The 60948-nt window shown below is 37.0% G+C and overlaps 3 protein-coding genes and 1 long non-coding RNA gene across 15 annotated transcripts in view; 1 reads left to right on the top strand and 3 right to left on the bottom strand.

Annotated features, from left to right (window-relative positions):
* Positions 1–1197: 1197 nt before the first annotated feature.
* LOC135721196 (uncharacterized) lies at positions 1198–27255 on the bottom strand. Of its 3 annotated transcripts, none has more exons than XM_065243382.1 (11): positions 26948–27255; positions 25789–26106; positions 24472–24792; positions 23920–24054; positions 22479–22829; positions 21453–21767; positions 20774–21079; positions 19227–19532; positions 17704–18024; positions 6997–7302; positions 1198–3360 (listed from the first exon to the last, which is right to left on the bottom strand). In XM_065243382.1, the coding sequence occupies exons 1-11, from the start codon at positions 27075–27077 to the stop codon at positions 3308–3310; spliced, it is 2862 nt and encodes a 953-aa protein (XP_065099454.1). In that variant the 5' UTR covers positions 27078–27255; the 3' UTR covers positions 1198–3307. The 3 variants fall into 3 exon arrangements, with proteins under 3 accessions (XP_065099454.1, XP_073669671.1, XP_073669672.1); XM_073813570.1 differs by having other exon boundaries at positions 23965–24054; XM_073813571.1 differs by lacking the exon at positions 23920–24054.
* A 2399-nt stretch (positions 27256–29654) lies between these two features.
* On the bottom strand, positions 29655–42980 carry LOC135721201 (uncharacterized). 10 transcript variants are annotated; one of them, XR_012335995.1, is made up of 7 exons: positions 42587–42977; positions 39407–39718; positions 38157–38477; positions 36910–37000; positions 33823–33940; positions 32560–32687; positions 31327–31341 (listed from the first exon to the last, which is right to left on the bottom strand). XR_012335995.1 is itself a non-coding variant. In XM_065243398.2 (6 exons), the coding sequence occupies exons 1-6, from the start codon at positions 42630–42632 to the stop codon at positions 31280–31282; spliced, it is 960 nt and encodes a 319-aa protein (XP_065099470.1). In that variant the 5' UTR covers positions 42633–42975; the 3' UTR covers positions 29655–31279. The 10 variants fall into 10 exon arrangements, 9 of the variants coding, with proteins under 9 accessions (XP_065099470.1, XP_065099468.1, XP_065099467.1 ...); XM_065243398.2 differs by lacking the exon at positions 33823–33940 and having other exon boundaries at positions 29655–31341; positions 42587–42975; XM_065243396.2 differs by lacking the exon at positions 36910–37000 and having other exon boundaries at positions 29655–31341; positions 42587–42973.
* A 2735-nt stretch (positions 42981–45715) lies between these two features.
* LOC135721206 (uncharacterized) lies at positions 45716–48306 on the top strand. The gene is made up of 3 exons (XR_012336000.1): positions 45716–46192; positions 46276–46343; positions 47877–48306. It is a non-coding gene; the product is annotated as an uncharacterized lncRNA (long non-coding RNA).
* A 2803-nt stretch (positions 48307–51109) lies between these two features.
* The window catches only part of LOC135721200 (uncharacterized), a 12442-nt gene continuing 2603 nt past the window's right edge, over positions 51110–60948 (bottom strand). The window contains exons 3-6 of the mRNA XM_065243393.2: positions 58376–58687; positions 57874–57997; positions 56906–57108; positions 51110–56224 (exon numbers count right to left, since the gene is read on the bottom strand). Coding sequence (XP_065099465.1) covers positions 56103–56224; positions 56906–57108; positions 57874–57997; positions 58376–58687 — 761 coding nt within the window. The 3' untranslated portion in view covers positions 51110–56102. The remainder of the gene's footprint in view (positions 56225–56905; positions 57109–57873; positions 57998–58375; positions 58688–60948) is intronic.

Raw genomic sequence — 60948 nt, 5'->3', positions numbered from 1 at the left:
GAAATAGTTTCATAAACATTTGTGGTTTTAAATTTATTTTGGATCATCTAAAATATAGTGTGTTTAGGTGATTTCAAATGTCAACATTGGCTTTTAGAGATTGTGCACCCCGCCTTTAACTAATACTGCATATTTCTTTTAATAAAGCTTTTGCAATTGTTCACTAAATGTAAATGCTGTTCTTGTTGCATTTACACAGTGGGTATAACCAGCAGATGTCCCCAACACACTGCGTTTCACGTAACTCTAAACAGTGAATCGAGTAGTACACAAAAATAAAAATGACTCTACATTGTGTAATATAATCATGTGCTCTTCAACACACACACACGTAATGCATTTTATACTGTACGAACTGTATATTCTATTCCCCTTACCTAGCCCATTCCCTAACCCCAACCATCACAGAAACCATTCTGCTCCTTCACATTTTAAATAAACATCATTCTGTTTGATTTATAAGCTTGTTTCCTCATGGGGACATCAAAATGTCCCCACAAGGTCACAAAAACACTGGTATTCCTATCTTTGTGGGGACAATTGGTCCCCACAACGTGATAATTACCAGGTACACGCACACGCGCACACGCACGCGCACGCACACGCGCGCGCGCGCGCGCACGCACGCACGCACGCACACACACACACACACACACACACGTATAATAGAGTCCATACAACAGTCTGTAAGTATAAACACAACATGTGATGATGTCACACAAGTTCAATGAAAATCTCAGTGAGGAATAACACACAGAGGTGTTAAACTGGAAGTATTGAAGCACGTGAAGAGAAAATGAGAGCTCACAGAGTCCTTTAGTATTAGGGAGGAACTAACATAGTGATGTTACTTTATTATATTTTAGCATGACAGCAGTAACCCAAAATGTAAATGACACGTGACCATTAGCCCTTCAGTAAAACTCACTTAAGTAGATTTGAAAAACTAAATATTGCATACTGTTAAGATCTCTGAGCCATTTATTATCAAATAAATAAATAAGGCAATGTTTTAATTTATAAATATAATAAAACAAAACTGCACTGAAGATCATATAGCCTAAGTCTAAATATAACTAACAAATTAATTGTATGTACAAAAAGATGGTAAAACTATATAATTTTACAGACAAATCAGATTAGCATAGTGTAATATTACTGAGTATAAAATGTCTCACATAAATAAAAAAGCACTGAGAGTTTTATCAAATGATTTTATTTATTAAAGTGCAAATGAGGAATATAAAAAGTGATTTGTCATATGAATGCTGTAACAATACACATAATGTTCATAGAAAGACAAAATAAAAGAGATTAAAGTGAAGGACAAGAGACATTTGGTTAAGTACATTAGGAGCTTTGAATTAAGTGCTATAAATTGATGCATGATTCAGTCTCACACTAATAATCAAAGAAAAAACACAACATATTGTATAATGTACTGTACTGTATAAGTCTCTATGACACAAACAATATTAATATACAATAACAAAATGTATCTTAGTAGTTAATTATTATTAATTCTGGCAATAATAAAAAAACAAGGTACAGAGTATAAAATGTAAACATTTGGCAAACACACAGAATCTATCAGTCAATAGCCTCTTTCACACAGTAATTCTGGTAAATTACCATGAATTTACCAGAATGAATTTACCAGTAAATACAAAAATGTGCTGTTCACACATGCAGTGACATTCCGTCTTTTTACCAGTAAGACATCATTCACACATCAGTATCAAAATACCGGTAAATTCGGAGAGAAAGCGGAAGTTACCTGTGGCGCGCGGCCGGCGAGCTCCGTCCGTGTCGTATTTGTAAACGGCGGGTTATGACTTAATATCCACGGTTCGTATTTTGTTGTTTTCACATCTGTGGCAAACGGTCGCGAAGTTGCTTGTGACCAAACAACATTGCGTTAGGCGGCGTCAAACGGAACCTGCGCGTTTGCACATTAGGCTGCACAGATGGTGTGCTAAGGACGTCGGCAATTTGGCAATTAGATGGTAAGCTGTTTTAAACAACTTTGGTGAAGAAATGTGGATGTTAACTTCAGGTGTGCTCGACTTTTAAGCAACATGTGTGTGGAAACGTCCGTAAACAGTCTGCGTCACCTGTATAAAAAACTTTCTGATTGGCCCGCCCGATCTGTCAGCGCGGTCTGACGTCATCTAAATGCCGGTAATGCTATATTTTTCGTTCACACACAGCGCTTACCGGCAAATTACCGTTAATCTTACAACCTGTCTTACTGGTAAATTGGGAGCACTGATTTACCGGAAAGGTTCTGTTCACACATGACATGTTAACTGCAATTTACCAGTAAATTACCAGTAAAGACTGTATGTGTGAAAGGGACTAATGTAACACTGAATCATCAAAATCTGATTTCTAGTGTCTTCAACACAAACACTTTTTTTTAGAGCTACATGAGTTGAATCTGTGTACTTTACAGACTATGAACGCTATTTACTTCTCAATAAAGATCATGCTTCATGTACACAGGTGTTTAGTATAAATATATTCCTGAAAATATGTGACAATATGTTGATCCGAGCAATTTAACCACAGGAATCATGTTTTTGTTACCTGTATTGCATTTATTCTTTGGTATATCTGCTAATATTGATAAACATATAAGAGAGACATTAAACCTAAAGCTGCTGCTAGCGTCACACATTATCAGTTAAACTACAGGAACACAACACAACTGCATTACTTAACAGTTGCCTGAGTCCAGTCTATATGTATTTATGTTTGTTTTACTTCATGAATCTAATGGCTCCTCGGCATCTGTGGCATTATGGGATAGAAAACTGACCACTGGTTAGACATGAACTAGAAGTGAAGATCAGCAGATCATCAGTGTAACATTAAAACACCGTTTCATCTACAGATTCACATATAAACACTTTTTGTTTTGCACACTGTGCATTAGTGAAAGTATGAATACTTGGATACAGGGACAGTTTTGATGTCAACTAATATCAACAAAAAGACAAACATCAGAAATACTGCTGAATGAAACAACAAATATTACATGCAGTACACAATGTCTGTATATAGAAACAGATATGAAAGCTGATATTAATGTTTAAAATAAAGAAGATAGTTTATCTGTAGATCAATCTGAACAACAGATGTTTTCCAACTTTCCTTTTTTATGAATATAATATTCTTTTATGGATATTTATTGAAACAGAAACGGTTCATCAGCACCACAGGTGTATTGTTTAAACTTATTGACACGAGGGTGGTGATCTTATAAGAGATGTGATGCTGATGTGTTTGTAATGTTGTGTTGCACTTACACCACTAATTGCTGATTTCTCTTCCTTACTGGATCTTCTCCTCTGGGAGCTGTACGAAACACAGATAAGAGATCAAATTAGAAGTTGTTTAGAGAGGAAGCACCATTAATAAACATATTTAAATGAAGGATAATCTAAGGCAATCATTCTGGTGTTTTGGAGCATCTTGTTGGATTATAATGTTTGTTTAAAAGCTCTCAATGTCTCCTGTAATAATATCACTTATAGGATCAAGAAGTAAATGATTGGATGATGTTTTATAAACTAAAGGCTGTTAGTCATATAAAACAAGAGTATAGGCAAAACATACAGTCATATAGTCCATAAACAGAAAATAAATGAACAAATAAATACAAAATAAATAATGTACAGTTTATCTCAGTTAAAATTAAAGTGTGACGTCATACTAAACTCATTGTCCATTTATATTTTGTGACTGCATGTAAATAAAAATAATCACAAGCTCAGATTCTCATAATAAACTTCTCTTTATGATCTCAACATCTTAATCTGTCTCTCAGAATATACATCTAATATACGTGCAAGTCAAAAACTGTGACTGGGTCTTAGCTCCGAATTAACTCAACAGATATTAATGAGTTAATAACCTAAACCCACCACTCGATTAATTGTCATAATACTCAATACTAACTACTCTTTAGTACTTTTCAAAAAGTTACTTTTACTTAAAGTTTATTTTAAGTAGATTTTAAAACTAATACTTTATTACTTTTTGCGAAGTAACAGTACTTGAGGATGATTTTTCAGTACTGTTTCATCCCCTGATTATTAATGTTTTTGTTTTCAATCACTCAATACAGCACACAATTCCTTCTTCATAAATGTGACAAATAACAACAACACAATACACAATAAAACTACAGTTTGTTATAGCATAAAGTCATATATAGCAGTTCACACAATGGAGAAACTGCTTTGTTGTCATTTGTAGATTAAACGCCTAGATGTTTAGATTCACATTAATTAAGTCTAGTTAAGAGTTTCTGAAAATTGTCAAATAATTTTGATCTTTATTGTTAGAAAAAATCTAATAACAAACAGGTAAACTCAGTGTGAAAATTCCAGCTGTAACAGTTTTACAGTTGTTTATTTCTAAGAACAAGCTAAATAAATGACAAATAGCCTTCATTTATATATCCAGGGCTGTACAGTGCGACATATATGCATGAGCTATAAACATTTAAAAAAATTATGGAAAAAATAAATTTTCCATTGTAGCATGTTTGCGAAAGTACAGTTTTGCATGTTCATAACAGCCACTTAAAGGAACATTATGTAAGAAATGTATATCAATTAATCATAAAATGGCCCTGCTATGTCACTAGACATTATTCATTTTCATTTCAAATACTTATATCACTGACAACAGTGGTGTGTTCAGGATATTGTCATTTAAAAAGTGGAGTTGCAGCCCTCAACTGATGTTTATGTTGTCATTTTGTGTATTGGCCACCAGTTGTGTGATTGCAGTACCAGTTTTAGCCACTAGTTTTGCTATTGCAATACCAGTTTTGGCCACAATCCTACATACTGTTCCTTTAAAGGTAGGGTAACACATTTTGAAAAATGCTAACGGTAGCCGCCTAGCAATGAAATCCCGATCCCACCCTCAAGTCAAATCGCTCTCCAAAGTCACGCCTCTTTCCAAACACATGAACACGCAAAGATCAGACGGTCACGTCTCATGTCTCATTCACCAGTGAGAGAACTTTGCAGTACAAAGTGAATAACACTTCCAAAATAACCAACATAAACAACTGGTTTACATCAGAATTAGTTTAAGCACACGTTCGGTTTTGTAGACGTAGTAACTATATCGTTATGCTAATCCGTAAACGAACACAAATTTCATAAGCAACACAACGTTTCATCAAAGTAGAATATCTGAATCCATCTCAATACAAACATATCGCGTACCTACCTTACCAAAATAAACAGTGTAACGACCCTTTCAGACCCTTTGCCTCCTGTAGCTGTTTGCATCTCGTGGTAAAGCAGTAAAGTTACTGATGTTAATTTGGATTTTTGCTCTTGCTGATCCAGGCAGTTTTTGCTGTTGTTGTTATAAAAGATGCATTTAGTTTTGTTGCTCCTGTGTAGGTTGTCAATTTAGCAGAAAAGTTTGCTGTTCTCGCTGTTTACAGCCAGAGCGCACGTGAACGCGCCGATGACGTATGGTATCTGCGTGGACTTGCTGCGCGGTGGGAATTCAAATTACGCTTACGTATGAGGGACATAAAAGGAAACGTCCGTTCGGACCGAAATCTATGATTTGTTGAACATTTTTTGGTCCTACGCCTTTCACAGATGACATAAATTTTTACAAATACATTTAAACAACTTAACACAGTGATTGCTATCAGGATGTGAGGAGACTTTTAACCAGCATAACTAAAAATGTTTCAGGATCAAATCTGTTACCCTACCTTTAATAGTGTGTGAAGTGATTTCCTTGTGCTTGTTTGTGTGTGTGTGTGATAGATGGTGCAATGTTATTACATGGTAACATTAGTTGTTGTCTATGGTGCGATTAAAACTCGCGTTTTACACTCTGTAGACCAGTGGTTCTCAAACTTTTTCATCGTGCGCCCCCCCTTGTTTACGGCGCATTCCTTTGCGCCCCCCCCAAAGAAAATTTATGACAAAAAACTGTTCTAAAACGAAACTTTTCATTAAACAAAACATATTGAATGTTACAAAGTATTGCTGTTGGTTAGTTGCCTTATTTTTTTAGGTTTAATTGCACAGAATTCATGATTAATTCATGAATTCCGGCCCCCAGTTTGAGAACCACTGCTGTAGACTACAGATCACAGATCTACAGATCACGACCATAGACTGTGAAAAACATTGACGTAGTGTCAATCTAGTGTTTTTTAAGATCCAAGTGTCCTCAGAGTACATTTTGTTTCTGATGCAGGGGGTGGGTGGGCTTGGTGTGTGTTGGGTTCCTTCCTAGTTTTTTGTCCTTGGCCAATCACATGCCTGTTACAATTTATTTGATTCGATATCTGTACCTAATGCTAATTTTAGACCTTACTTAATGTACAACTTTGTTCTTTTTTTATAAATGCTTGCATTTTTTTTTTCTTATTAGATTTTCCAACTCCTTTTTTGCTGATACGATAAATGATCCGATCTGTGCTTCAAAGACTGTAATCTGATCTGAACCGTTTGTTTTGTGATGCGTCACACCCCTAATTATTATCAAATAAAGAAAAAACTTTGTCTTATAACAGTTTTTTAATAGTTTGTATTACAGACATGATAACTTAAAGGAACAGTATGTAGGATTGTGGCCAAAACTGGTATTGCAATCACAAAACGTGTGGCTGAAACTGGTGCTGCAATCACACAGCTGGTGGCCAATATACCAAACGACAACATAAACATCAGTTGAGGGCTGCAACTCCACTTTTTAAATGACAATATCCTGCCCGGACTGCTGTTGTCAGTGATATAAGTATTTGAAATGAAAAGGATTTCTTAATGTCTAGTGACATTTCAGGGCCATTTAATGATTAATTGATATAAATTTCTTACATACTGTTCCTTTAATGGTGATCAATGGTAAAGTGTGTGCGTTCAATAAAAAATCTACAATGTCAACAGAGTACAGATGATAATAAAATCATTATTATACTGAAAGATTTGAGTTACTCACCTCTGACAGACACAGTAAAAAACCTGTCTGAGGTTTCTCCATCTCTGATGATCTCCAGTCTATAAAGTCCAGCGTGTTTCTGTCTGATGTCTTTGATGGTGAGATCTCCAGTCTGATCATTCAGCTTCAGTTTATCTCTGAATAGATCATCATCACCATCATATGTACTGAAGATATTGTTTGCAAGATTGATTTCAGCTATGAGAGTTCCATTAAATCTCCACTTTATCACATCATCTGTCCTTATGTCTTTAACTTTAGTCTTCAGATCAACAGATTCTCCCTCATACACTTCCAGTTTTTTCCCTGTAAAAGCAGCAAACAGAAATTAAATCAATTCAGATGATCATCTATTAAGTGTCTTATTTATTGTTGGTAATAATTCACTAAATATTCAGTTAGTTTGTTTATTTGTTTAGAAATATCAGTTATGTAGTTGCATTTAAGTGTAAATCAATGTTATCTAAGAAACTAACCAAATATCTGAAATGATGTACTGTATAGACATGTTGTCTCAGTTAACCCTTTCAATATAACAAGTATTAAAAGTTGCTTCAGCTGCATTTAAAGGAGCGTTGAATTAAACAATCAACTTTAACTTTATATTTTGTTATATAAGAGGTCAACCACAACTGTCGATTAATTTGTACATAAATCACTCAAAATATGTATATCATTTTTAAAATGTCTCAAAAATTGTATTTTTTTGCGTTTTTGGTATTAAAGTTTTTTGAGGCGATGACGTCACGTTGGGGAAAAGTGGATGAAAGGTAGTCTCAGCGTGATTATACGAAATATGGCGACTGACTGGGATGAGAAAGGGATAGCAAGAGCCAACATGTATGATGGCAGGGGCGGAGTGGGACCAAAAAAAATCTACCGGCCCTCTGTAGTAAAAAAAAAAAAAAAATAGGGTTGAACGTGCTCATAAACAGGAAGTAATAAATGGAATAATGTGTGCATCTTTGAATAACTGTAAGAATACAGCTTTGACATAAATTTTTGTCATAAAGTTTTGAGAAATAATAATGTAGTGAGGATATTTATTGCCATGTGATGTTTATTCTGCCCTACAAAGGCAAAAGGCAGTAACTTCGTTTTTTGGTCGAAAATTAGTTATTGATATTTTTGGGACATTCAAGATCTCCTTTATCGTGTGGATAAGTATTTGAGTCAATTTTTTTTTTTTTTTTGAGAAAATAAAAATCAAGAAGAAAATAACTGACAACTAAAGTTACTGAAAAGTCTAAACTTTAAAGTAATTTTTCTCAGTTCTACACTCTAGCGCAGAGGTCCCCAACCACCGGGTCGCGACCCAGTACCGGGTCGTGGACAAGTTGCCACCGGGTCGCAAGAACGTCCCAGATTTTTTTTATAATAGCCACGTAATAGCTTAATCGGGTATTTTGTACTTTAAGAGCCGACTTCAAATAACATCGATCATTTCCACTGTTGTACAGAGTCGCGCTCTCTCTTTTTCTTGGTCTCTCTCTCTCTACCAGCGCATAAGCGATCACATTGCTGTCATAAGAGTTTTGAGCATACAGTACTTCTAAAACACAATCGATCAAAGATTTGCAGAGTTATAACTTTATGAATAATTTGCAAATCTACCTCGCAAATCATGTAAATACGCGGAGACGTTCAACTGTGTGACATGGGCATCGCAAATGACTGAAAAGTAATTATTTTATTCTTCTTTAAAACAACTTCAGAATTATCCAGCGATCGTGGCACCATGATCATTGTAATGACCTCAAATAATTGTTTAATTTGATTTATATTTTTATTTATTGTAGTTAATAATTGTTAAATTTGTTTCATTTTTGTTTATAAATCTACACTAAAATAACGTGAAGAAAACATAAGAAAAATATGTATAGGGTTATAGGGGGCGCTGTGGGAAGAAAAGGGTGTAAGTAAAGATAGAGAGAAGAAGTGCAGTTGGTGTATGTTGTGCACTGTTGAAACGTTCAGTCCCAAATCTGTTATAAAAAAACAAACAAAAGAAAAGAACCGGGGCAAATAAACTTCACAAAAAGAAGAAACTGTTGTGATCATTGTCCAGGGGGGCAACATAAAACTGGTGTTTCTGCTCGGTTTTGATGGATTTCGGGAGGAAGAAAGCAAGTGTGGACAACGGAGCAGCCAGCCAGCGATGAAAAAAACAACGAGTGCAGCGTGACTTGAGATACGAGCAGCGAATCACGGAGAGGATAATTGAAAACGGATAACAAAGATAACAAAAAAACGTAAGTCACAGTGTTCACTGAATGACAATAATGTTGCCTGAGTGGGAAGCTACATTGGATGAAATAGAGAGCAAATTACTCGAGTTATCTGCTTTACAACTGAGAAGTTTGTGTGATATGCTCAAGTTAAATGTGGAGGAGGGTGAGACACACACACCTCGTGAGCTGAGAAGACACATTCTGCAGCATTTAGAGGGAGATGATGTTGTTTTACTTGAAGATGAAGGGCTATCTATATTATTAGATACAAAGGAAAAGATTGACAGCTTGAGAAATGATGACGGAGAGGACACTGATAGCTCACCCAGTGTAGAGCATGAAACAAATAGTGAAATGGAGCAAAAAGTTGACCAGGGGCGACACCCTGGGGACGTTAGTGGAATTGCACCAGCAAAACCTGTAATAAACACTACAACAGGATCACAATGTGTGAGAACAGTCAGAAAAATGCCAAATTCACCTGTTTCAGGAGAAAATGTCACATTAATGCATCCAGTATATAGAAAAGAACTAAAAATAACTGGACAAATTGGTGAACCGGGCCAGAGAGACAAATTAAATTTTTCCAGCCTTGACAGACAGATCCACAGGGCATGCAAAAGAGGTTATGATGAGGGAGAAATAATTGAGGCGGTCATTCAGGCCATAATTCCAGGTGTCAGCTTGAGAAGTTATCTGGAGAGTAGAACAGATCTAACATTGCCTGTCCTTAAACAAATTCTCAGAGCACATTTTATTGAAAAGGATGCCACTGAATTGTATCACTCACTCACACGTGCAGTTCAAGAACCCAAAGAAACTCCCATCCAGTTTTTAGTTCGAGCCATGGATCTCAGGCAGAGGATTTTGTCAGCATCTGAAAATGTAAAAACAGGTTTAAGATACAATCAAGAACTAATCCAGAGTCAGTTTTTGCAGACAGTTCTGACTGGCCTTCATGATGACAGCATACGCACAGATCTAAAACCCTACCTGGAAAACCCGCTGGTGGAAGATGAGGTACTTCTGGAGAGGATGAATATGTCATATAGTCTGGATCTTGAAAGGAGGGCAAAGTTTTCAACCACACGACCAAAAATCGCCAAGGTAGCTATGGTTAGTGAAGAACAACAGGAACATGCCAGAGAAGATAAAGGTGACAGGATGAAGAAAGAGAAAGCCCCAAAGTCTAACACGCTTATGGAAAAGCTGGACGCGCGAGACAAAGTGATCTGTGAAGCCATCCAAAATCTTACTTCTCAAGTAGCGAGCCTTGCTCAGACATCAAGACCTCAGACAGCCAGAACCAGCAACCAGAGATTCACTCGAAACCAACCCCTACCTGCTCGAGCAAACACCAGACGTTGTGCTCAGTGTGAACAGTCCAACCCAGAGGGGAGATGTGAACACTGCTACAAGTGCGGCAGCAACGAGCACTGGGCAGCGGGATGTCGAAAACGAGCTGTGACCAATGTGACATCAAATAAGATCGAGATTAACTCAAACATCGTGGAAAGCTTACCAAACGCTTGCTTACCTCAAGGGCTATGGTCGAACAAACAAGAGAGAACAGCCAGTTTAGTGGGACGCAGATGCTTGGTTCAGTGTTCTCTAGGAGGAGTTAATACATCGGTGCTCTGGGACACGGGATCGCAGGTTTCAATTGTGGGCTCAGAGTGGAAGAAGCGACACCTTCCTGACACAAAAGTGAGACCAGTGAGAGAGCTACTCGAGGAGGGAGAACTCAACCTGACAGCGGCAAACGGGACGAATATCCCATATGAAGGTTGGATGGAAGTGGAGTTTTGTCTGTCTGGAAATTCAGAAATTGAAGGAAGGGGCAGACACCTGCTAGCGCCAATTCTCATTACATCCAGCGAATTGGAAAAACCAATAATCGGCTTTAATGTGATCGAGGAGCTAGTTCAAGCAAAAATACCGCCCAGCAGATTCCTTCAAGTCTCCTCATAAACACACTTAGTTCCTCTCTGGAAGTTAGCCCTAGAAAAGCAAAAACCATTCTATCACTTCTGAAGAGACGCAGAAACAGCAGCGACAGTCATATTGTAAGACTGGGACGAAAACCCATAATTCTGTCAAGGGGTGCAAGGGTGAATGTCAGCTGTGGCAAACTGAATAAGGCAGTTCACTTGGGAGAACATGTGATGCTGGAGCCCAACCCAGAGGCACCCTGGCCTGCAGGAATAAGGGTAAACAAACAGCTCATCCAGATGCCGCAGAAAGATGATGATAACATCACAGTGATGGTGGAAAATATCACAGGTGAAGATGTAACCCTAACAGCACGGACTGTCCTGGGGTGTCTGCACACAGTGGATGCCATACATCAGTTGGAAGTGAAACCACTATCACCGACTGGACTCCAACCTCAGCCATCACAACACCACAATGACTTACCTCCAGAGACACTTCCCAAGGTTCAGGAAAGTGAAGGATGGGACCCTCCAGTGAACCTCAGCCACTTACCTGTAGAACAACAGGAACGTGTGAAACAGTTATTGAGGGAGAATAGCGGGGTGTTTGCTAAGGATGACTGGGACACTGGATGTATCCAGGACCTTCGAATGGAGATTCGTTTGAAAGACGACATACCTGTCCAGAAAACATACAATGCGATCCCACGACCTTTATATCAAGAGGTGAAGACCCACATACAGAACTTGCTGAGTCAGGGGTGGATTCAAAAGTCAAAGTCTTCCTATTCCTCGCCTGTGGTGTGTGTGAGGAAGAAGGACGGGAGCTTACGTCTTTGTGTGGACTACCGGCGGCTCAACGAGAAGACACACCCTGACCGCCACCCCATCCCACGAATTCAAGAGATCCTGGAAAATCTAGGGGGAAACTCCTGGTTCACGGTGCTGGACCAGGGTAAAGCCTATCATCAGGGCTTTATGAGTGAAGACAGTAGGGCTTATACAGCATTCATAACACCCTGGGGACTCTACGAATGGGTCCGGATCCCTTTCGGCCTTACAAATGCACCTGCCGCCTTTCAGAGGTACATGGAAGAGTGTCTCGGAGAAGTGAGGGATGATATATGTGTTCCTTACCTGGATGACGTGTTGGTCTTCAGCAAGGACTTTGAACAACATCTAAAGGATGTGAGGAGAGTACTACAGAAACAGGCACAGTGTGGTATAAAGCTAAAACCAGAAAAATGTGACTTTTTCAAGAGGGAAGTCTGTTATGTGGGACGCATAATTTCTGAACATGGATATAGCATGAACCCCAAAGAAATAGAGGCCATACAAGCTCTAAGGAGGGAAATACCCAGTACCGTTCGTGAGGTGAGGAAGCTCATGGGTTTCCTTGGTTACTACAGGTCATACATTGCTGACTTCGCCAGAATAGCCAAGCCTCTATATGACCTGTTGACAAAATCCAATAAGTGCAAGACTAAAGGCTCAGGAAAGAGAGGGAGTTCTTCCTCACAAACACCTCCATCACAGCCAGTGGAATGGACTGGGAGACATCAGGAGGCATTGGAGACGCTGATTACGGAGTTGTCAAGCCCGCCAATTATGGCTTACCCAGACTTCGAAAAGTCTTTTGTACTTCATGTTGACGCGTCAGAAGAAGGGCTCGGAGCTGTGTTGTACCAACGACAGGGAGGCAAACTTCGAGTTGTGGGTTACGGATCCCGGACTCTGACCCCCGCCGAAAAGAACTACAAGCTCCATTCTGGGAAGTTGGAGTTCCTTGGGCTCAAATGGGCAATCACAGAACGTTTCCGTGATTATCTGTTTTATGCACCACATTTCACTGTTTATAGTGATAATAACCCCTTGACGTATGTCATGAAGACTGCAAAGCTCAATGCAGCGGGGCAACGGTGGGTTTCCGAGCTGGCAGACTACCGGTTTACAGTGAAGTATAGACCAGGAACAGCAAATCGTGATGCAGATTTCTTGTCACGGAGACCTGTGCCCATGGAAATCACAGTCAGAGAGTGTACTCAGGAGTGTTGTCCGGAAGTCCTAGGATCAACTGAGGAAGTCTTAAAAGCACAACGACGGGGAGAGGTGGACTGGATATCTGCAATCACCTGCAACACAGATGCCTTACCTGAAGAGCTCAAGGGTGGATTAGAGATCAGTCAACGGTTAACAACCCAGGATATCAGAAACGCCCAGCTGAGTGATTCAGTTATCAGCCGAGTACTTGAGTTAAAACAGAAACAAACCTACCTCAAACACAAAGACAAATTGAAGGAACCAGAGGCTGTGAGACGACTTCTGCGAGAATGGCATCATCTCCAGATTGATGAGGATGGTATCTTGCAAAGGAAAATAATGTCCAGAACCCAGTTAGTTGTCCCAGAAAACTGGAAAAGTATGATATACAAGTACCTACATGAAGATATGGCTCATCTTGGTGCCGACCGTATGGTGGCAGCGGCTCGTGCACGTTTCTTCTGGCCGAAGATGAGAGAGGAAATAGAGCATTATGTCACAAGAGTGTGTCGATGCTTAAGACAGAAGAAACCAAACCGGAACACCAAAACCCCAATTCAGAGCATTGAGACAACAGCCCCTTTGGAGATGATCTCGATCGATTACCTGCACCTGGAGAAAAGTAGAGGAGGAGCAGAGTATATCCTCGTGGTCATAGACCATTTTTCTAAGTTTGCCCAGGCATATGCCACCAGAAACAAATCTGGAAAGACAGCAGCCAAAAAGATCTTTGAAGATTTCATTATGCGTTTTGGTTTCCCCGCAAAAATCCACCATGACCAGGGGAGGGAGTTCGAGAACAGCCTGTTTCAAAAGCTCCAGAGTTACAGTGGGATAAAACATTCACGTACAACTCCCTACCACCCCCAAGCTAACCCGGCAGAGAGGTTTAATCGAACATTGCTGGGGATGCTGAGGACCCTAGAGGAGACAGAGAAATCAAATTGGGCAGACCACCTGAACACAGTTGTCCACGCCTATAATTCTACGGTGCATGAGTCAACAGGATTTTCTCCGTTTTTTCTCCTCTTTGGTCGAGAGCCAGTCCTGCCAGTTGATCTGGTGTTCCCCACAAAGCAAGCCAAGAACATTCAGTCCCATGCCGACTATGCTGAAAGGTGGAAAAAGTCTATGCAAGAAGCGTATGATATTGCAAAAAAGAACATGAAGAAGGCTGCTGCAAAGGGACAGAGGAATTACAATCAGAAGGCATGGAGTTCTGTCTTGGAACCAGGTGATCATGTGTTGGTGAGGAATCTGTCAGAAAGAGGTGGCCCAGGAAAACTGCGTGCGTACTGGGAAAAGCAAACGTATGTGGTGAAGGAAAGGAGAGGAGATGGCCCGGTGTATGTAGTAGAACCATTGGATGGAATCGGAAAGAAAAGAGTACTGCATCGGAACCTTTTGTTACCTTGCCCTTACCTGATTGATGAACGGAGAACAGCCGATGTGCATCTGAAAAGAAAAGGGTGCCAGAGGAACCAATCAAAACAGGAAAAACAACCACATCAAAATACTTACCATAACAGCACTGACAGTTCCAGTGATGACGAGATTGATTTGTGGGTGCCAATGCAGCAAACAGTTCTGGACCCATGTGCAGCAGAATTCCGCCCTAGAAGAGAGGAGAGAAATAGAAAACCTGAAAAGGAACCTGAAATTGAAGAAATTGTTGACAAACCTGAGAACTTACCTGACTCAGAGTCCGATGAGGAAGTGCTGGGAGGTCTCCAAGGTGAGCGGGAGCTGGAGGAGGGATCTATTGGAGAAGCAGAGTCTGAAGATGGTGACTTAGCATCAGAACCTGTAAGGAGAACTTCTGCCAGAACCAGACGACCAAAGAATCTATACACGTATGACACCCTGGGTGAGCCCACACTTCGACCAGTGAACTGGAGTGTTTGTGAAGGAAATACAGACGTAGCAACCTGCTATGCATTACCACAATTGAGCATTGACCACCTGAATCTGTATCCTTCAAACTAAGCAATCTAATTGAAATAGTTAAGTTCATAGTTAAATATAAAAAAAAGAAAATTGTAAGGCTACAGTTGTAATAATGCTATATCACAGATTATTAGTTTTGCCAGTTTAAGACATAGTTGAAGGGTTGAATTAAACATTAAGAGATTAATGTATTACTGAAGTGACATTTAAAATGTGTTAATACATTGTGGAGGTGTATGTGGTTGTGTCCACTTGTCATTACAGGATGTTCTGGGGGGCCCACCAGCGAACCTAAAGACAAGGCACCTCTCAACATGCATCAAGTCTAAAAGTTTAGATGATTGTAGTAATGTCACAGTTGGATAAAGAAGTAGAAAATATTGATTATATTGTTAAACCGTGAGAGAGCATGCACATTACACTGTGATTGGAACTTACATTTGAAGTACTTATTCAAAGTAAAGAGAAAATGTTTTGTAACATTTTATTTTTTTTGTGGGGGAGGGTGTAATGACCTCAAATAATTGTTTAATTTGATTTATATCTTTATTTATTGTAGTTAATAATTGTTAAATTTGTTTCATTTTTGTTTATAAATCTACACTAAAATAACGTGAAGAAAACATAAGAAAAATATGTATAGGGTTATAGGGGGCGCTGTGGGAAGAAAAGGGTGTAAGTAAAGATAGAGAGAAGAAGTGCAGTTGGTGTATGTTGTGCACTGTTGAAACGTTCAGTCCCAAATCTGTTATAAAAAAACAAACAAAAGAAAAGAACCGGGGCAAATAAACTTCACAAAAAGAAGAAACTGTTGTGATCATTGTCCAGGGGGGCAACATAAAAATAATAAACTATTAATCATATTTTAACGGCTGTGCTTTTAGCGTAGGTTTGAAAAGGAACCTAAACTGTCAATCATCATTAAAATCATATGGTAAACGTGAGCCTCTGCGCCCAGCCGCAATTCTTCTGGCATCTCTCCTCCTTCACTGCATTTTTTTTTTGTTCTGTTACTTGGACTTGGGGCTCGAGCCCGACCAAGATTCGAGCCGCCTCCGAGAACAGCAAGCCAAGTTCGTTTACCATTAATTATTAAGACTAAATGGACAGGTAAACTAGTGAAACAATGAAAGTAAAAAAACAATCCGCCAAAATATGGTTTTACACATCTATAGAAAATATACTATAAATAAAGCAATTATTTATTTTCCTAATGCAAGGTTATGTTTATTCCGTTTAAAACGTTATACATTTCAAAAAGAGAATTTTCAGCACTTTGTTTGAACAGCAACTCAGCGACCAACACCCCCCCCCCCTCAACCTCACCCCCCGGTCCGCGGATTTTTTTTAAAGCTGGAACCGGTCCGCAGTGTAAAAAAGGTTGGGGACCCCTGCTCTAGCGAGTTAAGGTCTTTTGCCTTCGTAGGGCAGTATTGCAGTTGAACACTTATGTATATAATATGGAAATCAAATATACATAGTAGGAAATATAAAATGCGGTATACTGCAAAGTTTCCATGCTTTGTAATATCGTTTATGTGATCATAAAGAATCGCACAATCATTTTATACGCAGAAGCAGCGGTCAGCAGCTGCAGCGCAATCGGATCCGATCGCATACATACTGCAAAAAATCTAGTCTATCTACATGTATTTATCTATAATCTGAATACTGTACTTACTGTATAAATGTCTTTGTTCTGATGAACATGACTGATGATATTTTGAGGAATGTTTGTAACCAAACCGATAATTAGCCCCATTCACTTCTATAGTAGGAATAAATAACATTATGGAAGTGAATGGGGCTCATGAATGGTTTGGTTACAAATATTCCTCAAAATATCGTCAGTCATGTTCATCAGAACGAAGACATTTATATAGGTTTGTAACAACATGAGTAAAAAAAATTATTTTTGGGGCAAACTTTAAATACGATGGGGTCAAAAATTTGTGTACACCTAACGTGTGTGCAAATAAAGAAAAAACTTTGTCTTATAACAAGCTGTGTAAAAGTTTTATTACAGACATGATAACTTAATGGTTATGATTAAGTGTTATGTTTGTGCTACAACAGTTTGGCCTGTGCTACAAAACTTTCAACCTCTGTAGTTCCAGTGCTAGTGCAAAAAAAGTTAATGTACAGCCATATATCATATCTAACAAGTATAAACTACACTGAGCTAATGTTACTGTGTAAAATTAATGTATACAATGTTATCTACAAATCCTTGAATTCTTATAAACTTCTCTACACAGTTGTGATCCATGTTCGTCACCTCCCCTCCTTTTTAGCAAACCAAAACATTTTATTTTACAGAAGATATTTCTTTTAGAGATCAGTTAAGAGACCGACTAACAAATAAATAAATAAATACAGACCGAAAGTTAACATTGGGTCAGGCATAAAGTGTGTGCATTCAATTAAATATCTATACTGTCAACAGAGTACAGATGTTAATGGTTATTTTTTTCTTAATGCCATTCTAGCATCTATGATTATATTCAAAGCAAGAATAAGCAAGAATTTTACTCTGAAAGATTTGAGTTACTCACCAGAGATAAACACAATTGTTCTTCTGTATGAGGTTTCTCCGTCTCTGATGATCTTCACTTCATAAACTCCTTCATGTTCATCTCTGATCTTTTTGATGGTGAGATCTCCAGTGCGCTTATTCAGCTTCAGTTTATCTCTGAACAGATCATAATCATCATCATATATACTGAAGATATTGTTGGCAGGATTGATTTCAGCTATGAGAGTTTCATTAAATCTCCACTCGATCTTCTCAACTCTCTTTATGTCATTAAGATAAGTGTCCAGATCGACAGATACTCCCTCGCTCGTGAACAGTTTTCCTGCTATTTCACCTGTAACTGCAGCAGACAGAAAGACAGAAATGAAATCAATTCAGGTGATTTTCATCTATTAAGTGTCTTATTTACAGATTATAAACATCAGCTCATTTTCTCATAAATGAATTTCTGTTTATTAACTCAATCTTTCAGATTCTCTATCAGTATATAAATATAAACACAACTATAACATCTAGATGATGAATTTTATGAATCTACTAACAGTGAGAATTCAATTAATGGTAAAATGAGTTTAATAAAATATCAGTTGGTCAACATTAGTGCTACTAACTCACTAAATATTCAGTCAGTTTGTTTAATTGTTTATATAAGATATCAGTGACGTAGTTGTCATGTATGAATAAATCAATGTTATTATAAAACACACCAAATATCTGAAATGATGTACAGATGTGTTGTGTGTAAAAAGTTGGTTTATCTGTAGTTAAAATCAGGTTTAAACAGAAGATAAGTCAGAGTTAAACACAGTGTGAATATCTTCACTGTAAGTTAATAGTCATAAATCACTCTTACATACAGTATACAGTAAACTCGTTGCTAAAATCAGACCCTCACTTACACCTCCTGCTGCTGAAAGACTTATTCACGCCTTCATCTCCTCACGACTGGACTATTGCAACTCACTACTCCTTGGTGTAAGCTCAACTTACATAAAAAGACTACAACTGGTCCAAAACGCAGCCGCACGACTCATCACCCGCTTCAAATCCTGGCATCACTCAAGTTTTAAAACAACTGCACTGGCTTCCTATTTCCCACCGGATCAAATACGAAATTTTGGTTCTTACTTACAAAGCCATCCACCACCTGGCCCCATCATACCTCACTGACCTCCTCTCCCCCTACCAAACCTCACGGTCCCTAAGATCCACCTCAGCCGGTCTCCTCTCCATCCCCAAGTCCAAGCTCTGCAGTTTTGGGGACAGAGCTTTCTCGAGGGCAGCTCCAAGGCTCTGGAACTCCCTTCCCCTTGAGATCCGCACCTCTGAGTCCCTTACCATCTTCCAGTCTCGCCTCAAGACCCATCTCTTCGCCTATGCCTATCCATATCATCCCCCCTTTTTTTTCCTATCTGCCTTGTAAAGCGACTTTGAGAGAAAAGCGCTATAGAAATGCAATTTATTTTTATTATTATTATTACTGTCAACAGAGTACAGATGATCATAAAATCATTATTAAACTGAAACATTTCAGGTACTCACATCTGATAAACAGATCTATAAGCCTTTCTAAGGTTTTTCCTCCTCTGATGATCTTCAGTCTATAATCTCCTTTATGTTCCTCTCTGAAGTCATTGATGGTGAGATCTCCAGTCTGATCATTCAGCTTCAGTTTATCTCTGAATAGATCATCATCACCATCATATGTACTGAAAATATTGTTGGCAGGATTGATTTCAGCTATGAGAGTTCCTTTGAATCTCCACTCTATCACATCATCTGTCTTTATGTCAGTAACTTTAGTCTTCAGATTGACAGATTTCCCCTCATCCACCTTCAGCATTGAAACTGTAACACAGAAATGAAATCAATTCAGGATGATTACCAGTAAACTTAAATGTTATTTGTACTCTTGACTCATCGCAGTTATTACAGTGGATGTCATGACACTCACACGCTTATATACATGTATATTAATGATGCCATGCTTTATTTTTTGTGTTAAGGTGGTTGTACACCGGGCGAGAAGCGCCGTCTCGTGTAGTAGCCTACCACTCGCAGGTGTCTCACACCACACCGGACGTTCGCATTAAATAGCACAAGCTTAAACAGACAGAGTCTACTTCCAGATGCAAAATATGCGTTAGATTAGCAGCCTATGTTAATTGTTAACAATTCGGGACGAATATGTCATTTAATATTAAACTATCCCACTGCGCAAAGTGACGTCGGAATGACGTCTTTTTAATGTAATTTTTGGATGTCCGAATCCGGTCCATAAAAGGGGTTGTTTTGTAATGTCAGGCGACGTCTTTTATTCGACGTCTTCTGCACGTCTAAATGTTGACATCCGTAGGACCTCCGTGTAAGTAAAAGAGACATGAAAAAGCGAAAAGACATGATTGTCTCTGCACTTCACCCATCCACTGCAACACCGAAACACATTAGACATTTCCTGCCGGCTGTTGGATTAGAACTCTCGATCTCTGGGTTACAAACAAGTCTCTCTAACCACTCTGCAGGGCCATATTTTCAAATCGTATATAAGGCACACTTATGAGAATATGTGAGAATATTTTCATGTTAAATTGTTAGTATGGTCATATACTTTTAATATAACATACTACACATTTAATTACAGATTTTTAATTGAACATTTAGATGAATTTGTTTGTAATTCAAGAAAGCAGTAATATAGACATACGCCTGTCATAGAGGTCCAAATGACGTCCAAAAAATCACCCAGTTTAAACGTCAAATATTTCCCGTAAATATGACGTCCAATAGGGTCATGGTTGGACGTCCAAATAGTGGACCTAGTTTGGACGTCGAATAGATGTCCAGAATTGGTCACGGACCGACGGACCCAATATAGACATGATCTGCACGTCTATCCGACGTCCTGTGTTTAGTGGGATGTTTGTTAGTGGCACGACAGGGATTTGAGTAGCGTTTATTCAGCTGATTGTTTCTGTAACATGTACACTGTTTGTCATTTTCATTTAAAAATTTTTTACACAAATCACTGTGTCAACAGAGTACAGATGATAATAAAATCATTATTACACTCAAACATTTCAGTTACTCACATCCAAGACACACACTGAATCTCTTATATGATGTTTTTCCTCCTCTGATGATCTTCAGTCGATAATCTCCTTTATGTTCCCTTCTGAAGTCATTGATGTTGAGATCTCCAGTCTGATGATTCAGATTCAGTTTATCTCTGAATAGATCATCATCACCATCATATGTCCTGAAGATATTGTTTGCAGGATTGATTTCAGCTATGAGAGTTTCTCCAAATCTCCACTTTATCAGATCATCTCTCTGTATGTCAGTAAGATCAGTCTCCAGATCAACAGAGTATCCATTATCCACACACACTGTATTCCCTGTAACAGCAGCAGACAGAAACAAAGAAATGAAATCAATTCAGGTGATTTTCGTCTATTAAGTGTTTTATTTACTGATTATAAACATCAGCTCATATTCTCATGAATGAATTTCTGTTTATTTACTCTATCAGTATTTACAATAGGGCAGCATTTAGCCCCTATAAAACATTACATAAGTTTTTTTTTTTAACTAAAACATTGCATTGGAATTCAATGGATACCGTCAACTGTGTGCTACCATCATTTCTCAAAATATCTTCTTTTGTGTTCCTCAGAAACAGAAATTAATACAAGTTTACAACAACATGAGGATGAGTAAATGATGACAGAATTTTCATTTTTAGGTCAAATATCCCTTTAAATTACTCACATTTGACAGGCAAAAGGAGTCTCCTGTATAAGGTTTCTCCATCTGTGATGATCTTCAGTGTATAATATCCACGGTGTCCCCATGTGATGTCATCGATGGTGAGATCTCCAGTTTGTGGATCCAGGTGCAGTCTGTCTCTGAATTCACCATCATCACCATCATATGTACTGAAGATATTGTTGGCAGGATTGATTTTAGCTATGACACAGTCTTCAGATCGATATGTCCACTCAATTACATCATCTCTCTGTATGGCAGTAAGTTTAGTCTCCAGATGAACAGATTCTCCCTCATACACCGTCAGTTTTGTTGTACCTGTAACAGCAGCAGAAAGAAACAGAAAGACAGAAATGAAATCAGTTCAGGTGATTTTCATCTATTAAGTGTCTTATTTACTGATCATAAACATCAGCTCATATTTTCATAAGTTTCACAAGTTCTAGTTCTTTTTTTAACAACACATTGCTAATGTTTTGAAAGTGAATATTTGATGGAATAAGCCTGATTTTTAATCTTATCTTTCACGTGTCCTTTTATGCTCTCAGTCTTATACATTGCTGTTTTGTTGGGGTGACTTTATGTCACTCCTGAGGTTCTCTGTCTTACTAACCATGAAATAAAACAAGGTTAAACCTGAGGCTTTGACTTAGTTGTTGGTTTTTTTGTGCCATATCTGATGGTGAATATCTCACACTTTAAGTTTTATAAATCATTATTCAGAGCAAATTAATTTACTGAAAAGATACCAGCAAAACCAGGTAACACAGGGGTACGTACTGGATGGATAAGGATCAGCCACGTATTTTTAGTGAAGATCGGCATTGTTCTGAGCATCCCTAATAAAAATGGCATCTACTTCAGTAATTATATTTTTTGGGGGGAAGCAGGGGTGGACAATGGGAAACACCCACATTAGGGCTTTTCACACTGGAAATTGTTAATCTCAGGTTATACAATTATATATTTAACAGTTTACTGCAGATGTAAGTAAGATTATTATTAGACTGAAAAGATTGAGTTACTCACCTGTGACAAACACTTTGAATCTCTTGTATGAGGTTATTCCACCACTGGTGAATTTTAGTTGATAAACTCCAAAGTGTTTATTACTGACATCATTGATGGCGAGATCTCCAGTCTCAGGATCCAAACTCAGTTTGTACTTGAATCTCTCATCAGGACCATTATAAGTGTTGAAGCCTTCTTTATCACGTTTAGCTATGAGAGTACCTGGAGATCTCCATGGCCACATTATCAAAGCATCTCTCATCTCTGTATCTTGTCCATATCTCCATTCAATCTTATCACCTGCCTTTAGTTCTTTCAGACCAGTCTGTAGAACAGCATTATGACCTTTCTCCACTTTAATCTTTTCATCTGTCAAAGTGACACAGAACGAAAAAAATCAACTCATGAAACAGATTATAAATGTTGTTGATTTAATGTATTATTATTTACTCCACATGTGACATCAGCTGTAAAATTATCAATAATTAAAAATGTTCTTGTGGTGTTCAAGTTTCAGAAGATATCATGGAAAAATAAAATCATCATACTAACAGTACTGTATATCCTGCACATACTGTATACTTATTAAAGAAATATATTTAAACACCACAGAGCCTGATTACAGAAATATATTTTTTGTGTTATTGCATCAGTATAATCTTCTATAACACTAAACTAACGGCATACAGTCTAATATGATTCTGATCAGTTTTAAAGTGCTGATAAATCCATATATTCTAATAACATAAAAAACACTTCTGACATTCAACTCCAGATCACATGTTATGATAAAATCTTATGATTTATCATGACTAAGACTATGGCTTATTTCTGAAAACAGCAGTCTCTAGTCCAGTGGCAGCTGGTGACTTCTTTTTCCAAGAGGCGCGATTCAAAATATGTGTTCTTTCCATCATGTGAATCATATGCATCATGCCTCAAAATAGTTGCCTATTGCACATGCATCGAAAGGATTTATGATTAAATTGACGCTCACATTCACAAAATACTCGCAAGACATTAACTCTAATTACACATGAGATTAAGTGAGTATCTGGCAAATGTGAGCGTCTTTTTCATCATAAACCCTTTAGACGCGTCTGCGGCAGGATAAAATTTTGACATCACACGTGATGCATAATGGTTCACACATGACGGGCTGCAAACACATATTTTGAAATGACGAGCCACACACATGACGTGCTACATACATGTTGTGACGAGCATCGCATCGTGCCCCCATAAAAAAGAAGTCACCTCTAGTGTAAGACATTATCCCTTACATGATATCTAAAAGAAACCCAAACAAAATCATACAAAATACAAAGTGCATACAAGTTTGAAACCTTAACATGAACGAAAATTTGTACCCCTTTATATTCAATATTTATTATAAGAGAATAAATATCATAAATATAAAAATAATCCTCCTGTTGTATCTGCTGTAGATGATTCTTACCCAATATTTTTATTGTTTTACTGATCTTGTGATAGTAAAACACACCAGCAACAACAACAGCAGCAGCAGCAGTAGTAATAAGCAGGCTGATAAGAGATATTCCTGCTACATCACTTGTAGACCGACCTCTCTGCTCTATAATGATAAAACACACAATCATTACTGTAACTCAATCTGTTAATCTGATCATAAACAAACGTTGGTAAACATCTGAAGAAAACAGAATACATGTTAAACAGATTCTATTTAAAATTATTCCTGAAAAACCTCTAACATCAGGTGTAATGAATGAATGATTGTTATGCTCACAAGATTTGTCTTTAGTGCAAGAAGTTAATACAAAAAGTTTATATACGGTATTTGTGTCTAACAGCACTGAGATGAAGATCAGACATTAAATCATTAACAAATACTGACTGACTGCATTTTTATTAACAGATTTACTTGACACATTATTTCTTACACTTAAAACTTTTTCACTGCAATGTTTAATCTAAACTGAGATAAAGCATTATTAAACTGATCTTTATTTTATTGAAGAGATCTACTTACCTTTGACATTGACATTGAATGATCTGTGTATAGTATATATGTGTCTGCCGACAGTCATATATACTTCATAAGATCCAGAGTCATCAGGCGTGATGTTTGTGATGATGAGATCTCCAGTCTGATCATCCACCTGAAGTCTGTCTCTGAATCTCACATCAAGGACATCATAAGTTAATTCTGTTCCAGTCATTTTAGCAACAGGAGAGTTGTTGTGTTGAATCCTCCACATCATCTTCTCATCGCCTGGTTTCTCGATAACATTTTTGACTATAATGACAGAATCTCCCACCATCACTGTCTTCACCTTATCCCCAGACACATCTGAAAAACAAACAGAAAGAGTCAAACTCAGAATAGATGACCAAAGACGTCACAATTAATATGAAATTAAACAGACAGCACTGAACGCAGGTGTTAACACTCAAACTAGATTCAGAAATACTCAAAGTACATAACATTTGTACTCTAAACACTAATATATCAACACTGAATGACCGCCTAAACTGTTTAAATTGTTGCTGTTACGTGCCACTCTACAGCCAAACAATATTCTAAATGAACAAGAAAACCGTTCAAATTTTCAGCGGGAACTAAAGGTTCCTGGAGCTGCCTTCATGCCTCCAAAGTCATTGCCTTATAGACCCTTTTACAACGCACGTGATCAAATAGCATGCTGTGTTATTCCCCATCCCCAAAAAGTTGATAAAGTCAACTTTTTAAAATAATTTTCTCTGTCTGTGTTGCATCACTGCTGATTCTTGCCATACTTCCGTTGCCAAACTGAGCGCACATACGCTGCCACGTCATCATTGTGTACAAACACTAAAAGGGTCTATAAGGCAGAAAAGCAACAAATGAAGTCAGCTGCCTAAGCTTTCAGATGCAGTTTTTTGTTTTGAAAATGTCTTTTCTTAAGAAAGATAAACACAAGCTAAAATAATATCATGTGGTTATTTTTAGTTTGTCGTAAAGAATATGTGAGTTACAGGACAGTTTTTATTTATCTCACATTAACTGTACTGATGTGATCATTTTAACACTGAATGTTTTAACATCACAAAAAAAATTAATATCACATTTACAAATATCTTTTCAAATCATGTTAATTTGTAATAGCGCTTTTCACACTTTTTACACTGACGTAAAGCAGCTTTACAAGAGGACACATGTAAAATACACATAAAACAAACCAGAAAATTATAAAAATTGCAGACAGTTTATAATCCATCTATTACTTTATGCTCTACATTTCATTAAGATAGCTGAATAATGATGTAGATATGAATAAATTAATAAAGTAAAGCTTGAGATACTCACTAATGTTAAAGGTCTTTCTTGTGATCGTCTCTCCGTTGATGTATAGTTGATAATCTCCAGTGTGTTGAGTTGTGATGTTTGTGATGGTGAGATCTCCAGTCTGATCATTCACCTGCAGTCTCTCTCTAAATCTCCCATCAAGAACATCAGCATTTATTCTGAGTAAATTATTGTCTGCTCTGTTGATTTTAGCTATAAGATCCTGTTGATCTCCAAACCTCCAGTCTATCAGATCATCTGTCTGTGAATCAGTAAGATCATTGTGTAGAGTAACAGAATCTCCCTCATACACTGACACTGACTCATCTGTAACAACACCTGTAAACACAAACAGAAAGTGTCAGAGGTTAAACTTAAATCTATAACACTGGCAGTATAAAGATTAAATTGAGATAAATTTTGCTGTAGTCTAAATTAAAGGTATTGCGGAAGATTTTCTTTTTCCGGGTGGATCATCAAGACTATTGGTCCTCCTATTTGTCAATCAGGAGTGTTGCGCAATTGCATTTTTACAAAAAGTGGAGAAGGCGGTTCTTTCCTAAAATTCAAGAAAATCCTCTGCTACACCTTTAAATATAGCCTGGCTCCGCCCTCCTTTGTGATCCGCTTAATTTTCCCTTCAGTATTACAAATGAAATTAATGTACAGTACGAGAGGTTGGACCAGGCTACATTAAATATGAAATCAGGTTATGTGTGTATTAAAGTCAATCTGCCATGAGAATACAGTAAAAAAAACAATGGGGAAGTATTTTAAGAAATATCTAAATCTGTATCATGAAGTCTGTTTACGAATCTAAACCCATTCATATAGACGGTTTCAGCAATAACAACATAAACAAGCGGCTGTCATGGTCCGCACGTAACTTCCTGTAAACTCCTAAGAATAAATAACTACAACGTTCTTTGAACGTAGTTTATTTATATAACAAGTAAAAAAATTGTTATTTTCTAAGAGGCATTTGTTCAAGAGATCAGTTAAGCAACTAGTCAGACCATTAAAAAAAAACGAAACCGAAAGTAAAGTTCGGATCCAGACGCTTATCCAGACGCACTTGCGTCCGATTAAACGGTCTATGAATGAGTTAATATAAACATCGTGCGCACTTTCGGTTTGTAGAAAAAGGAAGTGTTGCAGAAATGTTGATAAATGAACTTACCGTAAATTAATAAAGAGATGATGAAGAGTAACGTGATCGTCTTCATGTTGCTGTGGGTGTTTGAGTTCAAAACGAAAAAGTTATTTAAGTATTTCAGTGTCTGATTACTGAAAGTCAGGCTGATTTGCATTCCATTCACGCATTTGCGCAAAAAGCGATATTGTTCAAAATATCGATCAAAAACTACTTCGAAATGACGGTGTTTGTTTTAACCGATGTCATGTGAATAAAAGAAATATTTATTCCCTCGAAATAAAACACTCTTAAAATGTTGTCACACCCAGTTGTCCCACCCACCCAATGTTAACTTTCTTCTTATTATTGTGTAATTTGGGACCGTTTAGACACTACAATGGTGTATTACTGACCTCCACAGTTCATCTGAAGAACTTTGCCTCATAGTTTATATCCTCGAATAAAGACCAGTGTGGAGTAAAAAAATTATTAAAGCCTTTGTTGTTATATAATCCTTATTTCCAATAATCGTTTTTAAAGATAAAGATGATATTCCGGAATCCATCAGCTCAGAAAACATGCAAGTTCTTGCATCACGAAGAATTTCAAACTCCATTACTACATGTTTCACAGTTTCTAATTTTCCACCCTCACATCTACCATCAGGATGTTTGCCTACCCTTGCCAGCCCACAATTCAGTGCACAATGTCCCAGTCTCAATCTAGTGATTACCACACGATCTCTCTCTAATCTTGTGTATGATGTGTGCATTAATGAGGGTTGTATTGAAAAATAATGTTTGCCTTTATTTCCTTTTTTCCCATTCTATCTGCCATAATTGCTTTATTTTTTCCTGTATAATAGTTTTACACTCAACTCTTCCATACATTACTTTCAAATTAACTTCACTCTTACATGTAACTTTTTTGCCATTTCATCAGAACTTCAATGACTAAATCTAGTCTGGCCCTCACTTTTCCTGATCTTAATTGTCATTAAAGCTGCAGTGGAATCTGAACATAAAACATTTCTCCCAAATCTTTGTCCTTCCAACCACTCAGGGGCCCACAAAATTGCTACCAATTCTGTAGTTAAGACCGACATGTTATCTGGCACCATAGACAGTACTCATCATCTTCTTCTTTTTTTATGGCGGTTAGCATCAATCTTATTTGTGCATATGCGCCACACACTTAAAATGGTTGGGTTAAAACAACCCAATTGACAGCCCAGAACTGGGTAAATATTGGACAGAACACATGCTGGGTTAAAGTAACTCAGCACGTTGGGTAACACATTTTAACCCAGCAGGCTGGATTGTTGAAAAAACCAAAGGTGTAGTCATTTTAACCATTTATGGGATTAATATTCTGGGTTTGGGTTATTCTTGCTGGGTTATTTTTATCCTGTGCTTTATTGTAAATCAAGACCATTGTAAACCCCAAATAAAGGTTTATTTGACTGCAAAATAACTACATATGTTTTTACAGTTGCAGTTGCAAAATCATTTAAAGGACTGCTTACTGACATAAATATATTTATTAAATATCATACATTATGCACATTGAAGTAACAATGTAACAGGTTGAATCAATTGTTTGAATTTAAGACAGAATTTGTTATTTTACAGTATATAAATGAGTACTGAAATGTACATAAACAAAACTACAGTAGCAGTGTAGGAAAAGAAACAATGTAAATGTTTAATTAAAATCATACACAGATGTGTTAAGTTTTTTACAGAACAGATGTTTTAAAGGTTCTCTAAGCGAATTCACGCGTTTTAGACCATAAAACATTTTTTGTTACATACAGCAAACATCTCACTATCTGCTTGCTGTCTGTCCGCTGATCAAACTGTAAAAAGACGCGATCTCTGTAAACAGCCCAGGCTTCGCAAACTGCAATAAAAAAAAGTTCATGAAAGCACGGAAGGGAGGGGAGGGAGTTAGCTACACTCAGTTTGTTTGAAAACAGTTCAAACATCAACAAAAAGTGACTTCTCACAGATTCGCTTAGAGCGCCTTTAAAGGAACAGTATGTAAGAAATTTATATCAATTAATCATAAAATGGCCCTGATGTGTCACTAGACATTAAGAAATCATTTTCATATCAGATACTTATATCACTGACAACAGTGGTCTGGCCAGGATATTGTCATTTAAAAAGTGGAGTTGCAACCCTCAAATGATGCTTATGTTGTCATTTTGTGTATTGGCCACCAATTGTGTGATTGCATTACTAGTTTTAGCCACAAGTTCTGTGATTGCAATACCAGTTTTGGCCACAATCCTCCATACTGTTCCTTTAAGTTTCACAGTATAGAATGTATTTGACTAAAAATACTTAATTCATTAAATTACTCCTCGGGAACAAAGATGTACAAAGGAATCGAACAGCAGTGGATCCATCCATTTGGAAAATGACAAATTATAGGAATTCCCATGTAGATGCACATTGCCTCGGGTATTTATTTTCAAGCACATAAAATTCCTTTAAACCATAGACTGTAAAAAAATATGGAAGTGTCCGTGATGTCACCCATTGGTTTGCCAAGAGCATTTTTTAAGCCTAAAGTAGGCGGTGCGTGCCGTCGCCATCTTGGCCGAATTGCAGTTTAAGTCACTTCCGTATTGGCTCCATCAGAAAGACCAGAAGGTTGCCCCGCACTTAAAACATACATCAACAGCTGCAAGTAGTGTGGTTTGTTCAAGAGCTTGCCATTAATAATTACAAAAGATTGAGATTTGTTTTTACAAAAAAAGTTTATTTAAGTAACACTGAACCAGTTAGATTGCACCATTAAGTAGGTTTACATACAATAAATTAAAGGACCATCAATACTGACATTACCTTAAAAAGGTTACAGTGACCAAGACAAACTATCTTCAGTTAATATTTCAAATCGTGTATTTCAGATGGCACAGATAATCAGAAATGTCCATTTACAATGTACAAACAGTTGATTATTCCTCAAAATCTGCATCTTCATCTGATACGGACTCATATGAGGTCAGTTAACACACACACACAGAGCTACTTAAGGAGCTGCTCTGACAAACAGCCAATCAGAGCAGAGCTCAACATTATTATTCATGACCCTTTCAAATAAGGTAATAATTGACCATAACATTTTGAAGGCAAATATTAGGGTTGTTTAATTTTGGCACTAAATAAAGTTACATACCTTCTATGAAAGGGGTTCTCAAAGTTTACAATCAAAGGTCCACATCTGAATTCTCATAATTTTCATAGATCCAGAACAACTGGTAATTACCAAAATTGTTAAGCTTGGGAATAACTTTATGTAGATCAATTATGTAAATCACAAATCAAGTAAATTCAAATTGTACAAAAGTATATTTTGCATTTAAAGTATATTCATGTTCATTATGAGTTCTTTACAACACTCATTGCTGGGAATGCAGGCTCAGAGATAGGTCGCTGTCTCAATGTGAATCAAACGTTGTTTATACCACACATTTTACATAGCATCGCAGCTCAGTGTCGTTTATGATACACTTAACTATGATTTAAACAAAGTTAATCTACTTTTTCGGTTCCAAAAACGCCCATGGACAAAAGGAAAAGCCGTGAACCGGTGAAAGGGTCATGGACGGCCAAGGCTCGGTGATGCATGTGAGGAGAATATGCTGGCATGTGTGGTCTGATCCAACAGACGAGGAACTGTAGCTGACATTGTTGAAAAAGTTAATGCTGGTTCTGATTTGGCATGTGGTCATAATGTTATGGCTGATCGTTGTATATAAAGTAGTAAGTTAAAATGACTTGCACTGGCAATTTGATTACAACTTAAAGACAGCTAAAACACTGTTTTACAGTGTAAGTAATAATTGAATGAATGATTGTAGTAAATGAACTAATGACATACATTTAAAAATGTGGAGGAGATAAAACCTGCTCTTGACAAGGTTAGGTTCACAGAGTAAGTTACCCTAAAATCAGACTCGGAGTATAAGTTACTTTTCCTTCTGAAACAGGCTTGAGTTACCACACTGTATCAGGTTAAACATACCTCCCATTCTGAAATGAAAAACCCAGAGTTTCTCTTATTCAGGCTTAACATACTTTCACTTAACCTCCTTTCTGAAACGGGCCTCAGATGACAGGTTTATCCCGGCACTGTTACATAACGCAATATTGTTTACAAATAGAACACTGAGAGGTAACTTCTACTTTCTCACAGAGTTTACCGCTATTTTGGCACTGATGTGGGAATGATGTCTTAATAGTAAAAAGACAAAACGTCACTGCTTGTGAGAACAAAAAAGTCATTTTGGTAAATTCATGGTAATTTACCGAAATTAATGTGTTAAAAATGCTGATGATTCTGTAGTTTTGCTACTGACTGCTTTTAGGCAAACTCAACATCTCTATCTCCTCCTCTCTTCTCCTCTGGATCTTCTCTTCTGGAAGCTGTAAAAAAAAAAAAGAGATGAAATTTGTTTAAAGAGGAAGCAGCAGCAGTTATAAACATCTTTAAATGAAGAATGATCCGAGTCAATAATTCTGGTGTTTTGGAGCATCTTGTTGGATTATAATGCTGTTATGTTTGTTCAATCAAAGGTTATCAATGTCTCCTGTAATAATGTCACTGAAATGATCAAGTAGTAAATGGTTTAATGATGTTTCATAAATTAAAAGCTGTTAGTCATTTATAAATAAGGAGTATAAACACTGAACTACAACAACAAAAGAGGTCAGACATCATCTAATAGTCATATAGCTCATAACACACAATAAACACAACTATAACATATAAATGATGAATTATATGAATCTTCTAACAGTGAGAATTCACCTAATGGTTAAATGACTTTAATAAAATATCAGTTGTTCACTATATCATTATTGTAAAGCTGCTTTGAAACAATCACAAATTGTGAAAAGCGCTATATAAATAAAATTGAATTGAATTGAATTATTGGCATTACTGAAGGATGTTAGTGTGTGTGAGATGATTTGAGAGTATGGATATACACTGCAAAAAATTACTTTTTAACTTAGTATTTTTGTCTTGTTTTCAGGAGAAATATATAAAAATTCTTAAATCAAAATGTATTTTCTTGACGAGGAAAATGACCTAAGAAAATAATACTAGTTTTTAGACAAAAAATATAAAATTTAAGTGAATTTGTGCTTAAAACAAGCAAAAATATCTGCCAATGGAGTGAGAAAATTTTACTTGAATTAAGTGTTTAAGAAAAAAGGAATCTTATTTCACAATTTTTTTTCTCACCCCATTGGCAGATAAATTTCCTTGTTTTAAGGACAATTTCACTTAAATTGTATATTATTTGTCTTAAAACTAGACTTATTTACTAAGGTCATTTTGCTCATCAAGAAAAAGCATCTTAATTTAAGAATTTTTAGATATTTCTACTGAAAACAAGACAAAAATACTAAGTAAGAAAGTAATTTTTTGCAGTGTACATCTGTGTTGTATTTCAATCAAGGGCATAGATTTGGGGAGGGATGCTAGGGACATATCCCTGCCAATATTTAGGGAACACTTAACTGTCCCTAGCAATAATTTCATCAAGTTACTATAAAAAATTTTATTAAAACTTTCATTTTAAGTGGGAAAAATATAAAGAAATGTGTAAGTATAATAGTATAAATAAACATCATCACCAGCAGCAGCAGCGCCATCATCATCAGTAGCAGAACCACCACCACCATCATCATCAGCACCAGCAGCAGCACCATCATCATTAGCACCACCAACACGTTTCTCGTTCATCCGGACTGTCTCATTGACTCTGTTCTTGTGACGACAGGTATAAAAGATAGGAGGCAAATGCAGGTGAAAGGTTAACAGTTTATTAATGAATGTGAAACAGATGATATAATGGGCAGTCCAGAGACAGACAAAGGCTACGGTGGCAGATCCTAGTGCTCGTGGGTGAATTCCTTGTGATGGAGATGGAGATGAACCGGATACACAAATAGGCATAAATCCACACGAAGACGAGACAACTGGAACACACGAAGACAGAGCAGCATGAACTGACACGGAGTGCAATCATCTGGCAGTGAGATGAGAGACAATGTTTTAAATAAGTGATATGGGTGATAGTTTCTGCATGTAGGAGAGAGCAGGGCACAAAAATAAAGCTTTTTGGCTTTGGCTCTATCATTCAAAAAATAATAAGTTAGTGTAATAATTTTTTACACAATCAACACACACATCTTTGCATGAACATGAACAATGAACACTTACATTTTGCTTGAATGCCAGTACACTGAAAGTGACAGGAGTGCAAACAACACTGGTGGGGTTCATTGTACCAAACAGAGGGTTTGTTGTAACACCTTCCGAAATTTAGTTTATACACAAATAATTCAATCAAATTCTGTCTATACTAAAGGTGTATATATATATATATATATATATATATATATATATATATAAAATATAATATTGTAATGCATTACTTTTTAAAAGTAACTTCCTCCAACACTGGTGACAACTAACCCCGCTGTGTAAAAATGTTTTCAATCCCAGCTATCAGTTACAAGGAGTTGCTGACGTGTGGTGTTACGTTTTAGGTTACAAGACAGTGATTAAAATAATATAAGGTTGGATTTGATTAATTTAAATACGTAAAGTACCTGCGTTACAATTAACCCCACGTTTTGTAGTCTCCCATACACTATTACTGTAATACTATTAATTACAAAAATCACCTATGTGTTAATACAGTGGTTCTCAACTCCAGTCCTTGCACCCCCCAAAACAATTTAGATGTCTCCATATAGTATAAAACACCTGATTGCACAAATCAGCTTGTTAGTGTGTAAATTAAGGAAATGTTTTAAACATTCCGGCAGGCAACTGTTTTTAAAAATGGCGGGGAATGACTTAATCATGTATTAGCTGAAAAGGTTACATACCCATGAGAACGACGTCTGTATAAAATGACAGCAAGAGCAACAGAAAGAACTAGAACAACAACAACAACAATGATTACTGTTGTTGCAATTGCTCTTGATCTTGAACCAGAATCTTGTTCTGGAGAAAGCAAGAGAGAGAGAAATAGAGAGAAAGAAAGAGGTAAAGAAAAAGAGAGAGAGAGAGAGAGAAAAGAGAAAGAAAAAGAGAGAGAGAATTTAAAAAATCTTTATTAATTTTTTTTTTTTAAACTCTTCACAAATAAACAAAAAGAAAAGAAAAAGAAAAAAGAAATTCAACAAAATTGGATCACAACCACTGAATTCACCAACAAAGTCACAAGAAAAACGCAAATCACGCTCACATACTGCACACAAAGCACCATAAATACACCATATCGATTCAAAAGTGGAAAGATCTTCCATGATTTTATAAAAATATCAAAACTCTAGACTTTACCAAGGACACAAAAGATGCGTTGACATCATCCCCAAACCTTTGTTCTATTTTATTTTTCCCTGAGATGTAAAAGGCCATTTTTGCTTGCCCCACTAAGAAATTCAACAATTGACACATAAAACGATTAACCCGACAATACTTAGAACCAAAAATAAAAGTCTCAGTACAAAACCTTTCATTAAACCTGGCAAACAAATCTTGTACCTGAATAAAATTTTTAATCTAGAACAAAGTGCAAATGCATGAAATATAGTCTCCCTCTGCTGACAAAAAGGACAGGCAGGACTGACTTCTGGGTTCAACAAAGAAATAAAAAAATTCACAGCAATTGCGCCATGGAGATTTTCGTATTGGATGTCACCTGTTCTCTTTGATAATGGTGGCTTATAAAGTGACCTCCATTCAGGTTTAACATCACTCAGTTTAAAAAAAGACCGCCAAGGTGTATCAACTCTTTCGGCAAACAACTTCTTATTAAAAACATAAACACAGGCTCTGTACATTTTTTTTACCTTGACTTGAAAAAAATCCAAAAAGAAAGATTCAAATGGCTTTAGCAACAGACTTAAACCCTCATCAAGACTGGGTTGGACAATTAAACATGGAAAGGGCTGTGTCATTAATCCACCGTTCAAATCCACTGACACACCATTTTTGTGTCCCTGAGCAAGACCCTTAACCCCTAGTTGCTCCAGAGGCATACGACCACTGACATATATAACAATTGTAAGTCGCTTTGGATAAAAGCATCAGCTAAATAAATAAACGTACATGTAAATTAAAGTCACAGAGCATAAAAAACATGAAATGCAGTGATGTCTGATTTATAAAAGAAACATTACCTACAGGTGTGCGTATGTACGCATGGTTTTATAAATCGGAAATGTTTTTGTCATACGCCATTTTTGGCTTTTGGGGCGCAAGTAAACTTTTAGTAGGTATCCTACCCACAGTTTTATAAATGGACGCCCAGGGCCTCATTTTTAAAAGAATGTGTAGAAACCATCCTACATTTGATCTTATGATCACTTATCAAAAATGCATACGTGCGATTCATAAACCGAACCTGGACTTGTACTTGTGTAGCATTCTCAAATACGAAAGGTTTAATTTTCCTAATGATGTAGAGGATAAATCTACAAGAGGGGGTGGTGCTTGCAACATGCTCAGTAAAACTAAGCTAATAATCAATGACCACTCCCAAAATTCTGGCTGTACTGAAAGGTGTAATGGTTGAAGAACATAGTTGAATGGAAAGATTGTGATTAATCTAAGGGTCAAATGATATGACAAGCAGTTCCATCTTTGCAAGGTTCAGCTGGAGATCCTTCATCCAGAGTGAGATGTCATGGGATTGTCAGACTGGAACGGGAAGTGGAGTTGTGTGTCATCTGCATTGCAGTTGTAGGAAAAGCCATGTTTCCGAATGATGGAAGCCAGGGATGTCATGTATATAGAAAAGAGCAGTGATCCAAGTACTGAGCCTTGAGGTACCCCCGTACTGAGACATTGGGGTTCGGAGTTGTCACTTCTTCAGCATAGTCTAAGGGGTGTTTTCCTGGACAGGAATTAGCTTAAGCAAGGACTAGGCCTATTTCAATTATGAAATATAATATTTTTTAACAAACATGCCTTACTTAAAACATTACTTGTTTGCATTTTGAGGGAAAACAAAGGGCACTGATGTATTTTAAGATATGTCAGTGCAAGCTGTTTTCAGTTTGGATAGCTCTTACATTTACTTTAGTCTAGGACTAGTCTAATCCCTGTCCAGGAAACCGCCCCAATATAAACTACCTGAGAGGTAAGACTTGAACCATAGTAGCGCAGTCCCATACACCTATAGCCTTGAGGGTCGACAGGGGGATGTGGTGATTGACAGTGTCAAAAGCGGCAGATAGGCCTGTAGGATCTCTGTGGAGTGACTACTTTTGAAACTAGACTGGTTGCTGTCATGGAGGTTATCTTGTATAAAGAAGAAGGAGAGCTGGTCAAAAACCACATGCTTGAGAGTCTTGGCAATGAGGGGAAGGAGAGATGCGGGTCTGTGGTTTTCTAACATTGCAGGATTAAGTGTTGGTTTCTTCAGCCACAGGGTTATCAAAGCCTCTTTAAAAGCTGTGGGGAATGTACCAGTTGAAAGAGAGTTGATAATGTAGGCGAGAGCAGGAATAACCGTAAGAGAAATGGCCTGAAGCAGATGGGTGGGTATGGGATTACTAATAAAGTAATGCAACTTTACCACAGGACGTCTGTAATATTGATGGCCAACTCTCACAGGATTAGAAATACTCAGTAAAACATTTAGAAGGGGAGAGTTAACTCGATTACGCGGCGCTGCCACCTCCCTTGTAGTCATGTTTACATTACATTGCTTCTTTTTGTATATCTCACCAAATATATTAAAAATTATGTGGTGTCTGATTCTTTTTTGGTTTGACTGTATATATAACATCAATTATATACAACACTCACACATACATTATATAATAGTAATAATAATAATAGATAATATAATATAAATAAAGATTTAGGTATAAACAAAGATTTGGGTGTAAACCAGTCAAACGATTCATTAATTTAATTCATTACATTCTGATGATTTGATTCTGTTGGTAATAGGCACTTACCCAATACAAACAGAAGCTCTGTGCCTCTGATAAGTACTTTTGACTTGTATGCAGGATAAGCTTGATGTTTGCCATTGACTTGTTCCACTGCCTAGAACGCAAGTGAATGCTGATTTAAATGCTTCCATATTTGAAAAAGATATGCAAAAATACAGGGAATGACGAAATATTTATTAACCTGTTAATTTACAGCTGGTTTATTTGCACAGGATTAGTATTACCTGAAGAAATTTCTCCAGATCTTTTACAGAAGGTAAAAGTCGCAAAATTCTTTACTGACATTGTCTGTAATGGATTACTGACGTGGATCATTTGGACATGACTAAAATCACTGAGAAGCTCTGATAAAAATTGCTTTACCTCACCTCTCCATGTAAAACTAATCCCGTCTAAATAGGGCTAAAGATTCAGATAGGAGAGAGATATTGGGACAGATGTGATTGAGAAAGTTTATGTGCAGGTATTGGAAAATAGATAAAATAAAAATAGATAGATGTAAAAAAAAATACAGTGGTGCGAGATGGGCGGTCCAAATAAATTCATAAAAGTGGAACGGGGTTAGAAAAAAACCATGACACGAGCATCACTAATACAAGGGGTTTTCCCCTCCTTTGTTAAAAAAAAAATGCTTTGTCCACACAAACACGCAAAGACCCGGTATGAAGTGCTGTCAAGAGCATGCCAAACCAACAAATCCCTAACCATAAAGTCATGTTGGCCAATCAGAAGGCATTGCAGAGTTTTCCCTCAGCACATCACATGCCAAAAACATAGGTTTCACTGGCTACACAACAACCAGGGTTTCTAAAAATCTCAACCCGACAGAAGTTTTATAAAAGTATAATAAAAAATACTGCGTTTGCTTGTGGACGAACAGCTAAACCACATAGAAAAAGGTATTGTTTTGAAAATACCCACATTACTGAATTCATTAAATGACATAAATACAGGAGCAGCATATAGCGGACTCTTGCGGCTGTAGACGGTAATGTTGTCTTTTGGTTCATGCAAGTCAGTATGAATTAATTTTGACATATAAGTCACACCTGACTATAAGTCGCAGGATCAGCCAAACTATGAAAAAAAGTGTGACTTGAAAGTAATTTTATTCAATAAAACAATTTAGATTTCTCGTTTTCACAGCTTTCTTTTCACATTGTCCAATGACTTCAATGTAAAGAAATTAAGTTTACTTAAAATATTGATTCTTACACTGATCTTTACTATATCAAAAGTGATCTACTCACCTTTGACAGTGAATGATCTGTGTATAGTATATGTGTGTCTGCCGACAGTGATATCTACTTCATAAGATCCAAAGTCTTCAGTTGTGATGTTTGTGATGATAAGATCTCCAGTCTGATCATCCACCTTCAGTCTGCCTCTGAATCTCTCATCATGAACTTTATCATTTGTCTCCTTTCCATTTCTGATTATTTCAGCTACAGTAGAGCTGTTGTGTTGAATCCTCCACACAATTTTCTCATCTCCTGATTTCTTGATAACATTATTGTGTAGAATGAATGAATCTCCCATCATCACTGTCTTCACTTTATCACCAAACACATCTGAAAAACAAACAGAAAGAGTCAAACTCTTGAACAGACAGATGAAGAGACTTTAATATTAAAATTGAACAGACAGCACTGAATACAGATTTAAAGAGAATCTAAACCCTCGACCCAGATTCAAAGATACAGATACATAGGATTTGTAGTCAAACACTAATATCTTCTTGTCCTGACCACGGGTGGAGCCACAGGTGGAGATTGACAGCTTGCCCAGACAGTCTGATCAATGGAAGTACATAATGCTTAATGGTCATTTTTAGCGTTTAATATTTCTTAAATATGGAAAAATAATTATATGCTTTGTTTATGTAACATGGAGGGACATAATAATAGTATTAGAGAAATGGACGACATTTCGGTAAGAATCTGATTTACCGTGATTCTTACCGAAATGTCGTCCATTTTTCTAATACTATTATTTAATGATAACAATACATTTGGAAAGCAAAAAACAGCCATTTCTGCTTTTTTCTTGTAAACAAAAAACCAAGCTGCACCCTTTTTAAAATTTAATCTTTCATTCCGAAATAGAATAATGAATGAACGAAAAAGTACACGGACCCGGATATAAGATATTTTTAGATATTTTATTTAAAATAAAAAGAATACTGGAGAAATGTGAGTTTTTTTCTTTTCCGATTTTTGGTTTTGTAAAATGTATTTTCTAAAGAAAGATTACCAGACAGTAATGAAAGCTAAAATAATATCATGTGGTTATTGTTTGTTTGTTGCCAAGGAGGTGCGAGTTACAGGACAATTACATTACATTAACTGTACTGATGTGACCATTTTACCACAGAATGTTTTAACATCACACAAAACAATAATATCACCTTTACAAACATCTAACACTGCATACTGTACATTCCATTTATAGTGCTGAATGTACATAAAACAAATCTTAAAGTAAAGCTTGAAATACTCACTAATGTTAAATGTCTTTGTTGTATTCCCCATGTTGATGATCTCTAGTTGATAAAGTCCAGTGTGTTGAGTTGTGATGTTTGTGAAGGTGAGATCTCCAGTCTGATCATTCACCTGCAGTCTGTCTCTGAATCTCCCATTAAGAACATCAGCATATATTTTAACTCTATTGGTACCACCGTTGACTCTAGCTATGAGATAATGATCATCTCCAAACCTCCACTCGATCAGATAACCTTTATGTATTACAGTATTAGTGTATAGAGTCACAGAATCTCCCTCCATCACGGACACTGACTCATGTGTAACAACACCTGTAGACCCAAAAAATAAAAAAATAAATAAAAACACACATCTATAACTCTAAGACTAAATTAAGATCACTGATATCTTTACTAGTAAATTCTGCTGTAGTCTACGTGAAATATGAAGTTAGGTTATCTGCTGTATTTAAGTCAATCTGCCATGAGATCTTTTTAAAAACAACCAAGAGAACATTAACGGGGGGTAAAACAATAGCAAAAATATTTTAAGAAATACCAAAGTCTGTTCACAAATCCAAAGTCAAAATATAAAGACTTTTTGTTGTGTAAAATTCACTTTCCATGAAAAACTGTTCCAACGAGCGGGGCATACATGGGTATTTATAGCCAGGTTATAAGGTAATAAAGCAGAATGATCAAATGCCTTGTTTAAATGTACAATTGTTTACATTCCTCGCATTATGTAAAATTTTTCATGGCTATACAACATCAGTTTTGTTATTAAACGGCAAATTAGAGCACGAATCAAGCACACATTTCTCCTCATTGTTCTTTGTTGTATCTTGTACATAGTTTTCTTGTTGGCTGCATTATTTACATGCACTGCAATAAATCTCAAATGTGGCTAACTGCATGTTCAAATAAAGATTTTAAAATGATCTCGAATGTTGTTTTGTGTTGCATCTTGACAGTTTTTAACCCCAATATGGAGCCTTAACAAAAAGAGCCTTGCAATCATTTAAAATGACATTTATAAAACGGGCAGTTCTGGTTCTTCATTCTGATTGGTTAAAACGCATTCTAAGCCGTGATAAAATACACCGGTAACCTCACGGTTCAGACCACATTACATAAGTATCACTGCGCCACTGTTGCTGCGTACTCATTTAGGAAAATAAACACCACAGTCTTTAATCATATTTTTAATTTTTCTACAATTGCACAATTAATGGCGATATCCAGATGAATGTCAATAACTATTGTTGAGTCATCTCGTCGATAAAGAGAAAACGTTGTCTAAGGAGTTTATAAGTCAAGTTCATACGTCCGCTATTATCCACTGGGGGCGATCTTACCCAACTTAAACACTGACGCATTCACTGAAAACACTGTGTAGTACTGTTCATGGCTCTGAATCTGATCTCTTACTAAAGTTCTTCACAAAAAATGGAATTATCAGATAAGAGAACAAATGAAGGTAGGATGAAATGTTTTTTGTTTGTTTTTGTTTGAAAGCGGTCTGTTCTTTCATTTGATATTTTATGCTTATATAAAGAAGATAATTTTTCTGCAAGGCATTAAACTAAAACTGGGTGACAACTTAAAAAAAAAACGCTGACGTGGAAAGAGTTCAGCATGCTTCCAAGCATATTTGATCATCACTTCAACAGCACAATATAAATGTTAATGTATAAATTAGATGAATGTTGATTTATAAAATAAACACCACAGTCTTAAATCATATTTTCATTGTGTCTTTGCATCTGTGTTGGTTGGTAACTGCACTCTGTTTCAGTCACACTTGATTCTGAAGAACTACTTTGTTTGGCGGAAGAGTAATATTTGTACTAATATAATTACAACTTATTTGGGTTTTATTTTATAAAATCCCGCTAACGTTATGCATATGAAGTAACCGGTTTATAAATCCAATAAACCCCTCGAAGCGTTGGTTTTCGCCCCTTAGCTGTAATAAAATGCACTGGTAACCCACTGCTTCTCGGGGTTTATTGCTTTATTCTTATTTATTCAGATTTGCAAAAATATTTTTTTCTTAATATCAAAGTGTTTTATGAACACAGTGAAAAACAAAATCATGTATATTAACCTCATCTGTGTATTAACATCAGTTTACTAACACAACCTATTGAATCAGATCATGAGTTGACAATAAAGTAGAATAAATGCAATGCCATGTATAGTCCTCACTCATGCATTATTAACCTCATAGATTATGACCTTAGTTAATCATCAACCTTATTCAGGGGGGCTTGATGAACTTTCAGCTCTCTTTCAGCAATACCCTGATCCTAACACTCACATAATAAATCAAATAGTCAAAAGTAACAGTGAACAAAAAGAAACTTATTAATACAAAAAGAAAATTGCCAGAAACAAAAAGAAACTTATCAACATCAAACATTTGGAAATTAATAGTCGGTGTGGGTTTAGATGGTAAGAGGCTTGTAAATTTTTTATTGGAACATGCAGTTAGCTACATTTGAGTTTATTGCAGTGCATGTGAATAATGCAGCCAAATACGCATAAGACATCTAATATGGACAAAATACAACATGTGCTCGATTCGTGCTCTACACTCTAAAAACAAACGGTGCTATATAGCACCAAAAGTGGTTCTTTGCTCGTAATCATAGAAGAACCGTTTTTAGTGCCATATAGCACCGGTGAAGCACCTGTGTAGAACCATTTGGGGGCCATAGCACCACTATAGCACCAAATATGGTTCTACATGGCACTATGTGGTTCTACACAGGTGCTTCACCGGTGCTATATGGCACTAAAAACGGTTCTTCTATGATTACGAGCAAAGAACCACTTTTGATGCTATATAGCACCGTTTTTTTTAGAGTGTAGCTGTGTCGTTTGGCAGTAGGCTAAATAGCAAAAACGATATAGCCATGAAACAGAGTTTTTACAAAATGCACACGAAAAGCAAGTATGTTAGCCTATAATGTGAAGAATGAACAACTGTAAATCGAAGTTAAACCAGGCATCTGATCATTCGGCTTTATTACCTTATAGATAATGTATCATACAAGAGCTAATAAGCAAATTTCCAATCCATTCGCTTGATCCAATGCACTAGCCCTTGGAACGGGTTTTTCACGGAAACTGAATTTCACACGAAACCGAAATGAAAAGTGAAAGTGTTGCAGAAATGTTGATAAATGAACTTACCGTTGATAAATAAAGAGATGATGAAGAGTAAAATGGTCGTCTTCATGTTCAGCTAACTTGGGTGTTTAAGGTAAAAACGACGACCAGTAATGTATCATGTTGAAGTGTATTCACGAATCAAACATATTCTGCTGCAAGACCGTATTCACAAATTAAACATCGGGGGATCAACCCTCTCGCATATTCGCAATCGCTTCATAATAACAAAGAGTATAGAAGAACGAGATCCTCGGGCATTGTTTTGCCGCAATAGCGACTTCAGCGCGCAAGTCTGCACTCGATGCATCCTCGATAGCAAGAACACTTCCGGGTTTTTTCACGCGTCCTTTGTACTTGGGTGCTTCTCAATTCTTATTTGTATATCCTCGTTTCCTTTCCCTTCTTCCTTTCCTCGCGTCTTAGCTCCACCCTCCTAAGATGCAAGCAAGGAAAGATGCGAGGACTGAGGAGACGAAGTATTAAGTGAAATGATATCCTCTTTCCTTACTCTCTGTATAACATTTATTTGTTATCAAATTATCAAGTGCATTAAACCCCCCAAATATTTATTAAAATTAAGTTAAATACATACTTGAATCAGAGTTCATATCCTTACTACATTAAAATAAAGACATTCTTAAAAGTGCTATAAAATTAATATGTGTCTATACCACTGATCATTTATATAGATAGGTGGTTTATTCATAAATATTAAATATACTGTTTGCAACAAGTCTACATTTACAGTAATTTAATAGCAAGATTGGTGTGTTTAATGATGTGACGATGTGAAAGGAGAGGAGATTTATACGTGTGTCAAGTTTAGTTGATAAAACACTTCCGCATAGGATACGCTTTTGTATCCTTGATCATGACTCCTCAGAAAGCCTCCTAACTAGAGGTCTTCTCGGGTCCAAAGAAATGTACCCGACCCGAAATGACCCGAATCACTTCATACCCGAACCTGTAAGTTCAATGAAATAACATGTATGAACACGAGAATATACATCTAAACTATCTAAATTATGACTGTTTGCTTTGAAATTATATTTATTAATGTGTATTGTTATACTGTTACACTCTGAGCCATTTTTCAGAATTTCCGCCTGAATGTGGCATGCCCAAATTTAAAAGCCCCCTCATAACCACATACAGTGGAGTAAATGTAAATTTACAGGAAACCCCCTCCAAATTTTATAAAACACTGCTGAAAGTGCTAAACAGTGTATAACTCTGACCCTGAGTGGTAGCGAAACCTGCAGAGAGTTGTGTTTGATTACAGCTAATGTCAGTTTGTAAAAGAAAAAGGAAATTTGTCTCTATCATAATCTATGCAAAAGTTATTCTTTTCCAACTGAAGGGAGGAATAATACCTTTTTATATTCAATTTCCGCCTAACAACATTTGAAATGTCCCCATAACCACATACAGTGGAATTACCTTTATATCATTTTACAGAAAATCCTTTAAAGTTACATAAAAAGCTGCTATGTAGCCTTATTCCTGAGAGTGAGAGTTTTCATTTGATATAAGACGTGCCCATGTTTGTCATATTTGGAAAAATATGACATTTTTGAATATTAAATAATATAAAAATATGAGGGGGGTGATAGTGTAAATTAAGTGTAAATAACTTTCTTACAGTAAAAGATATGTCAAAGTGATGCATATCTGCAGAAAGCAGATATTATAAGCGTGTAAAACAGTATCTCATATGTGGTATACTGGGTCCATGATAGACCATTAAAAATTAAAGAAATATTTTATATTAAGTCATTTTGGACCCTGTACAGGGTCCGCAGAGGTAAAGAAGTTTAAAAAATAAGTATGGCTTTACATGTATAATAAAGACATTACAAAAGTCTCTTTTATATGAGGTTTTATATATACACAAAAGGTGATGATGTCACACAAGTTCAGTGGAAACATCAGAGAGAGAAAAAAACACAGAGAGGGGTTAAACTGGAAGTATGAAGAACATGATGGGTAAGTGAGAGCTTTTCACTTCATGTTCATCTCATTCACTGTAGACAACAACACAATACAACACCTTAGGAAGAAAATGTTTCTCATTTTTGTTTATCTCTCTTTGTGTTTCTGCTTGACAGGTGAGTTATTGACATATTTTATATTATATGTGAAAGCAGTTAATCCAGAATAATAATAATTAGCCTACTCAGAAGATCTGCACCTGCTTTTATAATTCTGCTTTGCGTCTGGTTTAATACAATCTTATTATATATGATCACACTTAAATAATATAATTTTCATCAAAAGTTAAATGTATCTAAATAATAACTTAAAAAATTACATTAAACCAGTGTTTGGCTGTTGGCCAGCTGTTCTATTTTAAATTATTTTGTTAGTAAATTAAATAAATGCACTAAACTCTAGGCTGTTAGCTAAAGCTGACAAAATTTATAAAATCTAGTTTGCAAACTCCAAATCTGATTTGTAATCATTTAAAACTACTGTTAAGTTTAATTAGATAAACTTAAACTGACTAAAGATATTTAATGTGTGTGAATGTGTTTGTGTTCGTCAGGTGTGTTTGGTGATAAAGTGAAGTCAGTGTCAGTGATGGAGGGAGATTCTGTTACTCTACATGCTGATATTACTGAAATACAGAAAGAAGATCGAATACTGTGGAGATTTGGACCTGAAGAGACTCGTATAGCTGAAATCAACAAAGAGGATAATATAGTGTCAATATATGATGATATTCTTGATGGGAGATTCAGAGACAGACTGCAGGTGAATAATCAGACTGGAGATCTCACCATCACAAACATCACAACTCAACACGCTGGACTTTATCAAATAAACATCAGAGGCATCAAAATGACCTCACACAGATTTAATGTTATTGTCTATGGTGAGTAAAGATTAACTGTCATATGTATCTTAGCAGTATAAACTCATTCAAGTTTTGGATTGAATATAACTACATTTATGCAACTTATTTCTTTCAGACTGTTTTTAATGTGTTTCTCAAACTAAAAGTCCATTTTATTTATGAATCAATTATAACTGAAGTCATTAAACACTGTCAATAAATCAGACCTCTTGCTAATATTGATAATATTTGCTTTCCTTCTTATTTCTGTTTATTCTCTCATGTTATTCAGCTCATCTGCCTGTTCCTGTCATCACCTGTAACTCTTCACAATGTTCATCATCATCATCATCCAATCCAAACTGTGTTTTATTGTGTTCAGTGTTGAATGTGAGAGATGTGAGTCTGTCCTGGTACAAAGGAAACAGTTTATTGTCCATCATCAGTGTGTCTGATCTCAACATCAGACTCTCTCTACCTCTGGAGGTTGAATATCAGGATACAAACACATACAGCTGTGTACTCAACAATACCATCACAAACCAAACTCAACATCTCAACATCACTCATCTCTGTCAGACGTGTTCAGGTACAACAGGTGTGATTATAGCACTTATTTAATGAGCTGATCTAAGATCATATTCAGTTACAATATCTTTTATAACTTATTATAGGTCTCACCTTCGTTCATAAAGTTGTGATCTGTTGTGTTGCTGTTGGATGTCTGATGATTGTAGCTTCAATTCTGATCTTCTGGATCTACAGGAATGACAGAAACTCACAGCAACATGGTAAATACTAAACAATACATTTTGTGAAGAAACAAAGATAAGATTTTTTTTCGATGATTTGTCTGTCTGTGTTGTTGTAACAGTTCAGACCGATGAACAGGAAATAACGTACGCAGAAACAACTTTCCATCAGAAACAAAGATGTAAACCGGTGAGATCTGAAATCTGTTACTCATAAACACACAACAGCTAGCACTTACCATGTGAAGCTGAAGGATTCAAGTGTTTTTATTTGTAAAATATAAAGTCTCAGTTGTATTGAGAGTAGTGAAATGAAAGTCAGGTCCGCTTCATGGACATAATGTGAAAACATAAAGTGCAGTATTCAAGTGACAATGTTGGTATATTGAATATATATATGATTTATGTGAGACATGTTTGTGTTAAGAGAAGGCTCAGACTTAGTAATTTACTAATTATAATCTATAATTCCAAAAAAGTGCTTAAGGAGTGGTAATATCTGCGGGTTATGTACTAAAAAGGTGCAAAATAAATAAAGACATGCGCAACAGCTGATTGAGCTACAAAGAGCAGCGCAAATTAGTTCAGGCTCACAAATAAGCAGAGCTGATGAGGTGCGGGTGATCTACTAACACCTGATGCACTTGAGCTCAGCACCATGGACATTAGGCCTACAGCTAAAAATTTGGGGTCCCAGCTAACGATGAAAAGTTTTGAAACACCTGCTATTGTGTGACTTCTAGTGACTCCTCTTTTATTTCTTGGCAAACAATATTTTTGAATATTATGTTCCTCTGGCATGCCAAATAAACGGTTACATGTTAAAAAATCCCCTCTCTTGTACCACAAGCTCTCTGTTCTCTGTGATGCCTCCTACTATCAACAACAATTGCAGACATTTCAAGCATAAAATGATTTAAGACTTCGGCATTAAATAATGGCATAAATACCAGTAATATAACACGCGCAAACATAAGTAAATCGCGTTGCTTGAATCATTTCAATAATTTCCATTAATTTTGTACCTTTTCAGTGCTAATTATCCACTGCACATCTTTAATAAATACAGATATTTATTTAGCAACAAATTAATAGTTTGCGCAGGTGCAAGCTGTTCATAATCTGACCCTAAGTTTAAGAACTTGATGGTCTGGGGGAAGAAGCTCCTCCTAAGTCTCTCAGTTTTTGTCATCAAAAGTGTAAAAAGACAGTTAATGGGGTGGTTTGAGTCCTTGATGATTTTAAAGCTCTGCTTTTGTGGCGTTTGTGATAAAGGTCATGCAGGGGTGGTAGAGCAAACCATGAGATGAGTACTTAGCTTTTTAAGTACTTTTAGCTTACTTAGCTAAGATTACATTAACTCTCTGCAGGCCTTTGCAATCTTGACTGGAGAGGTTCCAATACCACAATAGCTATGTTTCCATCCACCTATTTTTATGCACATTTTGGAATTTCACATAAAAAAAATGTTAGATGGAAAAGCCAAGATGCGCATAATTTCTAAAAATGTGCATAAAAAATGTATGCGTTCAATTGAGTCCGATACATTTCTTATCTGATAAGAAATCTGATATGACATAGCATAGCATAGCATAAAATATATCATGTTAGCAATGTCAGATTATTTAACACACTATCACATTTCAGGTACATTCCTAATTTGAATATATATTTGTAATGATTTTATTAATATTAAATGTTGTGTTTTTATGGTTGTGTACAGAGAGCTTCAGTGGAGAACAATGTGGTGTATGCCGGAGTCATGAGACGATGATCATACTTCAAACAAAAAAGATTTTGTCCCTGATAGCAAAAAGCTCTTGGGCGTATCCATAACGCATCCAGACCGGAGCTGCTGACTTCGGAGTGGTCCCATTATGACAAACCTTTGTTAAAAATAAGATAATGATTTTATTATACGTAGGGCCTACTATATATCATCAAAAACTTTCCCGTCGGATCTGCTTAATCCTGCCCTCGGGTCATTCAGAAATACCCGTTTTTAGGCAGAAACCATTAATAGTCTTAGTGCTGGGCAAAGATTAATCGCGATTACTAGCGCTAAATACTACACTGTAAAAAAATTCCGTAGAAATTACAGTGTTACTTGCAGCTGTTTGCCGGTAACTTACCATAGATTTACATTGCTTTTATTTACTGGCAAGAGTTTGTTCAAAGTTAAATAAATATTAAAAAGTCTTTGTCTTTACAGAATAAAACTATACAATAATAGCGTCATGCAAAGCATTCTGGGAACCAGAAATCATCATCAACCTTTTTCTGTTTTTTGCTTCAGACTTTGTTTTACAGAATGCTTTGCTTGATGGTGTTATTTTAGTTTTACTCTGTACAGACAAAGACTTTTTAATGTTCATTTAACTTTGAACAAACTGTTGCCAGAAAATAACATAAATTTAAATCTACTGTAAGTTAACGGCAAACAGCTGCAAGTAACAATGTAATTTCTACGGAACACACACAGACACACAGACACAGACACGCACACGCACACACACACACACACACGTTTCCATGTTTTGTGGGGACATTCCATAGACGTAATGCATTTTATACCATACAAACTGTATATTCTATTCCCCTTACCTGCCCCATTCCCTAACCACAACCATCACAAAAACCTTTCTTGTACCTTAGATTTTCAATAAACATCTTCTTGTTCGATTTATAAGCTTGTTTCCTCATGGGGACATCAAAATGTCCCCACAAGTTCACAAAAACACTGATATTCCTATCTTTGTGGGGACAATTGGTCCCCACAACGTGATAATTACCAGGTACACACACACACACACACACACACACACACACACACACACACACACACACTAAATTAGATGGCTGTTTTGCATATTGCTGTAGTAAATATAAAGTAATTTATTCTGTGTACGAATTTTCCATTTGTTAAAGTAAACAATTTTTTAAAAACTTTTTCTCATTATTCAGACAGGAAACGGCTAAACCAAACATCTTCACGCTAGATGATAATTTAAAACTTCTGTAAATGAGGTGAGACCTGACGTGAGTTTTTAATCGTAGCTACGGCTCATGTTTGTCCATATTGCTAAGTCTTGCGTGGAAACGACCGTCTGTTTTCTGTCATACGCTCGTTTCATAAATGAGGCCCAAAGTTAAATGTTTTACTTTTGTCACTCAATGCTTTACCTCTGGGTTGAAGTTAAACCTGATGTGTAATGTGGAAAAAAATGTGGTTTTGTTCTGCTGGTGGACATGAGATGTGTTTGACTAATACTGGCTGATGTGTATCTGTGTGTGTACAGTATGTGAGAGGTGAGACTTGTGTGTGTGTGTGTGTGTGTGTTTTGCAGATTTCCACTCTACAAAATTTATTTACAAGGAATTATCTATTTCATCAATGCAAATAAGTAAATAAACTTTTTTTTAATCAAACTGTATTACTGTGAATGTAAAATAAAGAGATTTATGACTCATGACATTCTAGATGTGTGTTGCTTTAATGCTGTTGCTCAGAGCATTGTTTGATTCCCAGTAAACATAAATACTGATATCATCTTGTAATGTTTTATAAGTCACTTAAAAAATGCATAAATGTAATTGTATTGCTCATGCTTTGATCGTGCAAACAATACTAACTTTTTTCCAACTTTAACAAGAGACTAATCTTTATATCATGGCATCACACCTCTTCATCTCACACATTAGCCACATGTGCCATACTTCACCCTTTGCTAAAAGATCACATCCTGTTATTGTCAATGTCAGGGACAAATACATTTGGCAGACGCTTTATTCCAAAGTGACCTACATACATTGCATTACTAGGTAAACATTTATCAATGTGTGCTAATGCAATGCTCTGAGACATGGGAACTTTCTCTGGCAAATTTTTGAATTTTTTGGAAATGTGTTTAGACTTTATCATATCAAACATCAAAAACATGTTGTTTGGTCATAAGCAGACATGCATGCAAGGTAATACAAATTTTAAAGAATCCTGATACTTACGCCTGTCAAGCCTGGATAAAACAAAAAACACAAAATAACGTTGTTTTTAGCAATGAAACAGGTGCTCTTTAAGTGAACACATGCAAAGATGGACATTTTTACATTATTTTGGGTGCAGGATTCAAGAATTGATCTGTGCATGTTATGGAAGAATGCAAGTACATGTAGGGGGTGTGGCCTCATTGGCCCTTTAGTAAGCAGTGTGCTGTAGGGCCCTGCGCAGGACTTTTCTTAAACCAGCACCCGCTGAATTTCTGACCGTGACTGCCCACTCCCGCAACCTGCATGTTCCAATTCATCCATTGAGAACTGATTGGATCGTTTGAAGTTGGGTCGTGTTGCTAATTGCTGCAATCTTTTCCCGGACATATGAACAGAATGGATCGTGTGTTTTCGTAGTGTCCCAGCATAGTCTGATTCTTGATGTTTGTACGTCCCAATTAAATAGCGGATATTTTTTGTCCAAAGTTTCTAAAACTCTTTAATGACAAACTGCTGTGAAAGTGCTGGCTCTCATTTACATTATTGACAGAAAATAAACTTTTGATTAGTAAATTAATTCGGAATGATTTTTAACCATTATGTACCAACCACCACACCACAGAATTACACTACTAACTTAACATGTTCATAACAAATGTGGTGTATTAACAAGAAGTTAACACAACCAGGGAAAAAACTAGCAAGCAAAAGACAAGGCTCAAGAGCCCAACTAAAACGAACACTAATCACAATAATTGTGACTTAAAATGAAACAAAACATCAACATCTAAACTTGCATATAATAGATATATAATATATAATAAATATATAATATATAATAAATATAATAAAATAATATAAATATAAAAAATAAATATAATAAAATGCAATGTTTCTCTATCATTTACATAACAATCAAAGAAGTCAATATAATAAACAGTTGTTGTTTTAAACATTGTGTGACTGTGAACAATAAAACATGACATTGTCATAACGTTTAAAAATGGTCAAATGTAACATTCCTCTAACGTTGAGACAACACAAAAACGTTCTTAGAACGTCAAGAAAACACTTTTAACGTTGGCAGAACGTTTTTGGGAAAGTTAAAAACTTTCAGGGAACGTTCTTAGAACTTTTTTCTGTTAGCTGGGGTAACGTTAGTTTAATAAACCGGTTTGCATTTCACAATTGTTTCTGTGTTCAATGCTCAACAAAAAAAGTCACTTTATCTGCTTTAATCTAAGCTAGGGTTCTCACACCTTAGTTCACTTCAAAATAAAGGACCTTTCAAGGACTTTCCAGGTCCAATACCCTCAAATGCAAAGACTAAATGTGGAGACACATTTTAAGTGAGAGCAAGGTTACATTGTGTTACCTTTTAAGATACATTGTTACAGTTACCTTTCGAGGGAACTCGCGCTGCGTCACTGTGGTGACACTTTGGGGATGCCTCCAGGGGTAAGTGTGTCACAGTGTGACTTTTTCGTGGGCGGAACTAAAATTCGAGAAGGTTGTTTCCGCCGAAGATGGTTTCCGCCCGGACGACTTACCACAAACACCGGAACTTCCGGTAGTTTTTCCGAGAGGCAAATCGGTCCAGATTAGATGCAGGTGCGTACAATAAACAAAGTGGTTAGGGATTGGCTAAGGAGGAGAAGAGAAGGAGTATAAGAAGAGCTCTAGAAATACAAACGGGGTGCTTGTCTCTACGTTTGTTGGGCGGTGTGTGGTCATGGAAACCGATCCGGTGTGGAAAGAACGGAGGCCTGGGCGAAGCCTTTATAAGAAGAAACAGAGGTTGTATTTACTGGGAGAAAAAAACATCGAGGATATGAGTCACTGGGCTGAGTAAGTGAAGAACGATTACTATTGTGATGCGGATGTGCTTTCATGTTATGCCCTCGTGGGAACAGTAACCTTGGAGAGTACTCACCGGAGCCGTCGTCAAGGACGATCTACAGCGGTGAACAGGAACAAGAACAGCAGAGCGTCATCAGGGAATGTGAGTTACAAGTCGCGTTTATTATGAAGTAATAAGAAGAGTGCATTACCTGATGTATGTTGTGAGTTTGACAATCAGCGTTCGGCCCCACCGTGGAGAGAAGCTTGGGCGAGCCGGGGAGTAGCACTGGAAGGAGATAGTGTTGTGAAGTATTGCAAATTGCACGCGAGTAACATCATCGATTGTATGACGTAGTGTGGAGCAGAAAGTATATTACCTGACGTTGTGTTGTGAGTCTAGCACGCCGAGTTGCGGCCCCACTGTGGAGAGAAGCGTGGGTGAGCCGAGGAGTACGATTAGGGGTAAACACAGGAGGTCCGGCGTCCATCCTTTAGGCACCTTCCCCCCTCCACCAAGAATAACGCCCACCCAACCACACGGCGGGCCCGGGTCGAGTTTTGGTTCAGTCCTTAGTTCACTTAAAGTGCGTGGGAGTGTCGTGGGTGAGTCCTTGTCTTCATTGTGCATGTGTACACCTAAAGCTTGCAGTGTAGTGCTGTGATTATGTTGACAGGAGCCACTGCGAGGCCAGAGGAGTCGTGAGGAGATCCCAGCACGTTGAGGCTGGTGGAGGGTGGGTTGAAGGAATTTGCAATTAGGATTTCCTGTATAAGAGTTGACGGATCCTTTTTGGCTCTGAGAGAGGGCAGTGGTGAAGTGTACCCATCTACCAGGGTGAGTGAACCATCTCGTAATTATTGTTGTTGGACGAAGGGTTACTGGTATCACGTCTGCATACAATCACCATCCTTGTGTGTAGCCTCTTCAAAGGTTCGCCCCTGCTCAGCATCTCCGGAACCGTCAGTGGAGGAGGAGCAAGGGAAGCGTTCGGCTCTGCACATCCATACCCGACGTCCCCTCGACACACAGGAGACCTGTAAGTTGAAAACACCCTGTGTTCGAACACCACCCTGTAAGTCCACTGCCCCAGAGTGAAGGTTGTGTGGAAAGACCAGTGCGTCGAGCGAGAAGTTAAAGTCCCAGTCACCGTTGTCACACTTACCTCTGCTTACAGCACGAACCTGAGGAGGAAAAGTTAAAGCCCAGTCACCGTCGTCCTTCTTACCTCTGCTTACAGCACGAACCTGAGGAGGAAAGGTTAAAGCCCCAGTCACTTCTGTAATCCTTACCTTTGTTTACTTGCCTGTGCTTGCACCAAGGAGCCTACCACCCCGAACCACCTCCGTCTGCTGGAAAGAATCCATCCTGACCCACAACCGAGAGCCTAAGGGGCGAGAGAGAGCAGAGTATTAATCACTCCGAGAACACTAGAAGTTTGGGGTATAGACTGTTTCATCGGACGCACGTGATACACGTCTGGATCCGAACCTTACTTCCGGTTTCGTTTTTTTAATGGTCTGACTAGTTGCTAAACTGATCTTTTAAACAAATGCCTCGTCGAAAATAACAAATGTTTTGGTTTCCTAGTTAATCTATGTGCTGTTTTTTTTGCTTGTTATATAAATAAACTATGTTTAAAGAACTTTGTTGTTATTTATTCTTAGCGGAGAATACCGGAAGTTCATGCAGACTGTGACAGCCGCTTGTTTATGTTGTTACTGCTGAAACGGTCTATACCCCCGTCGACCTCTGCATTAATCAGGACAGGTAGCCCTTGCACTGACTGTTTCTCTTGTGATTCTGCATCCAGGAGAAAAGGAGAGCGCCACGGGTTCAAGTAACCAAGCCGAAGGAGTCCTGTCCCCTCATCCCCGTGGAAGCTCTGCCTGGAGGCCAGGAGAAAGTTATTTTAACTTCCCCCTTCCTCTTCCCCATAGCATTTTAAATAATTTAATAAAGTTTCATTTTAATTATACTTATACTCTGTGTGTCTGGTCATTAGGGTGGCTTTGGGACCTCCTCGAGGTGGAAACTAGGAAGGGGCGTGGCTTGCTACAATCTGTGGTCCGCCCCAACCTGTGACAACATGCCATTTGATTTGTTTTACAAAAAAAAGTTTATTTAAGTAACACTGAACCAGTTAGATTATTACCAGTAAGTAGGTTTACATACAATAAAAAAAAATGGAGCATCAAATATCCATTGACACTGACATTGACATTACCTTAAATAGGTTACAGTGACCAAGACAAACTATCTTCAGTAACATTTCACATCTTGTATTTTAGACGGCACAGATAAGAAAACGCCACTCGACGTTAATTAGCTTTCATCACAAGCCAAATTTTGCCAATACAAAGCCTATAGGGCCGCTGACCACAATGATTGCTCTGCTATTCTTCTTCTGGTTTTTGATGCTAAAAACAATCATGCAAGCCAACTGTTCCTACTCATCTCCACAAGCATTCACTCGACTTATCTGATCGCAAGATTGCCTGATTAAAATTAACATATTTTATATTTTACATGCATTCTTTGGAAAAATTTCATGACTTTTCCTAAACTTTCTGGGTTAATTCATTTCAGCACTTTATCAGACCTAAAAAGTTAGTTTTTTATATAACATAACTTTTCCAGGACCATATGAGCCCTGATTAGAGTTCTGTAAAAGCTAATGACATATTGTAAGCCTCAAACGTGTTTGTTTCCTCATTTTTATGTAAACTTTGTGCACGCAAAAACAGAAAGCAAACCAATCTCAACATAACACTGAGTGTAACATTACAGTCGAGACGTCCACCCCAACATTAAATTAATTACAATGATGTTACAATGCTAAAAACTAAGTTGTGACTGCTGAATTAGTGCTATATGCTAGTTAATGCTATATGCTAGTTAATGCTATATGCTAACATTTAGGCTGAAGTTCTACTATTGATGTTACACTTATGTTTTGCACAAACACAAACTTACCCATTAGAAACGTCCATTAACAATCTCCAAACAACTGATTGTTCCTCAAAATCTGCTACAGACTCAAACATAAGATCTGTTTACACACAAAGAGAGCTACTGAAGGAGCTGCTCTGAGAAACAGCCAATCAGAGCAGAGCTCGACATTATTATTCATGACCCTTCCAAATAAGGCAATAATAGACCATTTCAATCTAAACACAAATTCTAGGGTTGTATAATTTTGGCACTAAATAAAGTTACATACCTTCTATGAAAGGGGTTCTCAAAGTTTACATTTAAAGGTCCACATCTGAATTCTCATCATTTTCATAGATCCGAAACAACTGGTTAGTTGATCATTTATGTAAATCACAAATAAAGTAAATTCAAATTGTACCAAAGCGTATTTTGCATTTCAAGTAGATTCATAACAACAAGTGAAACACAAGAAGTATGCCAAAAGTAACAAAGTGCAAAATACAGAGATGCCTAATGAGAGAAATGGCACCTTTTGTCTTTCATCAGATGCCTAAATCGCGGCAAAAAAAATGTGATGACGGAGACGGAGACACTGACGTAAATGTTCAGTAGTCAAGTTGCTGCGGTTCGTTACAACATTCAATGCTTGGAATGCAGCTTCACACCGATAGGTCGCTGTCTCACTGCGAATCAAACGTTGTTTACATTATATAGTACACATTTTACATAACACCGTAGCTCAGTGTCGTTTATGATACACGTTAGCTATGATTTAAAGGCACACTGCAGAACTTTTTGGCCACTAGGGTGCACTAGACATGTATTTTTCATGTCTAGCACCCCTAGAAGCCACAAGCGCCAAGCTGTTCCAAAAACGGAGGTAACTTTTGGATTATGCGAGTAACCATAGCAACTGACTCTCTGAGGAGGATAACCTGCTCCGGAGCAGTGATATTACACACTGCTTGAAAAAAGTAAAAAAAATTATTTTGTCCATGCAATCCCATGGACAAAAGGAAAAGCCGTGAACATTTCCAGCTCTCACAGAGTTTATCAGTGTTTTGGTACTGATGTGTGAATGATGTCTTGCTGGTAAAAAAGATGAAAGTCACGGCTTGTGTGAACAGCACATTTTTGTATTTACTAGTAAAGTCATTCTGGTAAATTCATGGTAATTTACCAAAATTAGTGTGTGAAAGAGGCTGATGATTCTGTAGTTTTGCCATGACTGCTTTTAGACAAACTCGACATCTCTATCTCCACCGAATCTCCTCCTCTCTTCTTCTCTGGATTTTCTCTTTTGGAAGCTGTAAGAAACAGAGATGAGAGATCAAATCAAAGTTGTTTAAAGAGGAAGCAGCAGTGATAAACACCTTCAAATGAAGAATGATAATTCTGGTGTTTTGGAGCATCTTGTTGGATTATAATGCTGTTATGTTTGTTCAATCAGAAGTTCTTAATGTCTCCTGTAAGAATGTCACTGAAATGATCAAGTAGTAAAGGGTTTAATGATGTTTCATAAACTAAAAGCTGTTAGTCATTTATAAATGAAGAGTATAAAAACTGAACTACAACAACAAAAGAGGCCATACATCATCTAATAGTCATATAGCCCATAACACAGAATAAACACAACTATAACATCTAGATGATGAATTGTATGAATCTTTTAACACTGAGAGTTCATCTAATGGTTTAATGACTTTAATAAAATATCAGTTGTTCAGTATTGGCGTTACTGAAGGATGTTAGTGTGTGTATGAGAAATGATTTAAGAGATAGACATACATCTGTGCTGTATTTCAATCAAGGGCATAGATTTGGGGAGGGATGCTAGGGAAAAGTCCCTACCAATATTCAGGGAACACGAAATTGTCCCTAGCAATCATTTCATCAAGTTGCAATAAAAAATAGATTAAAACGTTAATTTTAAGCGGGAAAAATATAAAGAAATGTTTAAGTATAATAGTATAAACAAACATCCTCACCATCATCAGCAGCAGCGCCATCAGCACCACCTTCATCAGCAGCAGCAGCACCACCATCATCATCAGCAGCAGCAGCACCACCATCATCATCATCAGCAGCAGCAGCAGCAGAAGCACCATCAGCAGCAGCAGCAGCAGCAGCACCACCACCAACAAGAGGTTCCTCATTCATCTGGTCTTCCTCATTGTTTCTGTTCTCATTTCTAAAATATAAATATTAACCCCAGTGTAAAATGTCATGACAAAATTAGATCTGATGTATCACATTAACATATTTTATCAAACGAAATATGAAACACAATGATTATCAATGTTAATGTAAACTTAAGCACAAGACAGTATCTGTGCACATGCATAATTATGAGAAAGGTTTTTCTATTAGATTTGGATTCCCGTGTTTGTATTTACAGTGTTTTGATGTAGTTTTAACATGTTTTGTATGAATGAGATGAGTGATAGTTGCTGCATCTAGGGGAGAACGGGGCACAACCTAACGCTTTTTGACTTTTGCTCCATTATTCAAAAATATTTAAGTTAGATTAATAATTTTTTACACAATCAACACACATCTCTCTGATACAAATGAACACTTAAAGTTGTGCGGCCCTGTAGAAATATGTAAAGTAGCTGCGTTACAATTAACCCTGCGTTAGTTTGTGCCCTGCTCTCTCCTACACTATTACTTTAATACAAACTCAAAATTACAAAAAGCATCTGTATGTGTTAACACATTAACTACAAAACAATTATGCAATAAAATATATGATATTACTGTAAAGTTATTTCAAATGACAGCTCTAATATAAATGTATTTACTGTGCTGTTCTTCAGTCTTAATCAGTAAAATGATACGTTTAATATCTGAATAAAAACCCAAACAAACAAAAACACACAACACATGAACAAACATTTCTACATCTTTAAATTCAATCTGTATTAATCTTGTATTAACTGAAGATGTTTCTTACCCAGTAGTCCTAGAACGACGTTTGTAAAAAATGACAGCGACAGCAAGAGCGACAGCAAGCAGCAGCAGCACAACAACACACATTGCTGTTGTAACTAATCTTGATCTTGAACCAGGAGACTGATCTTGTTCGAGAGAGAAATAGAGATGGTCTATAAATATTTTTATAGATTTTTTTCTTCAATATTTCTATATTATTATTATTTTTCTTCTGTATTTATGTATAATTTTATCTATTTTTATATTATAATGAATTAAGCAAAAACAAAACTTAACATGCAGGTAATCAATGTTTGTTTTTAGTAATTAATTTATATCTTTCGCTACCACACATTTATATAAATTCTTTTTTTGTTGAAATTAAATATATCTGTTATTTCAATTAAACCAAATTTACTTGACATATTGTTTCTTAAACTTCAAAATTTGTTATTGTAATGTTTTATCTAAATTAAGATGAAACTTTTATAAAAGGATTTTTTATATTGAAGCAATCTACTCACCTTTGACTTTGAATGATCTGTGTATAGTATATATGTGACTGCCGACAGTGACATCTACTTCATAAGATCCAAAGTCTTCAGGTCTGATGTTTGTGATGAGGAGATTTCCAGTCTGAACATTTACATACAGTCTGTCTCTGAATCTCTGATGAACATCAGCATGTGAGACTTCTATTTCAGCTACAGGAGAGTTGTTGTGTCGAATCCTCCACATCATCTTCTCATCTCCTTGTTTCTTGATAACATTATTATGTAGAATGATAGAATCTCCCATCATCACCGTCTTCACTTTATCTGTATCACCAGACACATCTGAAGAACAAACAGAAAGAGTCAAACTCATAAAAGACAAAATGAACAGATGTCACATTCAATATTAAAATGAAGCAGACAGGAGAACTGAATGAAGATTTTAAGTCTAAACATTCAGAATCAAAAATAGTCAAATATACAAAAAACAAAAAGTGTTTGTCTTAAAAGAAGTCATATGACCCCATTTCATGTTTTCCTTTGCTTTTAGAGTGTTAAAAGATGTCTGTGCACTTAGATGATCTGTGTAGTTGATCTGCACTATCCAACCACGGCATTGCCATTTAGTGCAGAGATCAGCTCATTTGCATTTTAAAGGACACACACAAAAATGGCACACATTTTGCTCACACCTACAAAAGTGGCAATTTTAACATGCTATAATAAATTATCTATATGGTATTTTTAACTAAAATTACACATGCGTACTCTGAGGACACCAAAGATTTATTTTACATCTTTAAAAAAAGTCTTGTTAGGGGCCAGTCACACCAAAAGCGTTTATGGCAGTTGCAGGCGCCTTTTTTGAATTATATTCTATGGGCAGGGCGCGTTTGCGCGCTGTTTATGCGCGCCGAGCGCCTTGCGTTTTTTTTGCCGTCTGCCGCGCACGCGTTTTTGAAGGAGCGCTGAGAGCGGAGAAGCGCCCGACGTCATTCGAATGAGGCGAGAGGCGTGCCTTACGTTGTGGTGAGGGAAGTTTACAGTTGCTTTAAAGAACCGGACTCCACTCGATCACTCTCTCCTGCGTGTTTGTGCACCTCTCACCCTCAAACAAGGTCAGAGCAAGCGTCCTCTTTTTAAAGTTTCTGCTAATATGACAGTTAACAGCAAAAGAGCGCTCACGCTTCAATATTTGATTGACAAGACAGCTGACTCGGTGGTTGCTTAGCAATATGAAAAGCCGCGTCGCACTGCTCTTTTTTTAAAAAAGGCAGTGCGTCGCGCCTTGCTGTTGCAAGCGTTTAAAACGCTTTTGGTGTGACTCACATTATCCAAACCAAACCAAACCATGCCCCAGCGTGATTGTCACCCCTCCCTACTCCCCCAGATGCACGCACTCACACTGTACTTTTTATTGATCCGAGTCCGGGCGCGCTTTCGTCATTAAGATGCGATTGTTTTGAAAAAAAGCAGGAAGTAAAGCTCTCACCGAACACTGGAACCCACCGTAATGATAGGTCTGTGTTTTTTATTTGGAGTCGTTTGGTGCGCGATTACAGACAGCCCTCTCACATGTCATTATATTGCTTAGTTGATCTGTCACGTGCGCAGCTCGGACATTCACGTAACCCTGCTGCGCGCATCAGAAGGTTTTTACGGAGGGAGATAAAGCTGAGTGGTCACGCAACTGACGTCTTCACCTTTTGAATGGCGCTCAGGCGCGATTGCGCTCACACCACAGCCTTCCGCGCCTGAGCCCAAGTGAACCGCGCTCCGGCCCACCTCTGCAACCCGGCCGAGGCGCGATTAACCAATCCGCGCCCGGGCGCGGAACAGAGCGATAACACTAGTCAAACAAACCAGGCTTTGTGCATAGTGTGAGTGCGCCCTTAAGTGTCCTCTTTAAAGGGACATTCCACTTTTTTTGAAAATATGCTAATTTTCCACCTCCCCTATTTAAACATTTGATTTTTACCATTTTGGAATCCATTCAGCTGATCCATTTAGCTTAGCACAATCCATTGAATCTGATTAGACCATTAGCATTGCGCTAAAAAATAACCAAAGAGTTTCAATATTTTTGCCATTTAAAACTTGACTCTTCTGTATTTACATCGTGTCCTAAGACCGATGGAAAATTAAAAGTTGCGATTTTCTAGGCAGATGTATCTAGGAACTATACTCTCATTCTGGCGTAATAATCAAGGACTTGCTGATGTAACATGGCTGCAGCAGACATAGTGATATTATGCAGTGCCCGAAAATAGTCCCCTGCCATTGAAAGTTACTAAGGGGACTATTTTCGGGCAGTGCGTAATATCACTACGCCTGCTGCAGCTATGTTACGGCAGCAAAGTCCTTGATTATTACGCCAGATTGAGATTATAGTTCTTAGCCATATCTGTCTCGAAAATCACAACTTTTAATTTTCCGTCAGTCTTAGTACACGATGTAACTACAGAAGAGTCAAGTTTTAAATAGGAAAAATATCGAAACTCTTTGGTTATTTTTTAGCATGATGCTAATGGTCTAGTTAGATTCAATGGATTATGCTAACCTATGCTAAAACTGCTAGCGCCAGACCTGGAGATCAGCTGAAT

This window comes from Paramisgurnus dabryanus, chromosome 24 (assembly GCF_030506205.2).
Source record: "Paramisgurnus dabryanus chromosome 24, PD_genome_1.1, whole genome shotgun sequence".
NCBI lineage: Eukaryota > Metazoa > Chordata > Actinopteri > Cypriniformes > Cobitidae > Paramisgurnus > Paramisgurnus dabryanus.
The sequence above is the reverse complement of the archived record's forward strand: the minus strand, read 5'-3'. Positions and strand labels throughout refer to the sequence as shown.

What these genes read in the sequence shown, in the direction of transcription:
- LOC135721196 (XM_065243382.1), bottom strand. Translation starts at nt 27,077, where the DNA reads ATGCAAATCAGCCTGACTTTCAGTAATCAGACACTGAAATACTTAAAT. An exon ending in CATCTCTTTATTAATTTACG is followed by an intron (nt 26,107 to 26,947) that starts GTAAGTTCATTT and finishes TTGTGTTTACAG; the next exon opens with GTGTTGTTACAGATGAGTCA. An exon ending in ATTCAGTGTGTGTCTTGGAT is followed by an intron (nt 19,533 to 20,773) that starts GTGAGTAACTGA and finishes TCTGTGTTACAG; the next exon opens with TTTCAATGCTGAAGGTGGAT.
- LOC135721201 (XM_065243394.2), bottom strand. Translation starts at nt 42,632, where the DNA reads ATGAAGACGACCATTTTACTCTTCATCATCTCTTTATTTATCAACG. An exon ending in CATCTCTTTATTTATCAACG is followed by an intron (nt 39,719 to 42,586) that starts GTAAGTTCATTT and finishes TTGGGTCTACAG; the next exon opens with GTGTTGTTACACATGAGTCA. An exon ending in CAGATCATTCACTGTCAAAG is followed by an intron (nt 37,001 to 38,156) that starts GTGAGTAGATCA and finishes CTTGCGTTCTAG; the next exon opens with GCAGTGGAACAAGTCAATGG.